Source organism: Melozone crissalis, unplaced genomic scaffold (genome assembly GCF_028551555.1).
Source record: "Melozone crissalis strain CALT ecotype California unplaced genomic scaffold, PUWL_Pcris_2 ptg000038l_1, whole genome shotgun sequence".
Classification (NCBI taxonomy): Eukaryota; Metazoa; Chordata; class Aves; order Passeriformes; family Passerellidae; genus Melozone; species Melozone crissalis.
In genome coordinates this window covers 4702662-4773999 of record NW_026535816.1, presented here as the reverse complement: position 1 = coordinate 4773999, position 71338 = coordinate 4702662, and the positions used below count along the sequence as shown (strand labels likewise).

The following is a 71338-nucleotide window of genomic DNA, read 5'->3' as shown; positions in this document are numbered from 1 at the left end:
CTGTGCACACAAAACTGTGATGGGAGCACACAGTTACACCTGTAACACACAAAGCTGAGAGGGGAGCACACAGTTACACCTGTGACACACAAAACTGTGAGGGGAGCACACAGTTACACCTGTGACACCCAAAACTGTGAGGGGAGCACACAGTTACATCTGTGACACCCAAAACTGTGAGGGGAGCACACAGTTACATCTGTGACACACAAAACTGTGAGGGGAGCACACAGTTACACCTGTAACACACAAAACTGTGAGGGGAGCACACAGTTACACCTGTAACACCCAAAACTGTGAGGGGAGCACACAGTTACATCTGTGACACCCAAAACTGTGAGGGGAGCACACAGTTACATCTGTGACACCCAAAACTTTGAGGGGAGCACACAGTTACACCTGTGACACACAAAACTGTGAGGGGAGCACACAGTTCCACCTGTGACACACAAAACTGTGAGGGGAGCACACAGTTACACCTGTGACACACAAAACTGAGGGGAGCACAGGCACTGGGCAGAGCTGCAGTCTCCTCTACCAGCCCCATGTCCATGGCACAAAACAACCTGTAAAGTTTCTCTCCCTCTGCATCAGGCCTAAAGAAAGTGGGATTAGGAATTAAGAATTATGTGTGAAACTGTGTTTTCGCTTCATTACTCATTTATCCAAAACAAACAAAGAAAAGGTTTTCAAATGTACATGTTTTGAATAAGTGTTATGTAAAGTAAAGCCATGAGCTGAGAAGCAAAAGAAAGCAGTGATTTACCATAGAAACAAACAAATGGTAAAAAGATGATAAATAACTGTGATTTTCTTTCTGTTTTCTGGTATGTCCTACCTCTTAAATTATTTTTCTTTAAAGAGCCCTCCCATCAACCAAAGCAACCACTTTGACTAAAAGCAAAATGGTCACAAAGATTACAAATATTAGGGTTCTAAAACATTTGGTGGCTACACAAAGCAAAATTTTCTTACGATTCTCCAAGATAACCCTGCAGATTTTGAAAGGCATGAATGGGGGTTTTTAGTGACAATGAAATCAGCATCATGGTATTTTCCCTGCTTGGGATGTGCAGTGAGATTCTGGAGCCTGGGGCAGGGAGGCAGGGAGAGCCAGGCAGGCATTTTTATGTCTGAGAAATGGGTAGGTTATGAGGAACACTTCCAAACAAAATGCATTATGGTGCAGGATTATTTGATTACTCAGCTTTTCATTATTGTATCTCTTAGCTGGGCTTCAAAATAAGCAGTGATGTCTTCTGTTCTCTGACAGCTTGTGGTGTTCTGACACCTGAGTTTATGATGACATTAAGGTTTCTTTTTCTCCCCTTGGACTGGTGTCTTGGGAATCCTTCAGAAGTGCAGCAATGTTGCTCTCCTCCACTTTGGCTGGAACATCAGTGACCCAGTTGGGTTCTGCAGGAAGGCAGGAATGGGCAGCTGATCCAATGGAAAGGAGCTGTGCTCAGGTCTTTCTTTTGGCTGAAAAAAAAAGGAGTTAAAGGAGTCTCAATTTTAAACATGTTTTGAGACTGACTTTGTAAGAAATGGCTCACCCTGTAACTTAAGTATGTTGTAGGTCTCTCTTGTGGGTTCGTAATTGGTGCAAAATGTTTATTGTACTGTAGCTAGAATGACACTGTTAGCTGTAAAATCTCCACAAAATGCTACTTTGTGCCTGTGAAATAACTTGGAAACCAAGGTTGGTGTTGGATGTGTCCCAAGCTCTTTCATATGCCGTTTCCCCACTTGGCCCATCTGGTGTCAGAAGCTGTCATCTAACAGAAACCAAGGCCAAATACCCTGGACATAATGAAAATTTAAATACCTCTTTGCACCTGCTGTGAAAATAAAGCATCTTAACTGCGTGAGACGCAGACACCACGTAAGTCGTGAGCTAAACAAACAGTTTTTGCGAAGAGTTGCATGAAATCCCAGTGCAGGGCTGAAAATGAAGGCAGCTCACCAGGTGTTCTCTTGCCTGTGGGTGCATGGAGCTGTGTGGCTGCAGGCTCTGGCACTGCCCTGTTTTAGACAGCCTCTGGATGTGGCCAGAACCCCATCACTGAGCGGGAGGAGTGCCCTGCTCTCTTAAAATCTCCTTACAGCCCGTGCTGAGCAGAGAAATCGTGTCACAGCTTTCCCTGTTGGTTGCTGCCATCTCGGGAAGAAACCTGCTGAGTAATCCATTCTTTTGTGACACAGATGTGCCTCCTTGGTGCTCAGCTTTGCTGCCTGTTGGTGCTGCTGTGGGGCAGGGTGCAGGATCTCATGGTCTGGCTGCAGCTCAGCAGCGTACCTGGCACTGCACAGATGTGTGTTTTGGAAAGTGCTGGATTTTCTGGGGGCTCCTGGCTCTGAGCTTGCAAGGAGCAGGATTTCCACAGCTCTGGTCTGACAGACAGACAGACAGGGCTTGGTTGCTCCCAGATGGTCCATGGGTGTTTCTGCAGTTCCTGCACCCGCTTGCCTGCCTGTGTGCGCCCGTTTGTCCGTACGGATTTCTCTGGTGGATGTGTTGTATAAACAATGTCATGCTGTTCTGCCAGGCCAGCCTTTCATTAGGCCTCTTTGTGCAGCCATCTCTGTGTCTTTTAAGTACCATCACTGTGTGCAATATGAATCTGGTCAAAAGGAATTTTTGTGATGCAGTGATTCAAGCATCTGCCTTTTACGGTTCCTGAGTCACAGCCTCGTACTCAGGACCTCACTGAAGCATCAGTACACAATTTAATGTAATTTTTTGGTCTTTTTGATTATCTCTCCCTGAACTCAAACCACTTTTTTTGGGATATATGCAGCTTAGAAGCGTGTAAGCATTAAGGAATATATAGGATTTAAAGTGGTTAGAACACTGTGGTTGTGTAATGCTCTAATAATAAACACGGGGAGAAAAGGATACTTTTGTGATAGTTAAAGTGTCTTTCTTAAAGAATAAACAATAGGAAGCAAACCAGCACCCAGAATTTCTTCTCTGGAAACAGGCGTTACTTAAACAGCCGTAATTCCTTTTAAAAATGAACCTCATTTTGCCTATGAGAGCAAACAGAACTGAAGCCACCTACTGAGAAATTCTATTTTGCTAATTTTTATCTATTTGAATGCAAATAGTGGTTTTAATCCCCTTAACTCATCCATCATGCATGACAGGTCAGCCAGCCCATTGTCTGTGTGTTTGAAGGATTCCTGTCCAAATCAGACTTTCTGCTGGGCAAGAGTCTGCTCCTTTCTCGGGCTGCTCCTGTCCCTGAGAAATCTGAATGTCCCTGCAGCCGCCTCGGAAAACAGCCCGGGAACTGCACGTGGAATTCACACAGGCTTTTTGCAGAGGTTTTACTGACAATTCCTATCAGAGCAGGGGAAAAAACGCCACAATGTCAGATTAAGGGCATCTAGGTTTTTGTATAATCTGCTAAACATCTGTAGCTGGTCCAGAGATATGGCAAAGGTCAAGTTTGGGGATTTTTTTTTTTTTTTTTTCTCCTGTGGGGATTTCTTTGTATATTCTGAAGCTTAAAAATTGCTGTTTGTTTTGAAATGCATTTTTGGTTGCAGTAAAATACAGTTTATTGTAAGTGGAAAATTATTACTAGGGGCAAAAAAAAAAAAAAGAGCCATGTATTTTTATAGCATTTAAATTTTAATTAAATGGGTCTTAGAGTAAATTGTAAAACCTTCTTTTGTTGAGACAACTGACACTGACAAAATATTAATTAATGAATATTCAGAGAGCTCTCTGGATCACTCCTCTCTTTTTGAAATATGTTCTGCCTCTGTTTTTAAAAAATCAGAAGAAAATTAATAAACATTGCTTGTGTGGAATATTTCCCAGTATGAAGACCTGCCAAACAGAATCTAATGCATTGCATTAATGTCAATGAACACTTTTGAACCAGATGTGTCTGTGGGTCTTTTTCATTGTTTTCTCTAAAACTGAAGCTGGGAAAAAACCCAAAGATTAAGACTTGACAGGAGGAGAATATCTTTCTGTGCTACTATTAGGTCATTTCCCTTTTGCTGTGTAAATTAAATTGTGGTCTTGATTCAATCTGGGATCATTTTATTGTTGTTGGTTTTAATACAATACACAAAAAGTTCTTTTCTTGGGAAGTATGATTATGATATAACTTAAATGAGTCATTGTAATTGTTCGCTCATTAGCATCTGAAGGGATTATTTCGGCTATTTTGTGTCTGGGATCTTTTCTTTCCCCTTTCCTCCTGGGCAGCCCACTTAGAGTGTGGCTGGCAAGCAGTTAATTTGTGTATAATAATATTTAAGTGGGTTGTTGTAGTTTTGTGTGTGTGTGCATGCACACAGCCCTTACACTAGGGCAGCCCTTAAAACCTGTTTTAGGAACCCTTTGTCCCCTCCTGGTCCTGTCCTTGTGCAGCCACTTCTGTGCATGGTCCTTACCCAAATTCTGAGCCAGACCCTTGGCTCCCAAAGGATTCAGAGCACCAACAAGCTCCAACAAGGCAAAGACACACAGTTAATTGTTTTTTGCTCCTATCCCCTTCCCTGGGGACTGTGAGAGCTGCCTGTGTCCTGGGCCCCAGCCCTCTGACACTGCTGCTAAAAGAGGAGGAAAAGAAAGGGGAAAACAACAACAACAAAAAACCCCCCAGAAAAATAGGGAAAAAAATAAAAGAAAAAGCAAAGGTGTAGGGGGGGAGATCAAGGGAGTGTTTGCCTCGGCTCACTTGGCAATTAAAAATACATGCGTGAGAGAATTGCCATGAGCTTGCTCAAAGGGCTATAATAAATTACATCCTGCATAACTGGTACATAAAGGGTGCTCAATGCCTTTGAGTGAAATGACTGTGTTTGTTTTTAGGGTTGTTGGCTGGGGATTTTTTCAGAATTATAGCAGTTGGAATTCAAATAGGCTTATGTTTCTGTATTTGTGGTAAACATATTTTAAAAATCGCTGTTTGATCAGCTATAAATATTACCAGTTCAGAGGTTAAATGCTGTTGTTAAAGTCACTCAGGGAAATCCAGCAGAAGTGTAAATATGGCAGAAAAAGCTAAACAATATGGCAAAGGAATATTTGCTGACTTAAGAGTGCAGGATCAACACCAATATTTTTCCAGTGATGCTAAACCTCTTGTAGCTGCTAAATTGGATTTGTAGTTGAATGAAGTATCAGCTGCTGTTGGACAAGCCCATAAAGGTCGGACGGCTGGCCTTTTGTAGGCAGGGCTTAGAGGACGATTGATATGTTTTAGCACTTTTGGGATTATTGTGATTAGGAGGAAGCCATTCTGAATGATAGAGAAAAGGATGTAAAAAACACAGCCCACAGCTGGTAAGCAGCATGTGTTTGCTATAAGGAGAGGTCATGACTAGTTGATCCTGCTGGTTCAGGCACTGATTGACAGTCAAGAAAACTTGATATTATGAAGCAGACCCTTCTGTTTTCTCCCCCCTTTTTTTTAATCTCCTAAAGAAAAGATGGTTCTGTTGTGTTAAGTCAAAGTATTACAAAATCTGGAACACTCTCACTTGTTGCGAGCTAAATGTTCAGAGACACAGCTGCAAGTTTGAAGTTGTTAAAATATCATGTAGGAATTAGTATTCAACCCATATCGGTGAGAACAGTAAATAGAAGTTACAGAATTAGCTCTGGTGTTTCTGTGTTTGTCTTTTTCACATGTGTCAGTCTTAACAAAAATGCTCTTTGCCATCTACTAGAAAATTTATGCTAAGTATGAGGAAATTTCAAGTCTGCTGAACTTGTTGACTATTATGTGCCTGGTATATCCAAGATTTTTAGCCAGAAATAATATGTGTAAAAATACTTTACCAGCCAGAAAACAGCTTTATCATTTTATTTCTATTAGCCACCTGCCTCAGAGGAGGTGTAGGTTATTTCCTCTTATCTCTGCTATCCACTTAGAAATGTAGAGCTGGTTTTTTTTCTCCTTTTTTTTTTTTTTTCTGTGAGCAGCCATCCGAAAGCTTGCATATGCACATTTAAATAGTTGTATCTCTGACTCTTTTTAGTGGGGCTGTACCTCTTTCAAAATTTGAGTTTAGCATACCACACAGGAAAGAACACAAGCTTGCCAACTCCCGCTGAGCGTTTTTTCAAGCCTGTGAAAAGAATGAATTATTCAGCAGTAAGCATGCTTACAGCTGGCCATTTGGGAGCTTTGATGTGCGAATCAGGCGGTTGCATGAATGCCCTTATTGTCATGTTATGTGTACACAGTGTGTGAATTATTGAAAATAGTGAGGCCTGAGCCTCATCTGGTAGAGATTACAGTGCAGGCATGCTGGGTGAAGGTCTGTAATTGAAAATCCCCAGATGCTGTTTATTTGGCCTCTGTCACGTGGCCCTTCTGCAGAAAGCCTGGCTGAACAAAATGCTGCCCGCCTGGGAAGCGGCGCCCGGCCCAGCCCTGTGCCCGCCACTTAAACACCTGCCCATAATATTTTTAAAAGCTTAAATTAGATTTGCCTATAACGTTTAAATAGAGGATGCCTTACTTGGAGGTTTAAACTGCTTAGCCAGTTGTTGACTCGCAGAACTCTTTTATCTACAAGAGGCTTTTTGTTAGCCCGTGTAGCCGTGAGGCGCCTTCGGGAAGCGGTGCTGCCGAATTTGAGGCGAGGTCTCCCAAACCTGGATATTTCTCTGGCAAAACACAGTGGAAAACTGCTGGGGCTGAGCACCATGAGGAGCAGCTTTCCCCCCACAGGCTGTGAGCTCTGCTGCCCAAGGGCTCTGTGCCCACTTTCTGATGCGGAGAGGGTTCAAAGCAGCACATCCCCATTGACGGTGTCCATGCCCGGGCTGGGATCTGCATCCAGCTCCTGCTCGGTACCCAGACAAAGAGCTGGGTGCTGCTCCCAGGAGAGCACTCACAGCTGCTTCCTCATGGAGCAAAAGTCCCACCAGCTCTCCAAATTTGGCCCCCAGGCACATGGGCAGCACTGTGCATTCAGCAGGCCAAGCAGAAGTGGAACTGACCAAAACTGGCTGAACAAACCTGTGCCGTGGTGTAAACATGGCTGTGAGAATGACTAGGAGATGAAATTGTGCAGGTCTGTCCCCAGACTTCTCAGTCAGGATGGGAGATACCTGTTCTGAGCCACAGTTTTATCAAATTTGAAGGGATTAATACTGTTTCATTATCTGAAAAAAAAGTAGGCTTTTCTACTTGGTCGTAACTTGAATTATGTGGCTGAGTATGAAAACTTTTTAAAATTAGCCGTTCATTTTCAAGTTGCTAGCTGGCTTTATTTCCCACACTTGCCAATTTTTATCCCATTTGGATAGTGCCTATTACTGGGAGCTGGGAGGGCAGAGGTTTAATTTGTGCCATTAATGTTCTAAATAAAGACGCCCGCCGGCCTCACGGCTGCTCAGGGACATGATGCACCAGCTCCCTGCCCTGTTGCCTGGCTTTAAGCAGTGATGCTCAGACAGGAGGGACACAGTGTGGCCAGCAGCATGTCCACAGCTGTGCAGGTGCTGGTAGAGCTGCCTGTGGTGCTGTGGTGGCCCATGAAGGGGATGCCAGTTCTGCCTTCCTCGGGCAGGGGTGGATTTTCACCTTCAGGGCCTTGCTGGTGCTGGGTGAGGGGGACAAACACACCCTTGGCATCAAGGGCGAGGCCAGGAGCCTGACACAGACCTCTGTGGGGGCTGATGCTTGGCTGCTTGGGGCTGTTCTTGGAGACAGCCTTGCTGGGGGAGGCTCCCTGCACAAGGGCCCTCTGTTAGAGCAACAACTGCCTCCCCCGGGCAGGGCGGCGGGAGGGGAGCTGCCCCACTCTGCAGCTGCTCCCACTTGTGCAGAGCAGAATGTCAGCTCCCTGCTGCCTGGGACGTGTCCAGGATCTCCACACGCTGCCCTGCTGAGGGTGCTCAGGGATGGGGCAGGGGATTGGGAAGGTGGAGGGAGCCTGTGTGCCAAGGCTTGGCTGGAGCAGGGCTGCGCCCTTGGAGGGGCCACAGTGGAGCTCTGAGAGCTTTGGCTGTCCACTAAGCCTCGCAAGTTTTTAGCATCTGCATTGTTTTCTAGCTGAACTCGCTTTTTACTCCATGCCATGATTAAAAAAGATGTTCCTTTGGACAAAATGCCTCTTCCACTACATCAGTCCAGGGAGAATTATTGTTTGCAATGCGCTGATGACACAGAAAGACATGACAGATAAAGCCTGAATTAACGGGGAAAAAAGCAAACTCTAAGCAGCAGCCTATGTAAAATATTTGTTGTGGTCCTCTCTTGATCTTTTCAAGATCCTTGGAAAAGATTCCTGTGCTGTGAAGATGTTTTATCTAACCAGGCACCTCCCCATGCCTCTCTTTGATACCTGAACCAAAACATTCAAAGCAGGAGACTGTCACAGCAAATGACAGGAAAAAAGAACTGAAAATTTACAGTTCATAAATCTGACCTCTTCTCTTCTGCCAGGCAATTTCCCAGGTCTATATGACAAGGAGACAGAGGGAGGGTGTGTATGGAAAGTATTTCCACAGCTGAGCTCTTCTAGAGAAAACAGATCTATTTATTAATGAGCATTTTTCACCCTAAGGTTTCTAATGGCCAGTTAAAGTTCCATGAGCCTCCTTTTGTTTCAGACTCTTCTCATTCCCAAGAACAGGAAAGGATGTTTTTAGGATTATTAAGCTTTCCTTTCTTTAAAATCCTCTTTGGACTTCAGTTGATCTGGAGATAAGATCATTTCTATCTGTCAGAGCTGCTAAAGAAGAGCACCAGTGTTTGGTAGATAACATTAAGGCTGTAAACTTTTAGTTGGGGGTGTCTATCTTGTTTATATCAGGCAGTGCTTCTGTTTGTGTTTATGGCTTTTGGTAGCCCAAGAAGGAATTTGTGTCTTTTCAGATTGCTGTGGCCAGGGAGAAGGTATTTAGTGAGCCTTCAGTAGCTCCTGCTCTGGCTAAACCTGGTGCTTGTGTCTTTGCTGATTTGAAAACATGATGGTAAGGAAAACATGGCTTGGGCTTTACCCCTGCCACTTCTTATGGCTCCTGGTGGAGTTCCCCCCTCCTGCAAGTTATGGCAAATTATTGCACCCTGTTGACTCTTGTGGAGTTAGGCTCTGGGTAGCCTTCAGCTCAAGGGAAGCAGGCACTTGCCAAAGCTGCAGGCTTGTTAGTCACAGCCCTGGCCAGCCAGACAAGGGCTACAGAAACCCCCTGTGAATATTTCATGGGTGGACTGGGGCTCAACCAGAGACAGCACTCAAATAATACAGTCTGGATTTTCAGTGCTTGGTGTTTTTAATAAAGATGCTTTTCCTGTCAAATGGCTGCCTGGGAACCTGAGCTTTCCTTTAAAAGCAGCTTTTTAGCTCTCTTGTCTGGGAGAAGGGCTGTGAAACACCTCAGCTGTGGCCAGGGATTGCATAGAGCTGCCTTAATGGGCACGGGGTGGCTGGAGTGACCTGTGCTGTGCCCAGGTATCTGAAACATCTGCAGCACAGGCAGAGGGACAAGAGATGGCATTGCATCCTTTACATCACCTTACAGCATCACTGACCTGGCACAGTCACCTGCTGCTGATCAGAACAGCCTGACAATATTGTTGCAGCAAAAAAAGCCCATTCTGGGTATTAACGTGCACACATATTTAAACATGTGCAAAACAGGTACTTTCTGGAGGGGGGCATTCCCCAATTAAATCAAAATGTGCATTTAGAAATAGGAAAATGCCCATATCACCTATCACACTGGTGATTGCAGGAATGTGGTGAGCTCTGCATCTCAGCAGGCCACAGAGGGCTGCCCTTGCAAGCAGGCTTCTGTTTGGGTTATGGGAAAGAGCACAAGACCAGGGAGATACAGAGGTGGAGCTTGCCCTGGCTTCACCCCATGAACACAAAGGCATGTGCTCACTTCAAATGGCAAGGATTTTGTGAGCACAACAGGCTGCAGAGCTCGTGTTCAGCCTAAAGACAAGGCCTTTGCATGAAATTAGGTAACTACCTGCTCGTCTGTTTGCATACGGAAATCCCTCATTTGTGTGCAGAAATGTGGCTGGTTTGTGTAACTGTTTGCTCACGCAAAATTTACCTCCTGAAGTTTGTCCTGAAGAGACCTGCTGGAGAGCTCCAAACCAGTGGCGTGTTTTGGGAAACGTGGCACACAGTCCAGACCAAAACAAAAACGCAGCTCTGCTCTGAGCTGCTATTTCATGTTCTGGTACCCATTTGGCAAACATGAAAGAGACAGGAGCCATGAGGCATTTGATACAATAAGGCTTACAGGGGGAGACAGAAGAAAAAGTCTAGTTTGATTAAATGTGTTCATTTTCGGTCGACAAAATACACTTCAAACATATTCAGGCTACTTCAAAACGTCCCCGTCTCTCCCCCACAACATTAAAGCTGTAAGGGTTTGAAGCCCTGGCTGATAAAATAATTTTCTGCATTCCCGAGCTGTGTACTCATCCACTTCAAAATAGCTTGGTGGGTGACAAGTTATTTTCTTAACCTCCCCATTTTCAGCTCACTGCTAAATCAGTTTTCTCATTTTCTACACACGGGCTGCTTTTCCCCTGTGCTGAATGCAAATAGCTCTGTAACTTAGAACTTGTTGAACAAGTATATTTAAGTTATTACAACCCATAGAGAAGAAACATAATATGCAGTGAAAATAAACAGGACACCACATAAAACTCATGTTATCTTCCATGTCAGCAATACTTGGGAAGGAAATTATTTGGATAGAAAATGTTAGTTTGCATTAGGTAGCATAATGTGTGACTGAAGAAGAGTCAAATAGCCATTTTAGAGACTTGGAAGTATTTCACATTTCCAAGAGAAACAGAGCTCTGAATAACAAACCACCGTGTTCATGGGCCCTGCTCCCACAGGAGCATCAGCACTGCAGGGCAGCCACTCTTGTGAGTTATTGATTGATAACTGCTGGGCTGGGACAGTGATTTCCATCTCTGGAGGAGCCTTTCTGGCAGGAAGGACCAGCTTTTGCTGTCCTCCTTGCAGAATTAGAACTTGGAGAGGAGCTGGCACACCTGGGTGTTTGGCACAGGCTCAGGTAGCACACGACCTTCTCAGGAGCAGCCTCTCCTCCCCACAGGGACAAAAAACACCTGGAGGAGCCCAGACCTTGTGTCAGCCCCAGGATGGGAGTTCTGCAGTGAGACATCATGCTGGGCACTGCTGCTGGCCAGGGAGGTGCCTCTGCCTGTAAAGGGCTGCAGGGCTTGGGTGGGCAGGCACTGAACTCGTGGTGCTCTGCACGGTTCCTGTGGCACGGGGAGAGATGGAAGGGAAATACTGGTGAACAATGAGAAATACTGCAAATGTGAGGGAGAGGAAGGAGATGGAAGGAGAAGGAGGTGGGAGAGAAATACTGGTGAACAATGAGAAATACTGGCAGATTGTTTGCACAGAAAAGTGGAGTACATGTAAGACAACAAACCTGATGTGCATGGAGCTCATGTGTTCAAATCTGGTTTTTGGTGGCTGTGATGCTGCTTGTCCCTTACCATGAATTTCTCTTTGTTTCAGGTAGGAATGAATTGATAGCCAGATACATCAAACTTAGGACAGGGAAGACACGGACCAGGAAGCAGGTAAAATAACCCAGTGGGGAAGTATGCATGTCAATGTATGACAAAACCTGGCATTTTTGGCTGCAGTGGCTGTCTGTGCTTCAGCTCTGATGGGATGATGTATTGACTTCACTATTCAGATTAAACACATGCTGCTTAGAGAATATTTAACACTCTGGGGTTTATGTTGTGGTGGTGTGAGGATTCATTTTTTATTAATCTGTCTGTAAATGAAGCTATTAACCCTCCATATTTCATAAAGAAAATTTCAAAAGTTGAAGCAAAACCATAAAGCATTGTGCATTTTTTCTTCTATATAATATTATAATGTAATGATTATTTTGAGATGGTAAATAATGGAACTTCTTAAAAGTTAAGAGAATTTGGCTGTACAATAGAGATTATGATTCTTGGATATGAGAGGTAAATATATAAAAATGAATGAATCATAATCATGCTCTCAGGTTATGGCCTGTAGTTGCCCTAAAATAAATAAATAAAATAATAATTAAAATAATTTAAGATATAAAATAATAAAAAAATAAATAATTTAAAATGAATAAAAATAGAAAATAATAATCAAATAAATAATGTAAAAATTTCCCTAAGAGCCTTCAGGCTCCTGGTCTTTGACCATGGTAAGATTTCATTCATGTAAGAGTCTGGATAAACCTTAAAACTACCTTAAGTCTACCACATAACCATTAATTTATCTCCTATTACTAAATCCTTTAATTAATAATACTCACAGCAATCAGCAGCCTTGCAGAAAGCCCAGTTTGTGTGCAGTTTGTGCAGTGATTATAAACACTCCACAAATGGCAGAGGTCCCTGGCTTTAGGGTCAGGTGTGGGATTCCCCTTGTGGTGTGTGACAAAGGGCGGGCAGAGGCTGGCCCATGGCACGCTGTGCATGTCCTGCAGGGCAGAGGAAGGTGGCACTGGGTCACACAGAGCTGCCAGCACTCGGGTTTGAAGCACTTTGGGTGCTGCTTTGCCCTGGGGTTTGTCCCTTGTCAGCCAGGAGGAAAGCATGTGTGCAAGGGATGGAAAAAAGCATCAGAAAGGAGGAGAACTGCAGCACGTGGAAAAGGAGGAAACCAAAGGCTGGCACAGAAATCACAGACTAAAGGCAGAGTCCCCACTTCTGCCCTGCCTTGCCCGTGCAAGCTCCAGGAGCTGGAAGTTTTGCTGGGATCACAAAGTTGCCTCAGGAGCCAAAATGCAGAGCTTGGGGTTAGATCCTTGGCCAGCATGTACCAAGAAAGCAGGAGGGCTGTGATGTGTGCAATGTCTGCCTCCATGCTTGTACATCCCTCTGGAGTGAGGCATAAATCACTTTAAACTGGCTGCTTACAAAAGTTGGTTTGTGGCTGCTCTGGAGTTTTAACAGAGTGATTAAATGTTAATGATTGTTCTTCTTGTATAACCTTTAACACCACTAATATTCCACTGAAAGCAAAACAAATGAACCTGTGTGAAAACTCAGTCTAGGTGTTTGGCTGCAAAATTGCTCAGTAAGCAGCAGGATAACTCTGAATTGCTGCAGACTGGTTCCTGAGCTGCTTCTCGAAGGTGGCCTTCAGGGACTGTGCTCATTGATGCATCATGGTTTGCTTCCCTACTAAAATATAGGCTTTTTGGTACTATTGTCACACAATAGTCTTACAGAGGAGGAAATCATTGTTTCTCCTTTTCTTTTGCTTTGTTCTTTCCCAGACAGGAATTGTAACTAATGTAGGAAAAATGTGCACCACCTGATATGGTATGTCCGGGGTCAGAGGAGAATTAGAGGTTTCCCTTTAGTGGTTTTTGCCATCACTACAGGTTTTAAACCTTCACACAGAAGGATGAAGGATGCTGAGTGCTCCCAAGTGTTGCTGGGCAGCATCATTAAACCCTCAGCAACAGCAGCATGGATTTGAGTATGTCCCTGGGTAAACAGGAATGCAAATTTGGGCCCAGGCCCTTCACAGCACAGGCAACAACCTCTGACCAGTAACTGGTGTAGTGTAGGACTGGGTTTGCACAAATTTCTGAGGAACACAGCCGTGGGCCAGGCCTGGGCATCACTCAAGCTGATGTCAAGTTGCTGGTCCCCAGTTACACAAATGTTTTGTGGGCAGACTTGATGCTGAAATTACCAAGGAAATCAGCAGGGGTTCAGGGACCTGTGTTGTGCCAGTATTTTGTCATTTGTGCCAGAATTTAAAACGTTTCAGTGGGCTCAAAATGCAGCCCGAATCTCCTCACTGGAGCTGCAGAGCACAATAAATAATGGATAAAATTTCTTGGTGCCAAGTTACATCTCAAGCCTAGTGGCAAATGGTCAGAGTGGGCTTCTGCATCCCCAGCAGATGGGGTGGAAATCCTTTGGGCTCCCCACATGAGAGCTCAGGGCCTGGGCATGGATGGGATCAGTACCAAAGCACATGGGCTGCTGCGTCCAGCTGTGAGCTGTGTCTTCTGTCTTGTAGCTGAATGCACAACCTGGTGGGTTACATTTCTTTTTTTCCTTTCTCTTTTTTTTTTTTTTTAATTTCCTTAATCAAGTCACTGCAGTGACTTGACCTGTATTGTTAAGCCTTGGTGCTAAGAGCTTGGTATCTGGCTGGGAATGTGGTATCTTTAACAGCAGAGCTTACTGAAGGTGCAAATAACTTCCTCCCCTCAGAAAAGTTTCTTTTTTTTTTTTTCTTTTTTTTTTTTAAAGAAAAAAAAATAGACATTTAAAATTTGATTTGCTTTTTTGTTTTTCTTTTGTTTGTTGTTTTTTTTCCCCCCCTATAAACCTGAACAATGTAGGTGTCTAGTCACATACAGGTCTTAGCAAGAAAGAAAGTTCGAGAAATTCAAGCCGCCATTAAGGTACGTTTGGCTTGCCCAGTTGTAGGGGGCTTTTCATCTCCATGGTTACAGGCTTTTCCTTTGTTTCCTCCCTTCCCCTACCCTGCAGGTGTCTAGTCACATTCAGGTTCTTGCCAGAAGGAAATCTCGTGATTTTCATTCCAAGCTGAAGGTATGCGCTTTTCTGCTTTTGGGCTTGTGGTTGCTATGCCTGTCCCTCCTCCTCCTCCCGCGGTGATGGGCGAGCTGGGGCTGCTGTGCGTAACCTCCTTCTCCTGCATGTGGGAGCTCTCTGTGTCTCTTTGTGTTTAACCCCCGGGTTCTGCACTAGCATCCACATTAAAAACGTTGTTTTAACACCGTCCAAATGCCAAGTGAACTCCTCTTTGTAACAGCTCAGCACCTAAACCTCATTTTTAACCGCTTAGTCCATTTTTTAGTTTTGCTTTTTAACAGTCCTAGCAGTGTATTTAAGTACACAGGAGTTTTGCATAGCTGTGTAGATGCTTTTTAGCTTTTTTTTTTTTTTTTGCTTTTTCCAGAGGAGTAATTGGGGTAATTGTTTTCCATTCCCAAATGTTTTTTGTCTGTGCTTCTGAACTGATATCAGGAATACTTAAACCAGATCATTTATTCCAAGTGCCAGAGAGCACAGCTTATCCAGATTGCTCTATGGTGTTTCTAGACTACAAACTAGTATCACCTCAAGTTACACACTATTTACAAGATTCCCTGAAATTTAATTTTTTTTTAAAGTAAATTATTGACATTTAATCTTTGGAAAGCCTCAGTCAGTCCTGTTCAGGGAATATTAAGTATGTTTGCTTAATCTGACATGATGAATTGTACATGTCCCCGTTTTCTCTGCCTTCCATAAAATATATTCTAAGGCTGAAAAGAACCTCTTGGAAATGCTTAATAGGGGTTTCTTGGATTGCTTGTTTTTTCAAGTTTTTCAGCAGAGATCTTGAGATTTTTTTGGGTTTTCTTCCCACACCATTTAAAAGTGGAAGAGGGAGTTTTGCAGTTTTTTTGCTGTCAATTTTTTTAAATAAAAAGTGAAAGAGCTTATAAATCTCTTACTTCCCTCCCTTTTTTTTTTTTTTTCTCCTTTTAGTGTGAGTGGATTTTTTTTTTCTTCCCTTCACCCAGATATGAGAACAAATCACGTTTTTGTTCTAGCTGGAAAGCAGAACGTTTCAGGCTGTGCTTTCCAGACCCCGAGCGGTGAGCGCTGCGGATGCTCACCCCCATCCTGGAAGTGCAGAGTAGGAATAACAGCCTGCCTTTGTAACAGGCCTCCCTGACAGAAGCACTGGGTTTTTCATGGGCAGCATGCTGGCAAGCTTGTCTGGCTGTTGGTGGCTGGCTTTTTAGCTGCACTGGCTGAGCAGTTGGGTTTCGTAAAGAACGACTAAGACAACTTAAACGTACTGCTTCTTAACCCAGGGTGCAATAATACAGAGATATGTAGCATTTTAAGCTCCAATTGTCAAGCCTTGATGCCTAAAATTAAGTATGTAAGTAGGTGGCCCTACTTTCAGAGGAGCTCAGCACCAGCAGCTCCTGGAGTTTTAGAGGACTGGTGAGAGCTCAGGGCTGCAAAAATCAGGAAGCCCACATTGGTACCAAATACAGGCCTAGGAGTCAAACACAATTATTGGATTTACTGCTCTAAAATGTGTCCCTTTCTGAATGCCCAAAATACCTTAAAATGTGAAGACACTTACAAAGCATTAAAAAACATTTTGAAGTACTGCACCTGCTGTAGTTTTATTGAAGCTTTCCAAAGAACAGAGAGGTAGCCAACTCTTAAGAACATTTCATCTAGTCTAGGTGGCATTTTCAGTAAATAGAGATCTGGGAGGAATTTTCATTTTAAGGAGTCGCCTGAAGAAGGGAAGATCTGTTTGGACAGCAAGATATTTTGTAAGGGCTTCATACCTGGTTGCCCTTTTCCCACCTGCCCATGGGCTGCTGGGTGGAAAGCGAAGCAGCTGCCGTGTCACTGCTGGGACTGATGGCCTCAGGAAGATCCCAAGCTCCAGGCCCCGACGCTCTGCAGGGCTATTTGCTTCACCTCTCCGCCACACCACGGTGGGGACAGACTGCACACAGGTGACGGAGCTTTGCTGGCCCCTGTCCTTGCTGACAAAAGGCACTCCAGGCCTCCCCAGCGGGGCTGGCTGGCCCATGGGTGCCGAGCTGCCTGTCCTAGCTGAGTGTGCATGAGCTCCCTCAGAGCCCTGACACCTCCCCAGCTACTCCTGCACAGCCCCAGCCCAGCTGAGGAGTGCCCAGCAAGGGTGAAGGAGCCAGGCCCTCCCCAGCTGCCTCTTCTCAGCCTTGCCAGTGCTGGTCCCAGTGAACAGGAGCCATGGCATGGCCCCTGTCCCCTGCTCTGGGCCCTCCTGGAGAAGGGTCAGCCTCCCACAGGCCTTGTCCTCCCACACGGAAGAGGTGAAACTCTGATGAAGGAAGGTGCCATAAGGGAGCTGCCTTAGGAAGAAGAGAGCTCTCGTTCCCCTTGCCTGCTGCAATTGCTCCTTGGAGCTGGCAGAAGCCGCTGGTTTTGAACCTGAGATGGAACCTCGCTTCTTCAGACATTTTGTTTGTGCTACTGCCCCTTTTGCTTACTATTTCTGTGTTGAACCACCTGCATGGCCCACTGTCACTCAGAATCACCTGGAATCATGGACTGTTTAGGATTGAAAGCACCTCTGGAGATCATTTAGCCCAACTCCCCTCCGCCAAAGCAGTTTGCAGAGGACTTCAAAAGCTGTCTGAGAAGGACATCACTGGTGCAAAAGGAAGGCAAGGTGGACACATTCCAGCACCTCTGAGTGCTTATTGTTTCAACAGTGACCAATTTTGGCAGCAGCCTGAAGAGCCCCATCAATGTCCTTGGAAAGATGATGGGCTCTTGCTGTCCTGGAGTGGGTGCTGTCTGCATTCCCTAGTGAAGGCGTGACCAAGGAGAAGATTAAATGCACAGTTTTTTACAGTTGTGATTTTTTTATGCAAGCATGTACTGACAGGACAAGGAGGAATGGCTTCAAACTGAAAGAGAATAGGTTTAGATTAGATACTAGGAGAAAAAATTACTGTGAGGGTGGTGAGGCTCTGGAAGAGGTTGCCCAGAGAAGCTGTGGGTGCCTCAGCCCTGGAAGTCTTCAAGGCCAGGCTGGATGGTGCTTGAAGCCACCTGGTCTAGTGGGAGGTGACCTTTTAAAAAAGTCCCACTAGCAGTGGGCTTGGAGCTAGATGATTTTTCAGGTCCCTTCCAACCCAAACCATCCTATGCTTCCCACCCAGGCCGACTCACCCTTTTTAACAGTGAGCTGCCACTTGTAAATTCTATGATTGGTGGCATCCAGGGAAGCAGTTACTACTTTAAAAAAAAATCCCCTATGGATCTGGTGTCAACTTTCTTTTGAGATGTGTCTGATCCAATCTGTCCCATTGGCCCCTGCTCCTGTCCTCTCAGTTTGACAGTGTTTATACAAATAACCCTTTTCCCCAAGTAGCTGCTGAGTTTATTTTGTACCAAGAGACCTTACTGTCCTGCCTGGGTCTGAAACCTGCTCTTGGAGAGGAGAGAACTCAGGCAAATCTTCTTGTGTTAATCTTCTGCAAAAATCCACAAGCATGGAAGGAGCTCAGCTATCTGCACACATGGCATTGGAAGCTGTCCTGAGAGGCAGCAATCTCACCTGCATGCCATCAACTCTGCTTGGTCCAGCAAAAAGTCCCTTTTCTTCAATGAGAAGTGCCTGCAATCACTGAGGAAGGATGGAAGGATGGATCCTTAGCCTGCAAGGAAGTGAAGTTTCACCCATAAATGCTATTGCTGCTTTTCAAGACCACCAGTAAAGAATGTCCCCCAGCCCTTCCAGGGATGTCACACATTTTAATTCTCTTTGCAGCTTGAAAACACACCTATTTTAGAGATTTTAATCCTAATATACTGAGGTCATTAGAGTCTTCCTGAAGTTACAGAAATTCAATCTCATGAAAACGGGAAGAGAGGCTGAGATAAAGTTGTCCTTGGAGACAGATCTGAAAGGCGGCTCCTCTTCATGGCATTTCCTCTCAGGCAGAGGCTGCAGCAGGCAAAGCAGAGGTTTCACACTCCAGTGCTGTGTTTCTGTGTCAAATACACCAGCCCACAGCGTCAGCTCACAGCATTCCCACCTTTGCACTGACAGGGAGCCAAAGTCACCTCTGTCCACTCAGGACAAAAGATGGATTGGAAGTTGTACATAAACAGAGAGTAAAGGTGTTCACAGCAGGACGTGCATCTATCTTAGGCTTTCATATCAGATTTTCTTCATAGTGCAAGATTAATTAGACAGAGACAAAAAATGAAAATGACACATTAACATGCCTACAGTTCACATCTATTACATGTTTTTAAATCTATTATTCTACATTCCACATTTAGGGATAAAAAGAAAATATTGTCAATTATAAAATGCTAAAGATAGCTCTATACTTTTTTAAATGAACAATGATAAAAGCCTTGAAAAATTCCCTTTGATGTGAATGGAGTCTTCAGCATTTTGAAATACAATAAGATGGATTAATTGCTACTCATTAGGCAGCAAGTTGGGACAGCTTTGAATGCGCATTCTCTTCTTGGCATTAGCTATTGCCTGGCTGAAATAGCCAGCTTTTGTATTTACTCCTGTCTTCTCTAATAATAAGCAAATTGGAGATCAGGGCTAGAAACACTGAAGTGCTCTCTATCTTTTGTCCAGAACAATTGTATATTGTCATGATTTGTTTATCTTTTTTGAGCTACAGCTAATTATTGTAAAGGTTATTTGAATCAATACGAGATCTGAGCAGAAATAACATCTGCAAAATTGCTTATTAGGAAGCAATTTTATGCTAGTGTTACTGTAACATCCATTTTGTGAACAAATTGTTGTTTCTTATGTCTTTTTTTCTTTCTTACATGAAAAGTTTTGCATTTTAAATACTGGTACAGGTTTTAGGGCTTCTTGAATTAATACTGCTCTGTTGTGCTTACTTTTCCTCATACTGTCTTAGATTTTTTTTTTACTCCCAAAGTCATAGATAACATGGTATTCAAAGCCCCATGTATCATTCTAGGATAATAGTTTTTATTTTTTTTGTTTAAGAACTTGTTTGAACTGATTGATTGAATTATTCTTCTGTTTATGTTGGATTAAAAGAAAGTCAAGCACAAATCCTTTTGTGCTTGTTATGTAAAACTCTTGTTTCATGCAGGGCTTTTGTAGATATTAAGATTTATAAATTAATTATACTGGGGAATTATTATTATCTAATTTAACTATGTATTTTGCATTCCAAAATGAATTGTGAAAAGCAAACCTCAAGGGCCTGATTCATTAAAAGTTGTAGTCTTCTTGCATTAGATGCTTAGAGCTTGCATCTTCCAAAAGCAAAGTGTGTGCGACTGCAGCCAGAAGCAGTCAGCTAAACCACGAGGCACATCCTGGTCTCCCCTGCAGAGATGATATTTTAGGGATTTAGTGGAACTAGACCAGTTTTCCACTGACTGGACTCTAAACCCACCCTGGTAACATTCATTACTCATTATGTACCGCAGTGCAGAAGACTTCTACAAGAGGAGGGCGAGGCAGGGTGTGAGTGCCGCCTGTTGCTCGCTCCAGTGTCATTCCTGGGCAGCAGCAATCCCATCTGAGCCCATCAATTAGGTAGGGTCAAACCAGGTCAGGGCCAGATGGGACCTATCCAAGGAATACCTTAAGCTCCAGCAGGATTTAATGATCCAGTAGGAGATGCTGTCCCCCCCAAGCCTCTGCTGAATCTCAGCACGGGACTGCAGCTTGCTGGGCCAAACTTTTATTTTACTACATCAGTGTAAACCACATTGGGCTGAAAGAAATTATTCCAGCTTTACAAACCAGCACAAGTGAGAGCAAAACAAACTCCTTTCTGGACAAGATAGGAAATCAAATTCTTAACTATTTGCAGTCATTAAAAATCCCACAACGTTCCTGTTTTAGAGTAGGGGTGTTAACCCATTTGTCCTGGCCAAATTCCAACCTGGGTAATTACTGTAATCTGCCTGTGTAAATTACCCCTGCCGTTTTAATTGGATATATTCCTTCTCTTGCTGCCTGAAGTGTGATGTAATACCATTGTGTGTTATTAATCAGTTACCAGGTTTCATCCCAGCAGTGACAGGTAGAGAGCCTCATTCCCTCCTGGTTACGAGTGCTCTCTATTACAGCACGAAAATCCCCAACATACACTTGTTTTTAAGTGGCAGACAAGCTGATATTGCAATCTAAATAATCAGCTTTAAAATGTGGCTATCCCATTTATTTTTGAAGACCATGAAGTCTGCTTGATTATGCAAGCACAGGCAGCTTGCAGCTCTCCAAGTGAACCTGGAGCTGAAGGTGCTTTTTTGCCAGTGCAACGCAGGACCTCAAAAGTGTCTGTATTTGACTTTGAATTTGATTTCTGTCATGTTTGAATGTAAAGTTTCTTTGGGAAAAGCTGATCTTTCCACTGTGCAAAGATTCCTAAGCCTACAAAAGGTGAAACTTCCCGTCGGAGTGTACTGGCCTGATGTACCAGATCAGATTTGTCACCAGTGGGAAACTCTGTGGGGGTTGTTGAAACACCTCAAAACCAGCCCTGTTGCAAGGATTGCCTATCTGAGCTGTCATTCCAAAGGTCTTTCCCTATCTCTCCACCCTCCTGAAAATGTAATCAGCCAAGGAGGATAAGAGGAATGGCCCCACAAAACACAGATCATTCTAGGGTGAAAAGCAGCAACTGGTAGGAAGGAAGGCATGTACCATTTTGTGTCACAAAAGAAAAAAATGTTTTCTCCCTCCAAAAATCCCTGTCACTGTCCCTAAAATTCAGGATCAGCAGGTTCATTGTAATGGTGACTAAGAGCTCCCCAGAAGATTTTGAAGGAAGTGTAAATCTTCAATAATTTTTCTTAGTTCACGCATTAGGGTGGGATTTGCCTGCTGTAACTGTTGCTGGGTGTCCAGGCTCCCGTTCCAGTCCTTGGATGGCAATAACATTGCCGAAAGTAATGCACTTGAGTTGGTTTCAGTGCCTCACAAGGCAGAAATAAATACAGCTCCTCCTGGACTGCACTAACACCAGCAGAGAAATAGCCAGAGACTTCAGAGGGATAAAGCAAGGCAAGAAGAATTTCATAGACATAACCTACCTCAACTCCCAGGAATGGACTTTAACAGCCCTGACAAAGCTTTCACTTTTAAATTCTCCTTTAGTTTAGCTCCATCTGCTAGTGGATCCAGAAGAGTCTGTCCCCTTGGCAGAGGCACAGGCACATCCTGATGTGGTGGCACAGGCATGGCTGGGGCAGGCAGGAGGCAGGGCAGGAGGGGAGCCTGCAGTGCCCCAGCAGGTCTGGAGAACAACAAGGTGGGGACAAAAGCAGCTTCACACGGTGTTGGAGATTGCTAGGAGCCAGAGGCACAGTTCTCCTGTGTCATTTGTTTTACACACAGGACACAGATCCCCTGGATGTTGGGTTTTGGTAGGATTCAGCAGGCTCTGTGAGACTCTCATGGTTTGGCATTTCCAAGCCAGCTCTGCTTACACAAAAAGGGTGGAACAGAGAAATCTGGTAGGGCTAGATCTCCATATAGCTTCAGGAAATCTCCCTTCCATCTTTTCATGATGGAGGGTTCTTCTTGCTGTGCAAGAGTGTAGAGGGGTCTGGGGAGCTGCATGAACCTCAGGATTCTGCCACTTCTTAGCACCCAGCTAACATCTCTTTAGCCTGCAGACACCCAAAGGCAGCCAGTAAAACATGCCATGCACAACCCTCCTGTGCACACCTTCCCACCTGGGGCAGGCAGGGCTGAGAGCCAGGGCTGACCTCCAGCTCTTAGCCAGAGAGCTGCTTCCTGTGCTTCTATTGGAAAGCTGCAAGCTTTGTGAAAGGACTGAGTTGGTCCCTGCACTGAGGGATGGGTCCCTGAGCACAGGTGAGCCCAGGGGTCAGAGCTGCTCAGGCAGCTGAGCACAGGGCTGTCCTGCAGGCTCACACCCTGCAGGGAGCACAGGGAATGGTGCTGGGCACAGGGAATGGTGCTGAGCACAGGGAATGATTCTGAGCACAGGGAGTGGTGCTGGGAACAGGGAATGGTGCTGAGCACAGGGAATAGGGCTGGGCACAGGGAATGATTCTGAGCACAGGGAGTGGTGCTGGGAACAGGGAATGGTGCTGAGCACAGGGAATGGTGCTGAGCACAGGGAATGATTCTGAGCACAGGGAATGGTGCTGGGCACAGGGAATGATTCTGAGCACAGGGAGTGGTGCTGGGAACAGGGAATGGTGCTGGGCACAGGGAATGATTCTGAGCACAGGGAGTGGTGCTGGGAACAGGGAATGGTGCTGGGCACAGGGCTGTCCTGCGGGGTGCACAGGGAGTGGTGCTGGGCACAGGGAATGATGCTGGGCACAGGGAATGGTGCTGGGCACAGGGAATGGGGCTGAGCACAGGGAATAGGGCTGGGCACAGGGAATGGGGCTGAGCACAGGGAGTGGTGCTGGGCACAGGGAATGATTCTGAGCACAGGGAGTGGTGCTGGGAACAGGGAATGGTGCTGAGCACAGGGAATGATTCTGAGCACAGGGAATGGTGCTGGGCACAGGGAATGATTCTGAGCACAGGGAATGGTGCTGGGAACAGGGAATGGTGCTGGGCACAGGGCTGTCCTGCGGGGTGCACAGGGAGTGGTGCTGGGCACAGGGAATGGTGCTGGGCACAGAGAATGGTGCTGGGCACAGGGAATGGTACTGGGCACAGGGAATGGGGCTGAGCACAGGGCTGTCCTGCAGGTTGCACAGGGAGTGGGGAGTGGTGCTGGGCACAGGGAATGGTGCTGGGAACAGGGAATGGGGCTGGGCACAGGGAATGGTGCTGGGCACAGGGAGTGATGCTGGGCACAGGGAGTGATGCTGGGAACAGGGAATGGGGCTGAGCACAGGGAATGATGCTGGGCACAGGGAATGGTGCTGGGCACAGGGAATGGTGCTGGGCACAGGGAATAGGGCTGGGCACAGGGAATGGTGCTGGGCACAGGGAATGGTGCTGGGCACAGGGAATAGGGCTGGGAACAGGGAATGGTGCTGGGCACAGGGAATGGTGCTGGGCACAGGGCTGTCCTGCAGGGTGCACAGGGAGTGGGGAGTGGTGCTGGGCACAGGGAATGGGGCTGAGCACAGGGAATGGTGCTGGGCACAGGGAGTGATGCTGGGAACAGGGAATGGGGCTGGGCACAGGGAATGATGCTGAGCACAGGGAATGGTGCTGGGCACAGGGAATGGGGCTGGGCACAGGGCTCACACCCTGCAGGATGCACAGGGAATGATGCTGGAGCATCTCCTGCCCTGCTCCACCTGCTGCTCTCCAGGCTGTGTCCCACAGGGGCTCCTTGCACAGCTCAGGGAAACACTCTCAGCAACAATCCCTCTCCTCCAGTATCCACAGCTTTCACACAGGCAGCTGGGGGTTGTTTCTCCCCAGGGCTTTGCTGGTTTTTTTTCTTTTTAAACCATTTTCCCCCCCTTTTAATGAATCAGACCCTGGGTGAAAATAATGCTTTTGTTTAAAGGTGATATTTAATGTTGAGCAAACTGCTCTTCCTTTGTCTTTTACTATTTTGTTCATATTTTGCTAAGAGTCTGCTATTCTACACAAGCATTTTAATAAACTGTTTGTTGTTGTATCCAGGTAACAAGCATGGTAAGTATTTTGACTAAACCAAGTATTATGTACCTTAGCTGTGCTTGGCAGAATTTTTTGGCTAGCTTTTCCTGTACTTTCAGCCTGTGCTGTTTCTAAAGGAGCTATTCAAAGGAAGAAACTGCTCACCTATAGTACTACTACATACAAGCTTTGGAGGGAGCATATGTGCAAAGTCATATATCATACATAAGAGCATGCACCTCTTGCCAGCATGCTTGCTACTTTGCTTGTAAAATAAAAGCAGAAAAAAAAAAACCAACCCAAAACATCCTTGCCTAATACTGCTTGTGTTCCTTCACTCTAAGTGACACACCTAAATATTGGTAGTTATTAATGCAGTACTTCTGGATGAGGAACCCTGCTGTACCAGGTGTAGCAGTCTGTTGTTTCCTCATCTCCCCTGAGCTAAGACATCCCCCTGGTTAACTCTGTTGCATTAAGAGGCCGTCCCTTTCTGTCCTGTGACCATCCCTGACTGGCAGTGGCTGGACTCCAAGTGCTGCTCTAACACAAGTAGCTGATAACAGCCCACCTTTTCCTAAACTCCTTCCTGTGTGCTGCAAAAAAGCAGGAATTTTATGGCTGGTAGCTCTCTGTGGCAACACTGTAAATCAGTAAAACGCCACAACTCAACATTTAAGATGTCATTTGCGTGGTTGTGACCTAACTTTGGAAATCCTTGTCGTAAAGCTGAATCCAAAATGTCCCTAAGCCTGAAGAAAGCTGTCCCTGTTTGCGAGTCAGCCGCAGTTCTGTGTTCTCATTTTACAGGGCAATACAAAAGGCAGACTTCTCTTAGATGGAAATGGCAGAGCTCAAATCTCAGTGCTCCCTGTCCTGCAGGCAGAGCTGAGCCTCAGGAGCACGCCCTGCTTAGCCCAGCCTGATTTAAAATCAGAATTTGCCCAGATAAACAACTGGGCAGCAGTTTGCTGTGCCAGAGCTTCCTGTGTGTTGGCAGAGCAGACTGTGAGAATTCAGGTCTACCCTGCATGTCCGAGAGGAGGTTTTGCCTTGAGGTAGTTTGAGTGTTAGCCTCCGTGCTGTATTTATTTTTTTTTTTCCTGCATGGTTTGCTATTTTTGCATTTTCTGTGTGGCTTTTGAAGTTTTTAGTTTCGTGCTTGTAGCTGCAGTTATTTAATGCCATTTGTTGTGCCAAACGTTTTAAGACTCCGTGTAATTGTCATATTAAAGGATCAGACAGCAAAGGACAAAGCACTCCAGCACATGGCAGCAATGTCATCGGCTCAGATAGTCTCAGCTACTGCTATTCACAACAAGCTGGGCCTGCCAGGAATTCCCCGTCCTACATTTCCTGGGGCACCTGGGGTAAGTCCCAAAAAAATCCCTGTATTCCCTAACAACGTTCAGTAGAACACTAAGATGGAATGAGTGGATTAACGCTTTGACTTGAGTTTGCAAAAGGAATCGTGCTTGTTCAAAAATACCCCGAGTCCTTCCAAACAAAGAGAACAACTGTGGCCCTGTTTGTTTGTTTTTCCTCTTTCAGTTTTGGCCGGGCATGATCCAAACGGGGCAGCCTGGATCCTCGCAAGAGTAAGTCTGAAAATTCCAAAGTGCTTTTTCTCTGTGCAGTGTGAAGGGTGGCTTGTGCACTCTGGGAGATCAGCGAAGCAAGGACTTGCAGATTTTTCCAAAAAGGAGGTAAAGACAGTTTCAGGGAAAGAAAGAGCCTTTATAGTGATGTGAATTCACTTTCAAAAAGTTATAAGGGATTCCAAACCTCAAAACTGAGGCTGAATGCCAGATGGGCACCCTCCTTTGTGTCCTCTGGGAGTCCCAGCAGTGCCCACCCCTGGCTGTAATTCTCACCCCCTCTATTCCCTCTGTGCTGTCTGTCTGTTAAATGTGCTCTGCAAGGAAGAGATTTGTTTGTGGGTAAGGTCATCAGGCACCTATTCTCCTATACTGTGTGACTCTGGTGGAATTTCCTGTGGGTGGCACAGTGTGTGATTTTTGTGCATCTCTTTTTTGCAGTGTCAAGCCATTCGTTCAGCAGGCCTATCCTATACAGCCATCAGTCACAGCTCCCATCTCAGGTAATCCTCCCATTCATCCTCTGCCTTAAAAATACTTGAATTTTGTACTGAATGTGATTTATTAACTTCTGCCCTGGGCAGAGCCACTGCTCAGGATCTCATGTGTCCTCCAGCCAAAGGAAGCATCAATCCCAGTGTCCTATTATTATATATATATATATATATATATATATATATATAGTGTCCTATATTATATCTTAGGGGAAATCATTGTGTTTGGGCTTTTTTTTAGGTAGGAAGCACTAATGCATATGCAAGGAGTTGTGATGTGTGATTTCCAGTCAGCACTCTGTATTGTAGGAATTACTGTAAAAAATGTTTAATAGGATGAATGTTTCCTTTAGAATAGCTCTGTAGCAAGAATACACCTTAATTTATTTTAAACTGAGCCCAAAACCCCTCCCAATATCATATACACTTAGCCATAAGTGTAAAACTTCTCTATGTATCAGGTTGTTTAAAACTCATCCCCTCCTGGAGGTCCTGCTTTGCCTGGTACCACTTTGATAAGTACCTAATTTTATTCTGAATTTCATTGCTCAAATTGATCAAGCCTTTCCCATGGCTACTTCCCTGCTACTTTTCCCAGGTTCTCTCCATGCCTGACTTCATGAAAGCTCATTATTTCTTTGCAGATGATTTCTCATGTTATGTCTCCCTTGCCAAATGCCCCCAATGCTTCTGACTCTGTGTAGCAAGTTTTGACTCTTACCCAATTCTTTATGATTTTCTAACTTGCTGCTATTTAATGCTTTGAACTAAAGCTATTTTTCTGCATTCATGAGAATGCCCTTTTCTTGACATCCCTAATTTATAACATTATTTTCTAAGACAGGATTTTCTATTGTCTTCTTTTAACCATCCATGTTTTCTCTCAGAATTAGGAGCATCAGTATTTCTAAATCAGACAAAACTCGTGCATGAGTTTTTGCTCCATTAGAATTCCTGTTCATGTCTAGCCAGTGATTTTTGTAATTCCCTGTTTTGCACAAGCCTCACACCTTCATTGCCTGAATTTGAGGGTTGGGGTCAGGTGCCACATTCGCTTTATGGGATATGTTCACACACTGCCTCTGACCTCTCCCTGCTTCTCAGCCTAGTCCAGGATAATCTTTATTTTCGCACTTTTGGTGCCTCTCCCCTGCCATTCTTGTGCCTGTGTCTCTCCAAGATGAGTTTTGCCTGTGAGCTGCTGCCTTTTCCTCTTCCTTTACAGTTTTCTTTCCTTCTTGTCCAATTTTCTACAATGAGGACCAAGAGAGAGCATTTATTCCTTCTCTTGAGGTGAATTAGAGAGGGTGGTTAACATCCCTTCTCTATCTAGATCATGTCATTCTCTCTTTATTATCAATTTGAAACATTTTTTTTTCCTTTATAGGGCATGATTCAGCTCTCTACAGTAATTATTTATTATTAGCTGTATCATAATGATGCCTAAAAGCTCCAAAAGAAGTCAAGACCCAGTGTGCAAATACGTAGTAAGAGACAGTCCCTGCCTTGGAGAGCTTGTGCTCTAAATAGGAGAGGGGAACTGAGAGTGGCAGCAGAAACAGGCAAAAAGAGGGGTGATTTACCTGTACCATGTGGCACATTAGGAGCCAGAAATGGAGTCGGTTCTCTTGCCTCCCAAGGCAGGAATGTCTCCTGTGCGCCTTCCAAGGAAGGATGCAGCTGTAGGTGCAGGTGAAGTCTCTATAAATCTCTGCAATCTAGTATATCATTTAAACAAAAAATCTGCAGTGAGTTACAGCCCCAAGGAAGCAAAGTAGTAGCAGTAGTTTTCTTTCTGCCACTATTAGATTGCTGGGCTGCCACCTCTTTTTCTACACATTACCCTGAGTTTTCCCAATTTTAACTCACCCTGAATTAATTACTTGCTAAAATTAATATAAGTGTCCAAGGGCCCCATGCATAATTCCCAATTATTTTTAATTGAGCAGATATGAGCTGAGGAGGTGTCAGCTTCCTGATGCAGATGTTTGCTGTGTTGCAGGCTTTGAGCCCACATCAGCCCCAGCGCCCTCCGTGCCTGCGTGGCAGGGCCGATCCATCGGTACGACCAAGCTCAGGCTGGTGGAGTTCTCAGCTTTCCTTGAGCAGCAGAGGGACCCTGAATCAGTGAGTATTTATTGCCCTTGTGTCCACTGATCCTCAGCTTTGCTCCCCTACTCCTGATCTCCAGCTTTTCTCCTTTGCTCCCCACCCTCTGGGCACGCCTTCCATCACGTGTGATGGAATACTGCCGGTGTCTCTGTGCTCACTGCTGCTCTGTGCAGTATTCCTCTCACCCTAGCACTGTGTTTTCCTCTCTTGTCCTCCTTTTCCCCATTTGCAGCAGCCAGGGGCCTCTGTGAAAGCAGGCAGGGTTTGCTCTGGCGCCTGTCTCGCTGCTGACCTACTTTAGCAGGTGTACCAAATTGCATTGTGTTCTTGGCAAGAATTCAGTGCTTGAACTCTAAGTTAAAGCCTAATCTGTTTCCTAACCAAAACAAAATTAAGGACTTGCCCAGAAAGTGTGCATATTGTATATTGGATTTTTTTTAATGAAGTTTTAAATTTTCTTTTAGTTTTTAGTCTGTATACTGTACCTGCAAGGGTAGTTTCTGAAGCTGGCTGTAATGTGTCATTACTCCAGTAAGCCTTGAACCTTGACATTAATCCCCATATATTTACCAAGAGCTAGGTAGCCTAGCACTGATTCTACTGCATTGCAAATAAATGGAAAGAACTTCTTTCAGCTGGAACCTGAGAATTTTTTTCGAGATAATTTCTGAAAAGCAAATACTGTCCTGAATGGGTGATATGGACGGGCCATTTTTGTTCAGATTCCTGGCAAAATACAGTAGCCTGGAGAAGAGAGAAGCTGTCATTTTGCTTTTATAATCCAGCACTGGAAACCATAGCATTAATGGGCTCTGGTGTTATCCAAGGAGTGTTTACCCTGCGCTGTGGGGATTGGAGACATAGCCCAGAAGCCTTACAACAGAGGAATGCTGCTGGCAGGGCCAGATGCCTGTGAAAACACACCCTATCTCAGCTGTCCATTCACCCACCACGTGGCAGGGTGCTGCTTTGCTGAGTGGCAGCTTTGCCAGCCTGGATGGGCTCTGAGGGCAGCAAATGTTTGGCAGCAGGTACAGTTCTCTCAGTGCTCACCTGAATTTCCAGGGTTTCCCTGGAATCCCTTTGCCTTCCCATGGTCTCATGGCAGCCCTGCCTCTGGTGGGCTTCACCTCAGAGTGCTCCAGGCCCCTCTGGAGCACCCCCTCCACCCCAGCCCTGCGTCCCTCTGGGCAGAGGTTTGGATTTCTGGGTACAACATCCAGGTCTCCCCAGCAGTCACCCTTATCCATGCACAGATTCCCCAGCCCTTGCTGACCCCATGGAACGTGTCCTGCTGATTTCTGGGCTCTGCCATCCCCAGCCTGCCCCACACCAGTGTGTGTGTGTGTGTGTGTGTGTGTTTGCTCCAGGTTACTGGGAAAACACGATGTGGCCACGTGATGCTCAGCCTTGCTGTCTGTGTGTGAATGAAATCTTACTTCTGGGCAGTCTCATTGTTTTGCCACAGAGTTATCCCTTTTCTGGAGGTTTCTATAACATAAATCCATATACAAAGCTCCTGTGCTGATGTGGTGGGGTGTTTGTGTCAGAGGGAGCAAACAGGGCTGGGCAGCTGAGACAGTGGAGGTGTGAACAGAAGCATGGTTACCCACGATGGCCCCACAAGCACTGTGAAGCCTTCTTTGGAGCAAACTGATATTATTTGAAATTCCTGAGGGTGCAGAGGCCCAGTGGGTCTTGTCCCAGCTTGCAAGAAGCCTGCTGAGAAACCCACCCTTCAAATGCATTTATGCAGGAGGGTTTCCAGGACAAGCAGGAGCATCAAACTCCCCAGACTTGTTTTAGAAAAAGCAGTTACTTGTGTGCTGTAACACTGTAAAAATGAGACTCTAGGCAAAGCCAATTCCCAGTTTAGCTCATGCAGGTGGGGCAGGGCTCTGCATGGGGACAGCCTGCAGCATCCATGAGCACCAATGGGTGAGCCCCTGTGGCACTGAGTCAGCATCACTGCCTGGGAAAGGGCAGTCAGAAACAGGAGAAGGGTTCCTTACACTGAATTCAGTAAATGTGGTTATTTGGCATTGAGAGGGCATTGGGAAGAGCCCCCAGGGCAGTGTGGGCAGCTCCCAGGGTGTTTGCTGGAGAGGGCAGCTCTGCTGCTGCCAGCCTGCCCTGTCTCCAGTGCTCAGAGCTCTCCAGCAAGCACCAAGAGCTCTCCTTGGAGGTGAGAGCAGCCCCAGCCTCCTGTGGTGCCACTGCAGAAATGTGAATTCCTCCTGCAGCTTTGCCCATCTTTCTTTGTGGGGCTGTTTTACTGCAGGTACAGTTTGCACAGCAGGGGAAAAATGGGGGTTTATTACTTTTCACATGGAATCAGCGAGGCAGGTGACCTGAGTGTGTTTCCACATTGGGCTCATGAAGTCCTGCAGGCATGTGCTGTGATTGCAGCATCTCCTTTGTGCCTCTGCTGGCCTCAGAAATGAATGTGTTTGTGTGCTGCTACAGGAGACATGTGAGGGAGTTCTCCTCTATCTTCTGAAAAAGGACACTTAGAGATTCATTGCATTGCTGACTTCTCACAGAAAATTACATAAATTAGCATCTTCATCAAGTGTGCTTCCAACATTCCATTAAACAAAGGTGACCCTTCCTCCCTCTCTCCCCCAACCCAAAATCAGGCCAGAAAGCCTCATAGTGCTAGAGGCAAATAGACCAATTCCACCTCAAACTGTAGCCTGGAAGTTTATTGAACTTTTATTGTTCACTTTATTTGGTTTATTGGGATCAGGACTTGATCCTGGCAGACCCCTTGAAGTCCCTATTCCTGGCCAGAAATGAGAAATTTGGGTTTGTCAGCTGTGGTGGCTCCCACAGCCTGCAGTGGGGCTGTGCATGGGCACGAAGGTCCAACCACAGGGAATAATTCCTGGTGGGAGTGGGGCCTGCAGCGTTTCTGTGGCTCTTCCAATGCCAAATGCTGTTTAAAAGCTTTTTAAAAAGCTCAATGCCGGGCACTTTCAGAGGTTAGTTTAGATTGGGCATTCTGAAGGGTTGGAAATTAGCTCCATGGAGTCCTCTCACTTGTGGACAGCTGTTGATCTGTTGATCTTTTTCCTTGTTTAGACACAAAATTGTTCCATTTACAAAAGGGAAAAATATAGAAAAGAAACAATAAGGAGCCCTCACTGTAACTCTGCATGGCAGAAGATAGTCTGGGGAACACAAGATGGCAAAGTATTGGAACACTGACTCTGCAGTGAGGATGGGTAAAATTGCTCCACCTTTTCCATGAAAATCAATGCAGTTTACAAATGTCAAGCTGTATTTTGTTCTTGTGGCATTTTGTGCTTAAGTACAATTCCTAAATGGTGCATAGGAGTTTCCCTTGCAGGCCCAAGCAGCAGCATTTCAGCCACCTTTGATTATTCCCTGCCCTGTATAACTCTGTTCTCAGCAGATGGAGCAGTTTTTGTGCCCATCTGTTGCTTCCAAGACAGGTTTTACTTAATGGGGGCTTTCCATTTTTATTCCAATGGTTCTGTGAAAGTTCAGGACAAATGCTCAAACCTAGCAATCCCATGTTTCCTAACAAATATAAACTGAGCATGCAGGCAAGTTAGAGAGGATCTAAGCAACTGACTGCTACACAAGCAGATATAAAATTCAAAGGCTATAACTGAAATGAAAATAATTCAAAGTCTTTATATATATTTACATATATACACACATACTCAAGCTTGATTTTCAGTCAGAGAAAAAGCCCTATCACCACCCAGTAAAAAAAAACTCTTTCTTCTTTTTTGAGGCTTCTTGCTCTTGCTGTCACATTTATTTAAATTGTGAGCACTTCAGACAGCTTTACATTTAAAATATCTATATAGAGCTATATAGAACATGGCTGATGGACATCTTCAGTATTAGTCCACCCATCCAAACTGTCAGATTGTGTTAGGTCCAAATTTCGAAATGTATTTTAAAAAGTGGTGAAGAAATAAAACATTCTTTATGTTTTAATTCAGGTTTTATTGTTGTTGTAAAAAGACTTTGTGAGCCCGGGGAGAATTGTGCCTGAGAACCAGAAAGGGAAAGCAATTGCTCAAGGGCCATAAAAACAGCCTGCCATCATTAGCCAAATGCAGTAAAACTCACCAAAGTTAATCAAACCACCTAAGTGATGAAAAATAAATGAGATCTTTTCAAAAGAAGCCCTCCATCCTTGAACAATATCCATTGTTGCAAGGATTGTTTATCCTTTCTGTTCTCCCTGTGAACAGTAGAAAAAGCAGTGCAGCATTTCAGTCACAAGGAAGTCCTTGGTTTAGTGTCTTTGTGATGTGAAAGGACAAGAAAGCAAACCCACATTAGGATGAATGTCTCAGAGCTGCAGACTCTGCATTGGAGGTCATTTTAATCTGGAATCAGAAAGTTTTGCTGAGCACAAGGCTCATTTATTTTGCCGTGCTGGAGAGCTGCTCGTTGGCCGTGGGATGCAAGTGTTCATCTCTGTGAAATGCTCATTTTTGGGTCTCCATAGCCAGAAGTCCCAGGAAAGCCCTTTGAAGAGGCCCAGTGTTGACACATGGCACAGTTGTGAAGCTGTGGCATGGCAGGAGATTTCCCATCCTGCAGGATTCCTGGGGCACCCTGTGGATGCCTGTTGGAATGCCAGGGCAGCCTCCCCAGCCCGGCTGGGGCAGGACATGGGCTCTCCAAGGAGGGTCCTGGGGCCAGGATGGGGTCAGGGGTGCTGGGAGCATTCATCCCCAAAGCCAGCCCTCAGCTGGAAACCCGGCTGTGCTCTCCCTGCTGCCTCCATGGGCCTCTCCTCCTTGCCAGGGAGATCTCCCAGCAAAGCTGGAACTGCAGGGGACACGTGGGGTGGGCTGTGGCTGTGAATCCCCCACTCTGCCTGCCCCCAGCAGCTGTGCTGGCTCGCCCCAAGGGCTTTGCAGCTGCCTGTGCCTCTGCCCTGCATGTCCCCAGCTCGTCCTACAGCTTCCCCTGCACCCACCCCAAAACTGGGCAATATCCCCTGCTCTGCAGAGAGCAGATAATGACATGCTCACGTGCTCATTTGTTCCTCTGCTGCATTCAGGGGAGATGTAGATGGCCCTTCTCTGATAAGCAACTATTCAGTAGTTTGTTTTCTTCTGCTGTTGAAATGCGTGGCCCCGTGCCCTGCTCGCTGTGCACTGTCTAACCTCCCTTCCAAATGGAATTAATAATTCCCTCCATTTGCATTTCACAGATGTGCTAGTGCAGTCTTTTTGGATGAAGGAGCATTATTACTCACAATTGACAAACCAAGAAGTTCAGGTGCAAAAGAATGAATGGGCCACTGATTTTGAGGGTCCCCTTTGATTTGTCATGAGCTTGATTTTGCAGAATACTTAACATTATTGAGAGCTTCCTATAGTCAGGCATAATTTTCCCATCTGAGCACTCAGCACTTCTGGAACTGGGGCTGCAGGGTCTGAAATCAGGCAGGCCAGAGCTGAAAGATGCATCTTCCCTGTTGCAGAAAAGCTGATGGAAACGTTGTGTAAGCACCTTGCCCAAGCAGGCAGTCCTAGTTTCACACTGGGAAGTGCTGGGCAACCTTGAGGTGTCAGGGAACTGCCTTCCCTCATCACCTACCTCTCCGCTTCTGCAACCATAAAGTCACCCAAACCCCCCTTTTACTTCACATTTCTGATTCAATCCCTGAGCAGATCCAGGCAGGAGTCTGAATGCAGGGAGGTCCATGAAAAACCAGGTTGCCCATGCAGCTGTGTGGTAGCATACATCACAGAAAGTTCAGTTAACATTTCACAGGAATGTGTTAAAAACCTTAACAACAGGACTTGGTACAGACTCCAGTTAGAGCATTAAAATGTCATGTTTATAACTCCCAATCTGCTTCAGTGGAGGACAACAGCAGCAGGAATTAAATATTCAGTTACTAGTGTGTTTTGGTAGAAACAAGAAAACTTGTTGGCAGACCGAGTGATTTTCTTACATCAGCAGGAAATTAAAGCGTTTCAGATTTATGAGATACGGCAGCAGAGCCGAGGCTGGGCAGGGTTTGGGTTAGGGCTGCACACAGACTGATGATACCCCAGTGCCTGGCTCCCCCAGGAGCACAGTGATTGCTAGGGCAGGTGTGCCAGTGGGATTTGGGAGCGTTGAAGCACCCTTGCACTCAGCTGCTGTGCCCATGAGCAAGGTCATCCCCACAGAAACAGCTGCCCCCTGCCTTCCTCCCTGCTCAGCATCTACATCACCCTGTGCATGGGGAGCCATTCACTCCTCCATGTGCTGATCTGTGTGCTTGTGCCAGGATATAAGGGCAAAACTGGTGAGGAGCTTTTGCAAGTTACACGTGCTGGCTGATAGAGCAGGTGTAGGTGGTTCGTCTTTGTTCTGCACCAGCTTAAATGCTTGCATCCCCTGCCATTGGCAATTTGTCTTGGTTCTTTTAAATTCCTAAGTGGATTATAATTTTTCTCGTGGTATTATTTGACAACAGTCATATTTCATGGCTTTACTGCATTCTTTGGATGGTTGGAATTTTTCTAAGGGAAGGAGCTCAGCTTTAAGAGGCGGCCATCTCCAGGGCATGTCGTGTAATGCAGACACAGGAGGCAGAGCTGGAAATGTTCTTCCTATTCTTGTGTACTTAGAAACTACAGGATTTGACTTGTGCTGGTTTATGGCATCTAAAGCACATTATTGCCCCTATGCCAGATGCAAATCCTTTAAATGCTTCGGTGTGAGTAAATTCCTCAGCAACTAATGTACTTCAATGACTCTGGAATACTCAGTCTAAACCAACAGTGAATTATCAATATAATGAGGATGTTTTTAAGCTTTTCAGACACTAATGGGCGCAAAAATATAGGCAGAAAACTTTGCTCCTTTGCCTTTATCCATGCCTCAGTTGCTGTCGTGTTTGTCTAAAAGCGATAGGGATCATTTCAGTACCCATTTACCCTGCTCCAGTACTGCATTATCATTTGTTAGTTTGCAGAAATATGCCGTGTCTAATTAGCTTAGTAATGATTGTACTTAGCATAGGAATTGCAGCAACATAAGGAGAAAATAATCACACATTGCAATATCAAAATAAACATTTCTGTCCTAAGAATGTTGTCAGGTGATGTCATACCATCTGTCCTACTGTACCCGCTCAGAAATTTTGCTGCAGCAGCATCTGGTGCTTTGGCGAGCTCTGCAGACAACTGTGGCAGCTTTGCAGCTGCCTCCAACTCTGCTTTTATATTTAAAGGGTATTAAGACTTCATGCTCCATGCCCCTATAAATGCGTTTGCTTTTACTGAAGTTTGGATCCTGAGCAATTTGTATATTTGCCTGGCTTGCAGAATAAGGCACAGTGTGTGAATTGTCTTGGGAGTTTCCAGTGGCCAAACTGTAAAATGCAGCTCTCCCTTCCCCCTTGCCTCCCCAGCCGTCTTTAAGCTGGGAGAGAGACACCCTTTTGGGGAGGAGGACAATTTACAGGAGAATCTGAGCCCTCGATTCTGTTTCCATTAAAATGTGGTTATTTATACAACCTGGAACAACTCCAGCAGAGAAGACTGAGAGGAAACAATCCCCAGTTTTTTTTGCTTGTGGAAATGCCTTAATGAGATGTTATGTTTTCCTTTTTCCTTCTACAGAATTTAGAAAGAAATACAACCCTGCGAGAAAACACAGGCTGTATCTCGTTTTTGGCCCCATACCCAGATGAGTGTTCTCTGGTTCTAAATTCAGATTTCACTGTGCTAGATGATTTTTTAATAGATTTCAATTTCATTTCCTAAGTGCAGAAATCCAGCCAGTCCATTTCCTTTTCCCCAGAGTTTTGGACATCTGCTAGGGAAGACTTTGCTCACACCGAAGGAAGGCTCTGAGTGGTTGCCCAATTCATTTAGATTTGTCACTTCAATTTGTTCATTCAGCAGGTACATTGTAAACAAAATAGCTTAAATGAGGTTTGCTTTGAGGCTTTAAATATTTTATTTGTGCCTAGCTTTTGGGAATTGCCCCTTATGTACAGCATCTGTTCAGTGTGACAGGGTTCTCTAGTGTTCATTGACTGCATGTCAGCTTTCCCTTAACTGAGTTAGCGAAATGTTTTGTGATCTGCGTGGGGAAAGCCCCCAGTGTTTAATCCTGCCACTCTGGAGCTCCCTTACTCTGCTCTGGTGACCCTGGGAGGTGCTGACTGACTGCTGGAGGGTCTTTCCTGGTGTTCATCCTTCCAGCTTCGTTTCGGGGGCTGAAATGTTCTCTTGGGGGAATGGCAGCCCCTAAAAGATCATGTTGGGCTCCTTTGGGGTGGACTTCACTGGGCCAAGGGTGTCCCCCAGGCAGGAGAGGCACTGCCAAGGTGATTGCTGTGGTTATAGTGAGGTGTGATGGGATGAAGTTAAGAAATGGGAAATTGAGGCCGAATGTGTTTTGGCAGGGATGGTCCTCTACAGAGCTGGCTCCCGAGGGAAGGGGGAAAAGTTGGGCTCTTGAATATTACATGGGTTGAAATACAGGAGGACAATGTCTGTAGGAACAGCAGTATAGTAGTATAGTAGGAGTTCCTGTAAAATCTATGTACTGTATAAGTGGCCTTGCCCCAGTTCTAGTTATTTTAAATGAGCCACAGCTGCAAAGTCCTTAGTTGGGCAGCAGCTGTGGCTCGTGAAGGTTACTAGGATAAAAGGGGGTGGGTTGAGAGCCCTGGAGAAGCCCTGATGAAGTCCCAAGGAATGGCACTGCTGAGAAGAGCTGCATGTGAGAAAGTCACCCAGAAGGTATGGACTTTAGGAATATAATAACAGCAGTATGATTACAACACAGCAGTGCAGAGAAACTGGCCTTCTTGTCATCCTGCAGTCAAAAGGAAATGCCCTCCATCTCTTTTTAGCTGAGTTGTGCTGCAGATAGAGGTTTGCAATGTGCAGGAGCGGGCTCTGTGGCACCAGCAGAACTTCAGGCTCTGAGGACACAGGCCATTAAAACTCGCTGTTCAAAGGAGCAAAAATAAACTTTCCTCCTGAGCAATTCATCTTTTTATGCTCAGTGAAGGGCTCTTTATCACCGTGCTGCCGCTGGGCCTTGCAGTGTAAATGACCCCCTTGCAGAGGCTTTGGGGCTTGCCGTGGGGACACAGGGGTTTTTATTTGATGTTGACCCTTGTTCACAAGGGTGTGTGCCACAATCAGTGAAGCTGTTCCTGGGAACCATGCTGCAGAAAATCCCAGTGCCAGGAGGGAGTGATGCAGTCCATGGGAGCACAGCCCTGCTCTGTTCCTCTGGCTGATTTCCCTGTTTCTCCCCTGCAGTACAACAAACACCTCTTCGTGCACATCGGACACGCCAACCATTCTTACAGCGACCCCTTGCTGGAGTCGGTGGACATCCGCCAGATCTACGACAAATTCCCCGAGAAGAAGGGCGGCCTGAAGGAGCTCTTTGGGAAGGGGCCGCAGAACGCTTTCTTCCTCGTCAAGTTCTGGGTGAGTCCGCCGGGAAAAACGCCAAGCGCTTGTTTTGAAAAGTTTAATAGTAATAAAATGGTTATAAAAATAGTAATACAATTAGGGTAATAATAATTTGGACAATTTGGATTAGGACAATATGAGACAATAGAGACAAAGAGTTATGGATGGTCCAGGTACCTTTTCTGAGAACAATAAGCCCAAAAAAGGCCCCAGGTTAACAGAGGATTAATCCTTAAAAGCAGCAGCCTGTTGCATATTCATACACTTCATACACGATGCATAAATTCCATTCAAACAGAGGATCCTGTCTGGGCAGTGTCAGCTTCTTCCTCTGAATCCTGACAGCATCTTCGAGGCAGGAAGAAGTTAATTTCCTCTGATTATGGAGCAATAAATTCTTTTTCTCTGAAAGGTTCAGGTGTCCTGTGGCTGCTACCTCACTGCAAGTCCTTTCTTTAAAAAAAGTATCTTCCATAGCACAGTTTCTATTTTAACATTTTTTATAACCTAAAACTATATTTAACACACTACTTAAGAGCCTTAATACAGCATTACTTCCTAACACGACACATATAACATTCATTTCAATATTTGCCAAAAGCCAATCATAAAATACACGTTTTTCACATAAGGCGTGGAGGGAAGGACCCTGCTGCCCAGCAGGGCTGTGGGAGGTGTTTCCCCCTCTGTTACCATGCAGAGCTGTTTTCCCTTCCCTGGCACAGAGCTGGCAGCTCCAGCAGCCAGGGCAGATGTGCCCCAGCTGTGCCTGGCCCTGCACTGCTGGGCAGCAGCCAGCAGGTACCCAGAGCCCGTTTGGAGATGGGAACTGCCATCTAGTGGTCCAGGGAAAGGCAGGGAATGGAGGCTGCTTTGGGGATTGCCGAGGTGCAGCTGCTGCCAGGTGCAGGGTGTGAGGGTCAGCCCTGCCCTCAGCCCCTGCTTGTGCACAGACATCCAAGCTGAGGCAGCTCTGAGCCTGGCAGGCTCTCAGGGCTGCTTTCTTGAAGCACATCTGCTTTCTCCTTGCCTTTTTGTTGGTCAGCCACAGGATTCTGCTCCATAGCTTGTCATGTTCAGAGCAAGGGTGAAAGAATAAGTGGAATGGAGGGCTGGGATGCTGCACATTGATCTAGTAGTGGTGAATTTCATTGATAAGCCAGGTTTTTCTTATTGTATTTGCAAATTATCGTGTTAGCGACATAACCATAAAATAATAAAATCATTTAGGCTGGAAAAGGTCCCAGATCATTGAGTTCAACCATCAGCCAAGTCCACCACTGAACTACTAAAAGGTTCATCCAAAAGGATCAGCAAATCTGCAGGCTGAGCCTCATGCTTATACTAAAGCTTTTTATGCTCACTAATTTGTTGGGGTATTTTTTGTGGCATGCTCATTTTCCTAGCAGCAGTTAGCATCTAAGCATTTACATTTTTTCTTTTAGAACTTCACTAAAAGGGGCGTATTTAGGGTTTAATTACAGGGTGGACAGGTTGAGGCTGAAACCAGAAGAGGTTGATCTGGAACCACTGCTTACAATCAGATTTCCTTGAGCTTATCTATGGGATTTGAAATACTCTACACCTCATAAATGCCCCGGACTTCATATCTTTCCAAGAGCTTCTGTGGCACCAGATTTAGGAGTGGAAACTGGAATGAGGGAAACTCTTTTTTTTACTCAAATCTGGATGTAGAAGGACTAAGCCACTGAGCAGAAGCTGTGTTGGACTGCAGAAGAAACCCATTGAGAAATTCACAGGGCTTAAAACTGGGCCTGTGAGCTGTAGACCAAGTGTTTGAGGGCTGGCTGAGCAAAGAGGCCAGAAAGAGCAAAGAACAGAGCAGAGGGAGCTGAAACACAGTGGTACCAGTGGTCTGGAACAGGCAGGTGAGAATGTGGGGTCAAAAAGAGGGAGGCAGTGGGAAGAGGGAGCATTTGGGATAAGGAAACACAGGCATGAAGTACAACAAAGAAAGTTTCTGGGAGGTGAGAAAAGGACAAACATAACAGCAGGAGAAATCTGCCTGCAGTGGAGCAGAGCTGGGAGTTAAGGGTCTGTGACCACTAAATACATTTCCTTGAGAAATTTGGCTTGAGCTGAGGCCATCATCTCACCAATCCACTCTGTGTAATAAATATTTGCAGAGCACACTGGCAAAAATGAATGTCACTTCACATGCCTGTTCTCATTTCCCACAGAGGATGATAAGCCTCAGACTTTATACTAGATGTGGATGCAGCAGAGATTTATGATATGGTAACTGAGGAATTGTATGTTCTGCTTTTTCTCCACGTGGAAATTGATTTTCAGGCACACTGAATGCTCCAAGGTGTACCTAAAGCCAGTAGAGACCTTTTTGGGATCATTGGGGTCTGTGGTGCTCTCCTGACTTTGGAAATCCCAGTGCCAGCCTTCTCTGCTCTGTCTGCTGCCAGCAGTGCTCCCCTTGAACACTCCTGTCCCAGCCCCACATCTGTGACACATCTGGGGGGCTGGCACCCCCCTTCTCCCCAGGTGCTCACTGACACATCAGACTCAGGCTGCCTTGAGGCCTCGAGGTGATGCCGTGAAATAAACCCCTGTGGAATGGGCAATTCTGCGCTCAGCACGGGTCCTGAGGAGCTCGGGAAGCAGCACAGGGAACAGCAGAGACAAAGAAAGGTTGTGAGGATGTTCAGCTGTGTGGCTGAAGCCTGTGACATGACACAGTTCAGCAGCCAGGATGTGCAGGCAGCTTCAATCCAACATTTCCTAACCTCACCGTGCCTTCCAACACAATGGCCTTTTAACACAATTTTGTGCTGTATTAACTTAGAGATTAAAAACCATACAGTGCTAACATCCTTCTGAGTTATACATTAAAAATGTGGTGAGAACACTTTCCTGAGCCATGATCTTAAAATAAACCAGTGCATTTTCTCTCTCATCAAGTGAGTGAGGCAGAGAAGGTGCCTGGGGTGGTGTTTGAGTGTTGCAAGAGTCACAAGGAATGCTCTTCTAGGAAAAACTTCACACCAGTGGCCCCCAGTCCTAAACATGTGTAGGAATATGTCCAGGAAAGCCAGAAGATAGCTAGTCATGAGAATTAGATCCTAAGCTGTCAGCTCACTGTCCTTTATTACTCTCACCCCAACAGGGCGTTTCTTCAGGAAAAAAAGGATGCTGTTCCCTTTTTTATGGGGAGTGTTAAAAAACTCTTTTAACCAGTCATAATATTACCAGGAAAAAGCTGGCACAGGTTGCTGACAGTGGTTTTTGACCCTATAAGTGATCTCAAATATATTCGTATGGAGAGAGATTAATTTTGGCTGAATTAAGTATCTGGTTCTGAATTAGTATCACCTCTCTCATCATCTGCTACTCCTCCTCCTCTGTAAGTTCAGCTCCTCCCTGCTTCAGTTCATGGTGTGTGGTTATTGCCTAGTCCCAATAGTCTGTCTCACCATTTATTTCCCATTTCCCATCCTTTGTGCTGTCTCCCTCCCTCATTCCCATGTAGCCATCAATCATTTGCTCAGCACTGTAAGCTGCTGCATCCCAGGTGATCGTGGCACCCCTTGTTTGGGTGGGCAAAAGAGGAAGGTGAATTTTGGTTGGGCACATTATTACAGGTGTGAAAGCACTCTGAGGAGAGTCAGTGAACAAAAAGCAGGGTCTGAGTGAAAGAAGTCAAAGCAAACCAGAGAAGGGAAGCTGGAGAGTGAGAAGGTTGAAAGTGAAGGTGAGGATTGGGTGCCAGGAGGAATGGTGACCCTGCAAATGGATTTAAGGGGAGTCAGCATGCCACTGGAGGCAGCACAAGGGGTGTTTTGTTAGACATTATTCGTGCTGTGGAATGAGAATATGGGAAACAGGAAGACCACAGATGAGTACTTGTGCTGAGGATGACTAAGGCAGAAAGCAGCTGAGCTCTGGTAGCTGGAAACAAAACTCCTCTGGCTCTTTCCCCTTTAGTTCTGCTTCAGGCTGCTCACCAGCACAGCTTTCCCTGCTGTCCTGATTTCAGTAATAAGGTTTGACTGCAAAAAAGGTGGGAGGGAAAGGTCTGAGATCCTGCAAGAAGACATCTGCCAGTTGTGGATTTGACCTACCCAGGCAGCACTGGGATGGAGTACAAAGCAAAGTTTGCTTTGCTGTGCAGAGCTTTATTGGTTAGTGCAGATTGTATCTCATGGGAAACACAGCCTGATGCTGGGAATGGATGAACTCCTGGCCCTGGTCCTGGTGACACATCTGGATGTCACACTTTTGGGCCTCTTCCTACATAGCAGTGCAGGAGGTACAAAAGGAAGAGACTCCTCCTCCTACACCACCTCAAACAACCTGCAGTGCAATGCCCTGGCCCTTGCCTTGCGCCTGGAATGCAGTGACTTTGTTCCTCTGCTTTATCCCAGAGAGCCCCTGGGGACCCCAGAGTTCAGGAGAATTGCCACAGAGACAGAGTTTTACACTAATGAGGGAGTTTCACTTGGCGTGCTGTAAATAAGGAGCAATGTCCTGATGGTGTGGCGCAGGAAGTTTGTGTGACAGGGGTATGAGACTGGAGATTACTGGGTTGTAGAATTAAAACAAAAATTAAGGTGGCTGAACAAATGTAAAAGCTGTCCTAGAACACTGATGCAGAATTCAGACAAGGCTGAAGAGTATCTGTGGAGGAAACCCTTCCCTGGGTGCAGGTTAATTGCACAATCCTGCTTCTCTCACCTCATGGGACTAAGCCCAATCTGTGCAAAACAACCAGGAATGATTTGTGGCATCTAACCTTAATCTGAGTGTGGTCAAGGTTCCTGGTGGTCAGTTTGTATTTAAACTGCTTTTGTGACTTGGGAATAGCCTGAGTTTTCTGCTCTTTAAAGTTCCTGTCAGCCTGTCTAAAAGCCCAGTCAGCACAGGGTGCCTGTGCTGGTTTTTTTATTGGTTCTATCCACGTTCATATCTAGTGCTAGCCCCACTGATTGCTCACTACTATCCCTAAATTCTCTAATTGTAAGCAATACACTTAGGCCTCCTAGACGAAATTCTGCTGCTGTAACTTTGTTTTGCCTCAACCCCAAGTGCAAATTTTGAGGCAAATTTTGCATGACTTTTCCATGTAACCCACGTGCCTGCCTCCACAGGGATCCTCAGTGCTGGTGTAAGCACACCTTGCAATAAAGTGCTGGGATTTTGTGTCTCTCACTCTGCCAAATGCTCTGTGCCAGCCTGAACTCTGATTTCTGCAGCTACAGGGACAGGTTTGGGAAGCAAATGTGTCTGAAAGGAGAATGGTTGTTCTCTCATTGGTGACATAGGAAAAAAACAACTGATATAAATTAATGTTGGCCTGTCAGGCTTTCTATGGATCTGATCCACTGACTTAATTTTGTGTTTGCAGTAGCTTGAACTATTCTTCTAACTGAGGAAAGCTTAGCCAGAGCTCACTGCAACTCTGAAACCAAGACCCAAACTCATCTGAAGATGTGTGGATGATATTAATTGATGTTTAAAATGAATGCCTCTATTTGCAGGAATCTGCAATGCAAACTAGGAGTTTTAGAAAGTAATGCATATTATAATTAGGGCAAGCTTTTAAAGATGCTTTGAAGTCCTAAACATTTTTGAAATTCAAATGTGGGATGGAAATAAAGGAATCTACACAATAAAGGGGCATTAAATTATGTCTCCCAAAATTTCACTGTTTTATAGATGTAAATATATGCCATAATTAGTGGTAAGTAACATGAGGAGGATAGTTAAGTTTATTCCTATTCTTATTCAAAACAGCTGTGGCATGAAAAATAATGCTCCTTCTCTTTGTGATACACTGGAACAAACAATTTACCCATGTAATCAGTGTTCAGAAATGGCTTGTGCCTGTGGTCTCCTCCCACCCCCTCTGAATTTATCCCCATGTGCCTCCAGCCGTCTTAAAAGGTGCAGAGATTCTTTGTGCCCTTCATTCACACACACAATTGGGGTTCTTCTCTTTTCTTCTCTTTTCTTCTCTTTTCTTCTCTTTTCTTCTCTTTTCTTCTCTTTTCTTCTCTTTTCTTCTTTCGTTCTTTCTCTTTTTCTCTTTCTTTTCTCTCTTTCTCTCTTTCTCTCTTTCTCTCTTTCTCTCTCTCTTTTTCTTTTCTTTTCTTTTCTTTTCTTTTCTTTTCTTTTCTTTTCTTTTCTTTTCTTCTTTCATTCTTTCCCTTTTTTTCTTTCTTTTCTCCCTTTCTCTCTCCCTTCCTTCCTTCCTCTCTCTCTCTCTCTCTCTCTCTTTCCTTCTTTCTTTTTCTTGCTTTCCTTTTCTTTCTCTCTTCTTTTCTTTCCTTTCTTTCTCTCTTCTTTTCTTTCCTTTCTTGCTTGTAATTTATATTGCATAATCCAGAATCTGGGACTTCCCTCCACACACACACACACACACAGCATGACTGCCAAATGATCTGCACTCACAACTGGGGCCTGGAACAAGAATGGCTCCAGGGCCAGCATGCAAATGCATGCAAAACAAACGAGATATGGAAGAAAGCAGCCCTGGCACAGGGAGGAGGACCCTGAGCAGGGTGGCAGTGGAGGGGCAGGGTCAGAGCAGCTCGGTTTGTCCCTCACAAACCCAGCCCTGGACAAGGGGCAGGGTCCGAGCAGCTCGGTTTGTCCATCTCAAACCCAGCCCTGGACAAGGGGCAGGGTCAGAGCAGCTCGGTTTGTCCCTCACAAACCCAGCCCTGGACAAGGGGCAGGGTCAGAGCAGCTCGGTTTGTCCCTCACAAACCCAGCCCTGGACAAGGGGCAGGGTCAGAGCAGCTCGGTTTGTCCCTCACAAACCCAGCCCTGGACACCATTCCTGAGCTGCACAGCAGCGTGCCAACGGCCCAGATGCTCCCTCTGGAAAAAATTGCTTCACAGTTTGGAATGGCTGCTCTTTGGTGGAGCTCTGGGGAGGAGGAGGGTGCTGGGTCACCCACCTGCCCGCTCGGAGCAGCTGCTCAGCCCTAGGTGCTGTAATTAGTGCCCTTATTAATGTGCCCCATGTGAGTGCTGAGTGCCACTGCAAACTGCCCTGGCCCTCCCCAGCTCCCACTTTCCAGTAGGTGCTGCTTTCCTTCTCCTCGGCAGGATGGAGTTAGGCTCTTCTCAGCAAGTTTTGCTGGAGTTGCTTTTTTGTTAGCCAAAGCTGTTATTATTCCACAAGCACTCTGCCTGTAGCACAGAGCCTGAGAGCTCTGGGGAAAGGAATGGGGTTTTTTAATTTATTTTAAATTGAGTTTTACTCTTTATTTTGGTTGCAGCCATCTCTCTTTGGGTGCAGTTTCCAGCACACTGGCAGAGACTTCTCCATTCAGTGTGTTGAACACTTGGTGCTCTTAATATGCAATATTTCCAGTGCTACCCATTGACAAGCTGTGCTTTATTAATGAATTAATCATGCTCTTGCACTGGAGATAGGCTGCCAGAAATCTGAGTGCCTCTTCCACCTCCAAGTGTATTCATATAAAACTCCGTGCCCAGAAATAAATCTGAATTAGAGTTTTACTCTTGAAAGGGAAAAAAAAAATTAGAAATTCCATTTGTGGTTTTGGGCTTTCTCCTCCCTAAACTGTATTGATCTTTAAAACTCAATGAGTAAATGGACTCCTGCTCATTAATGTGATCATCCCATAATGTTTGACATGCCATAGTGTTTGAACTCACACCAATATATTTGAAGTCACAGCACTCCAGAGGCTTGGCTGTTGTCACCTTTTTCACAAGGATCATTGAAACAGGAAATTATAAGGAGAAGACTAATAAGATAAACTTCTGTATTTCAATTTTGTTATTATATTTGTGTAGCCCTACCTGCCACAGGTGGCTCAGGCAGTGAACCTCTCTAAGTAATGTTTGCCTTTGGACAGTACCAAGCTACTCAAACCAGAGCATCCCTGTCAAAAGACAAAAGACCCCAAGGCGATTTCTCCTCATCTCAGAATCATTCCAGCATTCCGTGGCCATCAGGGTTATCAGCCCTTGCCTTGTTTCTCATTTTGCTTTTGCTTGGCTTTAGCTTTCTGCCTTTTAATGCTCTTTTCTGCAAGATTTAATCTCGGAGAAGGCTATTCCCCATGTAGCAACTTGTAGGCTATGACAAGGTTGTGGAAAAACTTCCCTTGGAAAAAGTAAGTAGATGGAGTTTCATTAGTCATTCACTACAAAGGATGTTTTCCAGACCTGAAATCATTCTTGTAGCTCTTTGCTGAACGCTTTCCAATTTTCCAACATCCCTTTTAAAATGTAGACACGAGGCCTGGAATCACTGCTGCAGTTAGGAGCTAAAGCTGAATACCAGGGCATTCATTTATTACACATCACCTTGTTCTCACATCTGCAAATCTCACAGCCACATGGGTGCTCATAACCTTTTGGAGAAGGGAAAAAATACAGCAAAAAATTTATTTTAATTTCATCAGTTTGAAAAATACAATTTAGCTTTCAGATGTATATGTTTAGACAAATCCCTTGCTATTTAAGCCATAGTAATATTCTTAAGTCCTTAAAGTTGTTATAGTACTAAAAGAGGCTTTGGTGAAGCCTTCATTTAAAAGCATTTTCTTGCCAACTCCTATGATTTTTTAATGCTGGTATTAGACTGTTTTGAAGAGTGTTCAGGTCTCAGCAATCTCAGCAATTAGATTAATATGAAAACTGTTTACAAAGAGAATTCTTTCCTTCCTTGAAAACACCTTTAGTGTGTGCTAGACTGAAAAAAAAATAAATCCTAGAGCAAACAAGTAAATAAAGGTAATTCTCATCTATATGATCATCATCATGGGACTTTGGCAACCATGTTGTGATTGCATAAGGGTGAATCGTGACAAATGAGTGAGAGCTTCAAGTGTTCCTCACTGCAACATGACAATGGAGTAAATCATGACAACTGAGTGGGAGCTTCAGGCGTTCCTCACTGCAACATCAGGCCCCAGCCTGGATGTGCTGTGTGCACAGAACTCCCAGTGATCTCAGCAAGGGCTGGGGGAGCTGTGGGAGTGAACAACAGGGTGGCAGATGGCCACATGTGTTACTTCCCCAGGTTAAATGTCAGCATGTAAATAGAACAATTCGGCGTTTTTTTCAGCAGGCTTCAAAATCAAAAGAAGGCAGCAGATAAAATGTTATCCTTTTTTAGCTGTAAACATTTGCTACTGCAGCTTGAAATGCGAGGTCTGTGCAGTTGGTTTTTGACAACTGTGAGGGGTGGTTTAGTTATGATTTCTCAAATATTTTGCTCATATCTGAGAAGAAAGAAAAGGCATTGCTAGTAAAACTGCAATTGTAGCAGCAGGAATAATTGCATTCTAAGAGATTACTTCTACTACTACTGCTGCTATGATTATTATTATTAATAACAATAATGATGATGATGATAATGATGATGATGATGATAATAATGATAATTGCAGCAGTGCAACTGTTTCAGGAGCAGTCCCTCTCCCTCAGGAATTCCGGCGGAGCAGCGGTGGCTGCTGCACTTCTCCACGTTGAGATGTTTGCCATGCTTTGATTGCAGGCCAGCTGTGATGGCAAATTGCTAATTTGCTATGGTAAATGTGACAAGTTCCTCTCAGCTCCCTGTGGCAGCCCTGCTTTAGGTGCACATTAAACATTAACTGCTGGCCTGGCACGAGGCAGGAGCGAGGAGCAAGGTGGAACAGCGATAGGATTTCTTCCTCCTGTACAAAATACCTGACTGTGGGGCTGCTTGTGTCACTGTGTGCAAACCTCAGGAGGCTGCTCCACTGGTTCATTCACTGAGCCAGCCCCATGTAATCCTAGACCTTGTCTTCTGTGTACCACAGGCTAGCTCAGTGTGTGCTGTTATCAGAATATTGCCTCACAAGGCCGCACCACAAATGAGGATTGCAGACACTAAGGAGGATTAATGAGTTGTTGCCAAGTTAAAAATTAAGTAGCAGTTACAAATGACCTGAACTGTGGTGAGTGCTCCACACTAGAATCATGGAATGGTTTGGTCATAAGGAACCTTAGAGATCACCTAAATCTGACACCTTCCACCAGACCTGGTTACTCAAAGCCTCATTCCCTCTGGCCTTGAACACTTCCAGGGATGGGGCACAGGTAAGCACACCTGTAAATAAGGTTTTTAAAAAGTCTGAGGGTAAACATGAAGGTACCTGTCAAGTATTATGTGTTGCATTTCTGTATTAGGAATGGAACCGAGCAGAGCTAGACTGGCAAGTGAAGCAGCTGCAGAAGTGCATTTCCCTGCTGAAATGCTCACCTTGGCCTAACTTTCCAGTTCAGATGATTCTTTGCTGTCATGCTGCAGTAGCTGATCAGCTGTTTCCACATAAAAGGAAAACCCTGCCCACTCTCTCCCTGGGCATCAAAGATGTCAGTGGAGCTAATGCCTGAATTAACAAATCCAGCTGTGCACACCCCTAGGGTCTGCCTTTACCCAAATCAGTGTGCTTTCAAGTGGAGGGCTCTGAAATGAGCAGGAATGGGTCTATGGTGTCAAAGAGCAGAGTGGCAGAACAGCTCCAGCCCAGGGAGGCTGGATTCAGCAGGTGACCTGTGTGCTTGCTTTGTAGCCAAATTAATCCTGCTGTGCACAGGGCTTTGGTAATGAATAATTGAAGGTAGAGCTGCTCCTCACTTGATCCTGCGAGCCTTGGCCTCTGATGCTGCCTGTCAAAGGCAGCTGGATGGTTTCTGAGGCTGCAGGGAAATGCTGGGAGCCAGCAGAGCCTTGCAGCAGTGTTTGCTGGGCACGGCACACAGAAAACCTGGGGCTTGTGTCAGCCTCTCCCTGGAGCCCAGTGCCCTGCTGAACCAGTGCCATATGGCCTGGCAGAGCCTTATCAGAGACACATCCTCTATTGCCCAGCTGTCTCCTCTGCCATGAGGATTTCATTGCTTTAAGACAAGAGAAAGTGAGCTGTGGCCTCTCTGCAGTGGGGTGGCTGGGCTGAATTTGAATCTGAAGGCAGGTTCACTTCGGAGGGGCTGGCTCTGGAGCCAGGCTCCTCTCAGGTGATCATTCCTCTGCTCCAGGGATTTCATCAGCCATCTGCCAGGCAAGAATGTCACCTGTAGCTCACAGAAATACTGGGACTTCTTTTATTGTCTAAAATTTGAGTAAATTGCTGATTTCCTAAGGTTTTTACTGCCACAGTTAGGCAGCTACTTCCCTGACAGACTTCTTCCACTGTCACTGTCACCACCATTAAGCTCCCCCCGTTATTTCTGAAAAGAATGGTGAGCTAGTGACAGCTTATGCTATTCACACTGTCAAATAAAAAATCAAATTTTCACCTTTTTCCCCACAGGCTGACTTAAACTGCAACATCCAAGATGATACAGGGGCGTTTTACGGAGTCACCAGTCAGTACGAGAGCTCGGAAAACATGACAATCACCTGCTCCACCAAAGTCTGCTCCTTTGGAAAGCAAGTAGTAGAAAAAGTAGAGGTGGGTGTTGAGATGGGATGTGTGCCTTTAGTCATTCCTTGCCTTTCCCATGCACAGACCTGTGGGATGTGTTCAGTCTCTGGTTGGTTTGCTGCACAGTGATGTTGCAGCTCAGGGCTAAGCCCCAGACCCACATCTGTCATGTACAAAACAGTTTTGGGGGGGAATTTTAGCCTAGAGCTGAAGGTTGAGCTTTTACAGCTGTCCTGGTCACTGTTTATGTCCTTCTTAAACTAAGTATGTTTTCTGACCATAACAAAAAAGGTTTTAATAATTTCTATTGTTCCAAGCTTAGAGAAAGCCAAAAATCCTCAGAAACCACCATGTGAGCTGGACAGCACAAGTCTGAGAGTCACAGCCTTACCCTCCCTCAACAGTCTAAGTCTGTCTGCTTTTCTTCCAGCTGTAGTTCTACATCTTTCTCTAGTTCATAAATTGCCTATTAAGTCATGCAATAATGTATCTATGTTTGTATGTTGTCCTACATCTTTCTCTGGTTCATAAATTGCCTATTAAGTCATGCAATAATATATTTATGTTTGTATGTTGTCCTGGTTCAGGGCAAATTTGGGAGAGAACCCCCCCAAGGGGCTCCTCTAGGAAAGCAGATTCATTTGGCCCCTCCTCCCAACTGGTGCAGGAAAAAATACCTCCTTGGAGAAAAGTGGGAGAAACCTGTTTATTAAACAATAAAACCTAAACAATATTAAACAATCAAACCCCTTGCTGCTCCAAAAGAGATGACAAACAAAACTTGTGCAGGGAAACCCAGGACATTTGTGCACACTTAAGTGCAAATATATTCGCTTATTTTTGCTGCTCCCTTTGCAGTCAGGTGCCTCAAAAATCCTATAAAATCTGGAATTATCACAGTTCTTAATTAATTTCTAATGAGTTTGGGACTTCATAATCCTCATCTATTCAGTTTGTTATTTTGCAGTTTAGAGAACAAGTAGTGATATTATAATTATTGATAATTAAGATGCCTTGCATTTTTAGCAAGGCATAGCACAGGTAAGGCAGGGAGTCAGCAAGCAGCGTGTGAGTGTGTCTGAGCCTCTTGTGTTTTTCCTGTCTACACAAAAAAGAAAAAAAAAAGAAAAACAGATTTACCATCACTTTTTTCCTGTCTCTGAATGATCACATTCTACATGGTTTTTCTGTTTTTTAGACTGAATATGCAAGGTTTGAGAATGGCCGGTTTGTGTACAGGATAAACCGCTCCCCCATGTGTGAATACATGATCAACTTCATACACAAGCTGAAGCATTTACCAGAGAAATACATGATGAACAGCGTCTTGGAAAACTTCACAATTTTATTGGTATGGACTGCCTGTTTTATTTTTCCACTTCTAAGATACTCTCAGGCTTTGTATGGCTTGCTCAGCTGGTAGTGTTGGGAACCAGTTTCCAAATCCCTTAGTCATTGGTGCTTACCAAAGCAACCGTCCCACTGACTTCAGAATAATTCTCCTGGAACTGGGCGCTAAAGACGCTCAGGATGAAAAGGCTCAGCTGGCTGTGAGTGTGAACAAACATCTTTGTTATTCTCCACAAATTTCAGCTTACTTCTGTTTTTTCCAGTCAAGTCTGGGGTTTGCAGAGAGCCTGAGGCAGTAACTTTGAACCTCTGCGTTCATCCGATGTATCCTTACGGGGCTGGGTTACAGTGCTGCAGGTGTTAGTGGCATTAATTAGTTCTTGGGCAGGGAAAACAGGCAGCAAACGCCCCACAGGTGACCTAAAGCACAGAGGATGGGCCACGTGGTGGCCTTTGAGCCAGTTTCACCCAGTGGCCCAGCCTGCTTTCCCCGTGGCTCTGTGGTGTCACCCCAGCCAAGCTCTCAGAGCCACGTGCCGCTGCCGCCAGGGGATTCGGGCAGGACCGAGGTGACACGGGTCACTCCTTGCTTCAGACCTGTGGCACTCGCATTCTCTGAGATATCCCTTCACCCAGGATTTTTCTCCTGGGAAGCTGAGGAGCCTCAGAGAAATGAAAACAATTCTTATCTCATTTGCTTCTCCTGTGTTTTGCTCATATGGAATGTGTTTGGAGATTGTTTCATTGGATTCTGCTGTGAGTTGTTTTCACTCTTTGGCCAATCAGGGCCAGGCTGTGTCACGACTCTGGAAGGAGTCAGGAGTTTTCATTATTATCTTTTTAGCCTTCTGTAAGTATCCTTTCTGTAGTCTTTAGTATAGTATAGTATATACTATACTACAGTATATACTATAGTATATACTATACTATAGTATATACTATAGTATTTATTATTTTATGATACTATACTATAGTATAGTATCATAAAATAATAAATTAGCCTTCTGAGAACATGGGATCAGATCCATCATTCCTGCCTGCCACGGGGCACCCTGCAAATACAGTACAGCCCTGCAGTTTTCAGGTGTGTGATGTTCTGTCTGCCTCTCCTTTCCCCACACAGGTGGTAACAAACAGGGATACACAAGAAACCCTGCTCTGCATGGCTTGTGTATTCGAGGTGTCGAACAGCGAACATGGAGCACAGCATCACATCTACAGGCTTGTAAAGGACTGAGCAGTTATTTATATATACACTTCATTTCACTTCTTTATCAAAACACAGACTGTAAACCTCAACACTAAGTGGCAGTGCCTCTGGCCCAACTTTCACCCACATTTTTCTAAATCCTGTTTTAGTGAAGTCATTTTTAATGTGTTCATATATAATTGTAGCTGTGAAATTCTGGTACAGTTGTAAAAATTATTTCTAAAACTAAGTGTTCTTCAAATTTGTAAACCACAGTTCTTTGGGAAGACTGTATTTAAGAACCTAATGCCTCTGTCTGTGGAGGCCTATTTTTAATTCTGATAGAAAAATGTATGACAGAGCATTTGCCATGGGGAAAAACTGACAGCATTTATAAGAATTTATTTTGGGTTTTTTTCCAACATGAGATACTTGTTTTACAATGCAAGTGAAATTGAAACGAATCTTTAGCTATAACTGTAAATGAGTACACAAAGTTAATAATCTTTATAGAATTATCTTTGTAACTAATTAGGGTGGAAGATATGGACGAATGTAATTCACTAAATTATTTTTTAAAATGAAACATTTTTCTGTTTGAAACCAAATGAAAAATATAGCCTTAAGAAATGCCTGATAGAAACAGACAGGTCCTAAAATTAGGCAAATTTTGTATTTTTTTCTCAACGCTAAAACTAATCTTCTAATCCATTAAACTTTCAAACAGGTATTGCAGAGAAAGAAAACATCACCCCTTACCCTTAACATATCTAGTGTATTTTAAAAGAGTATAAAGTTGTATTGTACTAATATGAAAATTTGATTATTTAATGAAAAAGATGGCTCATTTTGCAATAAGTAGGTAAATACTGAAGATTTAGACTTGCATTATATGTAGTCTTGTGTGTGCGGTTATATTTTATATGGACAACTATGTTTTCTAATAAGGTGAGCAAAAAACTTGCAACTCTGAAATCAAGAGATGAATGGAAACAGCTGACATTGCAACAGCATCGAGTCACTCAAAACAGAGAGCAAAACACTGATGTGTTTGAAAGAAGAGTGTGTACACCTCTGAAAGGATCAGCAGCTTTAATATCTGTGAGACGCTAGAGAATCACAACCAGCATCAGGCAAAGAAGGTTGGAAAGTGGAGAATTTAATTTTTTTTCTCCTTTTCCTCTTAATCATGGTGCTCTTACACCTCTCCCAGCTGTGTCTCCAGGTCTGGCAAAGACCTAATCTGAAACAAACACGCACCTACCACGTGGGGTCTGCTGTCCTCTTGGAAAGCGTTCATCCAGGTGGTAGCGTTCATCCTTCTGACAAATTCAGGGAAGCCTCCAGGAAGTGAAGCACAGCTGGGGATATTTAACACTGTAAGGCCTGTGAGCATTGTCTGGGGTGTGCACAGGTGAGAGCAGCAGCCCCAGCCCTCCCGCTCAGGACAGGGCGTGTTGCTCAGCTCCTCTCCTCCTGCTGCCCCTCGCTGCCCAGGCAGGAGTGGTTTGAGCAGGTGCTGGGCCAGCAGAGGCTTCTCAGGCAGAACATCTGTCTGAGCGGCTGAGGGCTGCCTGGCCAAGCACAAGCCACCTTAGGGAGCAGTGATGAGTTATCAGCAAAGAGGGTTCTCGGGGGAGTTTTCTGCAGTCCTGACTCAAAGGTCAGGCTTAGCAGGCCCCTCCTCCCTACCCCTTGGGATTTGTTCCTGTAACCAGCACAGTTCTCATGCACAGTCTAAAAGCATCAAATTCACTCCCAGGCCCAGCAAACAAGCAACTCTATTCCTTTTCTTTAAATTATATATTCCTGCATAGTCCATTCTGTTAGAATTGCCCACTGCTGGAACGTCTGGACTAGACTGGAGCCTAGGTGAGGTCAGAGCAGGACCGTCCCTAAGGCTGGGGAGCTCTGGGGCTCCAACATCACCCGGGGGAAGGGAGACTGCTTCAACCCCTCAGCCTGGTCTGGCTGCATGAGGTGCACGCTTTGGATGGTTGCTGTGATGCCTAGCTGTCACCTGCTTGTGGATATTAGGGCTGATGATCTTTCAGTTGATACTCTGTGCAGTGAACAGAGGAACGTGTCCATGGCAAGGTCTCTTTTAACGCTCATTTTTAACACTAACAATCACATCAGGAAAAGCACTGCATTGTAACAGCCTAACGGTAGCCCTTTATTCTAAGCACTTGGTGTTACAAGTCAAAAACTACTTTTTGGTTTTTGTTCTAAAGTTGTCTTTTATTTAGGGTTTGAATTGTGGGTTTGGTGATTTTTTATTTTTTTTTTAATAACAAGCAAACTCTTTAAGGCATATAAAGTATGTAAGTCAATTTGCAAATCCAGGTACAGTTTGTTTTTTTTTTTCTTTTTAGTAGGATCTGGCACACTACATATGCCATAACTATAGGGTATAAACAGTCACAATGTTTATTGGTGTTCACATATGTAATGTTAGGGAAACTACTTCCATTGTCTTTTCTTTGCAATTCTGTAAATGATCCATACCCTGTATATGTTAATTCTTAAAAGCCTTAATCCTTCAACTGTTGAGTGTGGGGTGTGTAGTCCAACAGGCTGCCTGTAAACTGTGAGCTCTTTTGTAAGCTGGAAGTACTTATCTTGTTACTGTTACTTTTTTGTAGGAACCTTTTAATTGAGAGCTGCCAAAGCATTACAATATGCAGTGCCTTAGCATTATATTAGAAGTAACTTTTAGCCTCTTCACATTAAATTTTATACATTGTTTTCTTAATTGGTTCCATTTTTAAAATATCCGTATTTTTCCCTGCAGAAATGCTCTTTGACTGCTTGGTGTGAACCAGCTGTCTGTACAAGTCAGTCCCATTGCAGTGAGATGCCTATACCAAAAGGAAAGGTTACAGATCCCTGGTTCTCCGTGAAAAGTGAATTGTATTAATGAATGCTGCCTTTTTAAATTTCATGACCAAATAATTAATTGTGACTCTTCTGCACTCTAGCATGAAAGTGCCTTTGGTTTGAAATTCCAGCTTAGAAAAGTGCTGCCATAATAATGACAATTTGTAGAGAGACCAAAAATATTTAGTTATCACCGTAATGCCTTTGGTTTATTGGAATAAGTTCAATCTACAGGCCTCCATTCACAAAAGAGCACCATTCATAGCAAAGGGATTTTGCTAATGATCAGCCTGCTGAAGAAAAATCTACTGTTTGCCATTTCTGACAGCATTGCAAACCAGCAACTGAGTCGTCTGTGATATAAAAATGAAAATATTCCCATTTATATTCTCTTCATCCAGTCACGCATCTGCATAATGAGAGATCCATATCCTACAGAATTCCAGTGGACAAGCATGGCTTCGTTGACCTCCTCTAACAATATTTTGGTGTCTGTGGAGATGCTTTGCTCAGACAGCAGATTTTGTTTACAAAGCTGTGCGTGCTGGAGGTCAGGTGCACAGAACAAGAGGAGCAGGAGAGCTGAGCAAGCGAGGGTGGATGCGATCGTGTGGGTTCAAGCGTTGGAATGTTGAGGGTGAGCATTGTGCATGAAGGTGCTGCTGGGGAAACTCTGGCCAGCACGACTCAAACACAGGGTTGTTTTGTTTTGTTTTCCTCCCAGTTGATGTCTTGGGGGGAAAAGAAAAATTAGCTTCTCTTAATAATGTGTCTGTTTTTGATACCTTCTGTGAACGGGGGCCATATCTCCACCACAACTGAAATCAATGGGAAGAGGAGCAACATTTTAGAAAGAACAAATATCAGCAAAACCAAAAGCTGTCAGAGGGATTATATAGTTGTGAATACATTGTTAACTTGATTTTTAAAGTATTTGATGAAAACTAAGATTAACTTTTTATATAGAGAAATATTGTGACACTGTGTGGTAAATATTGTGATAATTCAAATTCCCTTTCTCTGAAATATTATTTTTGTTATTCCTTCAAGGTCTAAATCTCACTTACCTCTATAAGACAAACAATCCTGTTGAACTCAATGAGACTGAGGTAGGGCAAAGAACAGAGACAAGCAGAACATAGTTTTTCAGTCATTGCCAAACGTTTTGGCTGTACTCGTCAATGTTTGCGACAAGCTACACCTCTGTCTCATTCAAGCAAACATAATGGTACCATTAGGGGCTGTTAAAAATTGCTACTAACAAATGTAGTTTTACTTACTTGAATTCCCAACTGATTTTGTTTAGGTACTGCACCACTATTTTGAAGGAATCGCAGATCCAATGCCCGTTTCTCTCTTCCCCTCTCCACCACAGCTGCAGCTCAGCGTGGCAGTGGCTTGTCCCCTGGGGCCCCCACGGGATGGGCTCCTGGGCATAATGAAGGGTGTACATTACTGTTGAATGTAAGGAACCGGCCAGTCCAAGGCAGATAGGACGTTCCATGTGCTAACCCATAGCTATTTATTTTCCCGCTGCGAGTCCCGGGGCGCGCCTGCAGCCCGAAGCAGCAGCCCTGGGGGTTTCCTGGAGGCCTCAGTCAGCGCCACTGAGAGCCCTGGGGCTGTCCCCCCTTTCCTTTCCCGTGAGGATACGTGTGCCCGGGCACAGGCGGGCGTGAGGAGCGGAGCCCGGCTTGCTCCTTTGCTCAGGATGATCTCCTTTCCCCTCTTATCTTTCGTAACCAGATGTTTAGCCCCCCTTCCCCCCAAGAAAGATTGAGGCTGGATGAGTCAAAGTACAAAAAAACACTCTGGACATCTTCATCTTTTAACTTTTCAGGTCATTCTTGCTGAGGTCATGTAATTAGTTTTAGTGTGTAAATTAAATCTTAAATGCACTCAGTTGACTAAAAGGAGATGGATCCCTGTTACCTCCTTACAGAATATGTGTTTTTGTTTTTGTTTTGTTTTGTTTTATGGGCCTCTGATTCAGGCTCATGACTGCAGACAAAAAATACAATATGTGCCTGAAAAAAAAAAAAAGACAAAAGAATTTTATAACATTGAAAACCTGAATAGCCTTTAATTCTTCAGTACATTTTATGTAAAACAGGTTGGGTTTTTGTTTTGTTTTGGGGTTTTTTTTGCCATGTGCATTTGTTCACATTTGTAAATGACTTAATGGAATTCTCACTTTATGTTTATTTGTGTAATGTGTATAAAATGGGTTTGTGACTTAAGCATATTCATATATGGTCAGTGGTTACTTTAATATTGTACTGCTGCTGGTAACTTTTGATGTAGAACTTGCCTTTTGATGATAAAGTACCTCTAGGTTAGACAGTGAGGGAAGGCTCTTGGAAAAAACTGAATGTTCTCCAATGTTTTCTTAACATATTTGCAGAAGCTTTCAAAAGGAGTTTCAGTCAAACCTCTTGGCAGTACAGTATTCTTGTATTTGTTATTGTCTGTGTGTAGGTACTGGTACCTTTTTTTTTTTTTGTTTAAAATGTTTTAAGTGTTGGCTTTAAAGTGAATTTATCTTTAGTATGATAGTAATATGAAAATTATAGGTTTTGTGTGCAGAGAATTTTTTTATAAAGTGCTTTGTAAAAAAAAAAAAAATGTATTCTAGCTTTCGCGGTACATATGTGTGATAACTTTAATATCCATGACAGTTAAGTGCAATTATTTCATCACTCTAAAAATGCTATTTTTGTGTCGGTTACTGCAGGTGTTTTCATGTCTTTGCAAAGTGACACATTTTGATGCCTTCTTGATAAAGTGGTAGAATTTTTGTAGCTTTCTAGAAACTTTGTATTCATACAGTATCAATTGAAAATAAAGAAAATGAAAGTGTTTTGTGCATTTGTCGTAATCTCTTACCTCAGTCTCTTCTTAATGTTGGGTGTAGCTTTCAGAACCTTTTTCCAAAATAGCACAAGGCCAGGCTTGCAGAGATGCCTGTGCTCCTTTCTCAAGGAGTGAGGGAGGCCCAGCAGGATCTGCAGAGGCCTGGAGGGCTGGCACTCGAGGCTGGCACATCTGGAAGAACACATCTGGTGTTCCATCATCCTAATCCTTGCCTGTGTGTCTTCCTAAAAAAAAGGTGGTGGATTTTTGTGAAACACCCTTTAAACCACACCATGACAATGGGAAAAGCCACCCATCTCTCTGAATTGCAGAAGCAGGAATGACCTGTTCAAAATGTGACAGAATAAATGGTGCAAAGACATCATTAACTGAGTGATGAGCATGGGAGTCAGCTGAGGTTGTTTATTCCAGGACACTGAGCTCTGGGGGAACTGAGGTCCTAAAAATGTGCCATGTTTTCAAGAGACTCACTTCTTAAACCACCTGCCCCTCAGCTGACAGCTGTACCTGGTATGATGGGAAGGTGGAACAGGATCAATTTGCCTCTGGCATTTACAAAGTGAAACCACCTAGCTAGGGGAAAAAAAAAAATAAAAGGGATATCCTGGATCAAATGAAAACAATGGGAAAAAGACCAGGACTTGGTAGAGGGAAAAAAAGTACATCTGGCTCATCTTCTGCTTCCATGGGGGAGCAGAATTTATTTTTTGAATGAACATATGCCCCTCCCACACTCCCCAATTCTCCTTTGGGTGGCAGATGTTCCACTGCTCTTTTTAAAATGTCAGCAGAGCACCCCCTGTGTGCAAGATGAATGGGGTGAGAACAAGGCTCAGATATGGTCTGTTTTGACCCTGTTTTCTCTTCTTTGTTCCCATTACGTATGTGGCTTCAGCCCTTTGAAGTGTGCTGGCTGTTTCAGAAGCAACCTGCTTCTTAATTAAGGTTCTGCTTCTTAATTAATTTAGGTTGAGCCCGTAAATCTTGCACCTTTGGGAAGACGCCACGCGCATTTCGGGCTGGGTGTCCCCAGCAGTGTCCCCATCAGTTTACTGAAGGGCTGGTGTCCTTGGGAGCCACAGCCCCTCCCTGGCAGAGCGTGGGGCTGGGCTGGTTTGCTTGGGCAGGGAACAAGGAGGCCAGGCCAGTCACCCTGTGCCTTTTTGTGGAGCACAGAATCCATGTGTGCTCCGTGGACTTTCCTGTGGGTTTTAGTTTTTCTTGGAGATCCAGCCTGTTTGACCCCGCGGATCCAGGAGGCATTTCATGCTGACAGACCCTAAAAGGAGGGCCCAGAGCTCAGCAATGTGTTAGCAGATGTCTGCAGTCCCCACTCCCAGCTCGGGCTGTTCATCCCAGCCCTGACCTTTTGCAGCCCCACTATTGTTGTGGGGGGCCCCTTGAGCAGGAGCAGCTGAACAATCTGTTACCCCGAGCAGAGGCAGCTCCAAAATGCTCATAAATAATTCCCTGCCTTGTAGGGAGGTGTGGCACTGAACTGGTTAATGGCTGTGAGTTATTGTCCTGTGATTGCTGACGTTCCCTCAGAGCTGGAGCTCTGCTGGGGACACTGGAAGGTGGGAAAGGCAGGAAAAGGAAAAGGAAAATTGTACAAAACCAGAGTGCAAGTGACTGTGAGAAAATGAATAGCAGGGCATTGCTTTTCAAAGAAAATGCAAAGCTGAAGGCAGCACAAAATAGGAGGAAAAGGATAATTTAGAGACTACCACTGTCCATCAGAAGAAGGCAGGAGAACCAGAGTGAAATAAAAGCTACAACAAAACAGACAAATATTCACCTAGGTAAAAATAATTTGCTGCTTTTTGGTTTGGTTTGGTTTGGTTTTTTTCCCCCCCCTGTGTTACTTTTTATTATCAGCCTTTTCTAATTTGGGACATGTCCTCTTTAAGCTTAAGGGAAAGGGGTGCTGGAGACTCCATTTGTGTGTGCTTCACTGGAGAGATTCAATAAAGCCCAAAAAGCTCTGCAAGGTACCCTGTAGCCTCCCTGACAGATAAAGAGCTGTCAGCTCCATTTTGGGGAGAGAGAAAGAGAAAAAGGAGCAATGGCCAGAAGAGTATCTGAAACAAAGACACGAGTGCAAGTGAGTGCTCCCAATTTACCCATCACTGGGGATTTCTCAAGCCACCAGAAGTGTGGGTTTGGGTGCATGCACAGAGCCCATTACAGGTTTAGGTTGATGAATTTCAAAAATACTGATTTCCATGCCCCTCACTATCCTAGACCTGAGCATAAAAGTGCAACTTTGATGTTATCAAATGGGAGCAGGAAGCCAAAAAACAAGTGTTTTTTTTCATAAATCTGCCTTTAAACCTCTTTATCAGCTTTAAAAGGTGTCCCCACACGCAGGTTTGGCATCATGGCTGTCTCCCAGCTCTGTTAAAGGCAGTGTCCCACTATGGATGGTGGTTGGGGCCATCCAAGAAAAATGTGCAGGAGCTGTGATTGATATGAGTCCCTTTTGATTGCTCTTGTACAGGTCAGTGAGAGGATTAGTCCTTGCCTTGCAGTGCCCCTCAGTGCAGAGCAGACAGGCTCTGGCAGCAGCTTCAAACCAGAGCTCGGAGCTGCATGAGCAGCTGACTGTGCAGGGGCCTGACCAACTGCAAACTGATTCCTTTTCCTGCCCCAAGCAGCTAAATTTATTAGCCACATTTAAAGGTACTTCTCCATTTTTTTTTTTATGTTGGCAGAGACCAGAGAATAAGGTGGGTTTTTTTCCTAGGCTTCTAAAAATTCCTTTCAGCTTAAGTCATATATTCTCTGCAGGGTTATCAGAGATTTAATTTTTTTTCCAGGATACTTGTCTTTTCTCATCCTTTCACCTGTGATGTTGGACTTTCTAGTGTGCAAATGTTCCTACTTGGCAAAATGGACGAGAACAGCATCCAGGTTATAACCACTTCCTTTTTGACACAGCTTTATGTTGACTGGAGGAGATGAGGGGAGGAATGGGATCTTCTTATTGTTTGGCCCTTCCATTAGATTTAACATGAACCCACACTAAAAACTCAGACACTGCACGCACATCACAGCATTCCACAGCACAGAGAACCTGATGGCTTCTTTGTGAAATATCTGTATTGGTTTTACTATGATTACATGATATTTTTGATTAATATAAAAAGGTTTAAGCTAAGCTTTATTGCCAGAACACCACGGTGGGTGGAAACTTCTCCCAGCAGTGACTCGGGACACAGAGCAGCAGTCTCAGCAGGGCTCACTCTGCCTATCTCCCGCAGTGATCTCCTGCTGGAGGGAGGAGGTGCTGAGCAATATTTGGGAGGTGCCCCAGGCTCCCAGGGACAGGCTCTGGCTAAGGGGGGAACTTGTGGGGCAGGAATGATCACCAAACTTCCTCCAAACCCTTGTTTTCCTGGCCTGCTTTCACACATTTCCCAGATGACAAAGGACACAGTGTCCTGTGAGCAGGAATTACATGAGAGGGGTGTCTTGGGACCTTAGACAGCCCCACCTCATTCTTGCAGAATCTTCCTCTGCGGCTGGGCCCTTCTCTGCGAGGCCGTTCCTTGAGCACCAGGCTCCACAGTTCCTCTGCACTGCAGCGCTTGCAGAGCACTCAGAGCTGTGCCGTCAGCTCAGCATTTCTTTATCCCATGCAAACAAAACAACTTCCCATGAAGAACATCAGAGCTGGAAATGGTCCAAAGGTGACAGGAACTCCCGAGAGAGCACGGCTAAGGGCTCAGGAGGAGCCACACAGGTGGCCACAAGGCTCCCCATGTGTCCTGCTCTGGGCCAGTTTGGTTTCTCAGCTGGGGAGGAGGTGGAAGGAGAGCCCTCTACCCCTGCAACCTGCAGCACCCAGGGAATAAGTACAAGCACAATGGAGGAAATTGGCTTGAAGGTACTGGAGTAGTAATGGGAAGGAAGAATTAGCCATAGGGATTAGCCATGCTCTGAAGATGAAGCTGATGAAGCAGGAGATAGGGTAAAGGCTGTTCCAGAGAGCTGCAGAGAAGTGTTTTCCATCACTTCTGGTCAGATGCATGAAAAGGCAGAGCCAAAGTCAGTGTTGGTCAGCTGGAAATGTATCTGAGAAAGAGGAATGAACCCAGAGGAAAGAGTACAGGGTGCTCATTGTTATGAATTAACATGTGTATGGCAAATGAGCTGTTAGGGAACCACTGAGTGGTGCAAGGGGAGAAGAACGTCAGAGAACACCTGAAATGCTGAGAGAACAGGTGCAGAGCTCTCTGGGTGTGGGCAGGTGGATCCTTGCAAGTGGCCACTGCCAACACCACAACTCTCTGCACAAACTGGGCTTTGGTGGGTGTGTCTGTGCATGGGAGAGCTGTGGATGCACCAGCAGACAGATGTACGGACAAGAGAGATCTGGGCGGGGGTGGATGTGCCCAGCTTCTTTTAACAAATAGAAATAGAGGAATTCTGTATAATATTTAAGCTTTTTTGTTCAAAGGTGAAACACAAAGATGCTGTTCAGCCATTAGAAAAGTACCCAAGGAGAAGCTGGAACTCTGGACTCTGAGCATGTGCTGCTCAGCTCTGCTGAAAACTAGGAAACAGCCCTGGTGTTGAGAGAATGCACAGCCCCACACAAGGGAAAATATGGGAAATATGTAAGAAAATATAGTATAGGAAACACTAAGCATAGAGAGGCCTTGGCAAGAGCCAAAGGAGTAGAAACTTCTCTGCCAGCAAGTGAATGAAAAAGCTTGAAAGTCAGACCAAGAAACAAGCCAAAATGTCTTTAAAAGAAACATCCATTCTTCCATCCTTCTATTTCAAGATTGTATCAATCCCTGTAACACCTGGATCTGTCTCTCCATGTGATAACCAAGTCAAGGTTTCTGCTTTTATGAAGTACCAGTATCACAGACATGTTTTATGAAAAATCCTTTCCTTAGGATTTTTTCTCCTGAGAAGATGAGAGGCCTCGGAAACAGAAAGTAAACTTTGATTATCTGCTGCTGTGGAATGCAACAGGTGCATCTGTGATTGGTCTCATGTGGTTGTTTCTAATTAATGGCCAATCACAGTCAGCTGGCTTGGACTCTGTCTGAGACACAAGCCTTTGTTATTCATTCTTTTTCTATTCTTAGCTACCCTTCTGATGAAATCCTTTCTTCTATTCTTTTAGTGTAGTTTTAATATAATAAATATAATAAAATAATAAATCAAGCCTTCTGAAACATGGAGTCAGATCCTCATCTCTTCCCTCATCCTCGGACCCCTGAACACCGTCACACACCAGCTTGTGATCTGAACATCTGAGGAGCCCAGAAGGCTCCACGTTTTCTGCTCAGCCCTTCCACTGCAGAGGCCCTGATATTTGGGGATGCCCAAGGACAGGATGTGGCCCCAGAGAGCAGCTGTGCCCCAAGGACTGTGCTGTGTGCTCTGTGTCAGGGGGGCACAGGGTGGCACTGAGGCTCATCAGGCCCTGCTGTGCTCGTTTCATGGCTGCAGAATGGCTCAATCCATTTACCTGCAAGCAGCAGGTATAACCAGGTTACACTGGAGCATTACCACCATGTGTAACCTTTGGACTTTGGCTTGAGGCTTCTCTTTCCCTTCTGGAGAGAACACGTCGTATTTCACTGTCTGCTTTATTTCTTTCTCCTTTATTGCAGCTGTGCTCACCACCCCACACAGATCGATTTTCCTGGAGGCACAAACAAGCAGATAGAATCCAAAGGAGGCTTAAATAAAGGGAATCGTTGTAAATGGTCTTTGAATTAATAAATATATATAAAGATAAATAGGAGGCATAGAGATATATAGGACATATAAATTGTACAAACAAGTCATGACCCATCTGTTCAGTGTGCCCTCAGTGCTGGGATATCCTGGAAAGCAATAGGCTTTTCTGGGCACACTTGTGATCTCAGCTGGGACACAGGAAATTTGCCACAGTATCAAGTCATTGGATCCCAAGACAATAAAGCATGCCCAATAGGAAGAGTTTACCCTAAAAAGAATACCTAAAAGGCACAGTCCACCTTCTCAGCTAACTAAATTCAGGCTGACAGAATATGCACTTCCACTGTAGCCACTAGTAATTAGCAGAAGAGAAAAGAACTACCAATTTAGAGATGCTTGTGACCGGTAGGCAGAGGCAGTCACTGGTTTTTAAGAGATTCCTAAATTCTCACCTTTCTTCCCCCCTCCCACACTCCTGCCAGCCACTGACCTCCCTTTGATCTGCTGTAAACCTGGACTTTTGTCTCCCTTCTCCTCTCGGATCTGTGCTCAGGAAGAAGAGCTGCAGCATTCATCATGGACAACTGTGCACAGCAGCCCCTGCTGAGTCTCCTTTGGACAGGGACTTGCTCCTCCCCGCCTAATTAAGAGAATATCAAGCAGGATTCTGAGCAAAAAGGATTTGGTACAATTTTTTTTAAGGTTTTTGGACTTCTCAGTCTTCTCTGGTGCACAGTCTGAATACATAAAGTAGAAATTCATCCATCCATTCCAATCCCCAAGATTGGAATGATTTGATTCACCTGAACAAAAAGTACAAAAAAGCCTGTTTGTACTCCCCTTTCTTGCTGTCATCTGGCCCAGAAACTCAGTTTGGTACTTGGGAACAGCTTGTATCTGCTACCCCAGTCTATAGATATTTTTAGGAAGCTACCAATATAAGTAAATGCAATACATTGTCTTTTCCATCCTCTTGCAAAGCTCTCCTCTGCACCATCAGCACCCTCCCTGTCACTTTCAGTTGCTAAATCAATTAAACATTCAGCTCTGCTGAAAAGAGGGAAAACTGTACCAGTTACCATAACATCTTGACTTCTGCTGGTTCTCTTTCAGGTCAATTGCTTTTCTCTCTGTGTTTCTTCACTGCCAGCACAGCAATCTGAGTCCTCTGCCACCTGGCCTGTGTGATACCCTGTGCACAAAAAATGACAGAGGCTCTGCCTCTCCTGGAGACCTCTATGAAAAGAAAGACATTTAAAGTGCCAGTTTTACTCCCAGCTGCTGGTGAAGGCTGGTCACTGCAGGAGACTGACCCCAATTTGAGCCAGACTGCCCTTGTACCCCTCCAAGATCAAGGCCAAGTGCCACAGACACTGGCTCTGCAAGAGATGCTCCAGTGGCTGTGCCAGCCTGGGAATACAGCTGTGCATGAGATGGTTTAACAGCTGAGTGAGGCACCTCAATTGAATTACACAGTTCAAGGGAAACAGGACTGCCAAGCATACAGAAACCATCTCACTCTCCACAGAAATGTTATTACTCAAAAGGTTTTTGAGCTTACCAAATAATCTGATCTCTGCTTCGTGCAGAAGGGTTTTCCTTTCTCTTTGAACTGAGTTTCAATGTGTCCTTGCATGAAGAGCATAATGAATTACATGCCTGCAGCAAGGGCTGTTTGAAACAGTGTCCTTTATTCCTAAAGCCATTTCCAGGGCAGGTGAAACTGCAGTGCAGAGCACCTCTGGATTTATCACAGATCCCCTCTGCTGTGCCACTTTTTGCTCAGGAGATGACACTTGGGTGGGCAGGATTTACCATGAGCACAACCCAGTGGATGTCCCTTCTCTCAGTCAGTGGGAGCTGTGTCTCACTGGAAGACAGCATGGCAGAGCCTGTTCCTGAAGGCAGAGCACAACTGTGAGGCACAAATCCAAATATCAATTCCTTCAGCTCCCAAAGGTGTGCAAAGACAAACACCAAAGAGACAGATCCCACTGTTGGTGTCAATGCTGCAGAAACAAACTGTCCAGGTTAAACCACAGAAGCTTATGGGGACTTATGAAAACAATCCCACCCTCAGGGAAGTGGGGCATTGTCGCAGACATTTTTTCATAGAAATCTTTCTTTGAGACTTGTTCGTTTTCTGGGAAGCAAGAGCCCCAGAAAGAGAATGTAAACAATTGTTATCAGCTGCTGTAAAATACAGTAAGATGCACCTGTGATTGGTTCATATTCTATGTGTACAATATTACAGCCAATCACAGGACAAGCTCTCTAGAACACAGAGACAGAGAATTCTCTTGTTTTTAGATCCTTTCATTCTATTCTTAGGTTAGCAAGCATCTGCAACATCTCTTTTTATTCTATTTTGTATAGTTATAATGTATTATATATCATATATCAATAAATCCAGCCTTCTAATCAAGAAACAAGATTCTCGTCTTTCTCTCACCCCAGCGACCTCCTCAGGTCGCTGTAATAGGGCATTGGAAAGATTGAAAGATTTTCAGGCATGAATAAGATTGAAAGATTGAAAGATTTGAAGATTCTCAGGCATGATAAGATTGAAAGATTGAAAGATTATCAGGCATGATAAGATTGAAAGATTTGAAGATTCTCAGGCATGCAGCTCATTTGCAGTGGCTGGCGACTCACACTGGGCATAGCTGGTGCAGCCCCAGGATGGCCTCACAAGCAAAATACAAAGTTTTTGTCATTTTGGCTCTTTTTGGGGTGCCATCCAGGAAGGGCCCCTCGTGTGCACATCTCCCAAATTCCTCCTGACTGAGAGGGGCAGGAGGCCTTGCAGGCCACTCAGAGCAGGGGGCAGCAGCACGGGCAGCCTGTGCAGGGTCAGGCTCCTGCCACATCTCCGTCACCAGTGGGAGATCTCTGCCACTCCACCCTGAGGCCCAGGGAAGCGTCACTGTTTTTCCAGCTCTGCCTTTACTGAACAACTCAGCTAACGGCATCAGATGAAGCAGTGATTTTCTGATGTTGGGCCAAGCTGTTAACATTGTCATTCTAGCACATTTTAACAAGTACAGGCAGGTCTGGGCATTAGTCATATTTCTACAAACATGGTGGTGGGTTTTTTCCCTCTCTTCTTTTCTAACTTAGCCATTTTATTGGGCTTCAAAGCCATCACTGGAAACAGATGTGTGAATGTTATAAAATTAAGCTGCTACATCAGGGGTTTTTATGGCTTTGTACAAGTTGTATGTCAAAAGACACTTCAGGCCAGAGGGCCAAGTGCTTTGCACTGAGAGAAGTTAGCATAAGGAATTACAGCCTGTGAAACCAGCACCCAGTTTTACCTATATTAAAAAAAGTAAATAAAGAATTAAATAAAAGCTAAAATAAATCTCTCTATCCTGATTTAATTTCAGTTCCATGTGCACACACACACACTGTTCTACAGTCTCCCAAGGGATGCTAGTGGGGTTGATGGCATCTGAAGGCACAGAACTTCAGTTCTTCAGTACTTCATCACATCCTCACTGCTCAGCAGGTGGCCCTGGTGCCATTTACTGTATCCTGAGCAGCCTTTGTGGGATGTGAGTCCTTCAGGAGCAGGTGTTTATTTTCCTGGGGCTCCTCTGAGCAGCAGCAATCCCCAGCAGGGCTTGGTGGCCTGTCCACCAAGTGGCAAGTGCCACTCCAAGGCTTGCAGGAGAGAAATTCACAGTGCAGAAAATTGTAATGCCCCCTAGGCTTGAACTGAAGGGTTTCTGAAGGAATAGGGCTTGCAGTGAGCACTATTTTTGGGAAAAATATTGCACCACTCTTCACCTCACCTATATCAGCTGTTTGCATAGGATGTGATTCACGTGACTTAAGGAAATATCCCATTCCTTCCCATTTTGGAAGCCCGAGTGACTCTCAGCTGGTGATGCACAAAGCAAACACAGACAGAGCTCCTCGAGGCCATGGCAGGATTAGTGACGGGCTGTGAAGAACGCCAATCACTTGTTTTGAAAATTTTAAAAGTTTAATAGTAATAAAATGGCTATTAAAATAGTAATACAATCACAGTAATCAAAATTTGGACAATTTGGATTAGGGCAATACGAGACAATAGAAACAAAGAGTTACAGATGGTCCAGGTACCTTTTCTGGGCAAAACAAGCCCGAAAAAGGACCCACGTTAACAGAGGATTAACCCTTAAAAGCAACAGCCTGTTGCATATTCATACACCTCATGCATGATGCATAAATTCCATCCAAACACAGGATTCTGTCTGGGCAGTGTCAGCTTCTTCCTCTGAATCCTCACAGCATCTTCAGGACTGAGTGAGGCAGGAAGAAGTTCATTTCTTCTGATAATGGGGCAATAAATTCTCTTTCTCTGAAAGATTCAGGTGTCCTGTGGCTGCTACCTCGCTGTGAGTCCTTTCTTTAAAAAAAGTATCGTATATAGCATAGATTCCGTTTTAACATTTTGTTATAACCTAAAACTATATTTACCACACTACTTAAGAAAATTAATACAGCATCACTTTCTAACATAACCCATATAATATTCATTTTAATATTTGCGAAAAGCCAATCATAAAATATGCATTTTTCCCGCGGGCTGAGGCCGGAGCGCGCAGTTTGCTCGCCCTGAGCGCGGTCCCGGTCCCTCCCGGTCCTTTCGGGGCTGCGCAATCCGGGCCGGGCCGGGCCGTGCCGGGCCGGGCTCCCCGAGCGGCAGCTGCAGAGCTCCGGGCCGGGCCGGGCCGTGCCGGGCCGGGCTCCCCGAGCGGCAGCTGCAGAGCTCCGGGCCGGGCCGGGCCGGGCTGCTCGGGGCTGGGCTCGGGGCTGGCGGAGCGCAGCCTTTGTGCGGGCCAGCGAGCCGCAGGGAGCGCCGCGCCCCCCGAACATGTGCGGAGCACAGCGACATATGGCAACTGGGGACTGCCCGCCCGCGCAGATGCCGGGGCGCTTTGTCCGGCCCGGAGCGGGTCCAGCGGCGCGGCCGCCAGCAGCGCTCCCCACCCGGCCCCGGGAGCCGCTGCTGCCCTCGGAGCCGAGAAATGGGCTTCATTTAGTGGGAAAAATGCGCGTTCCATGATTGGCTGTTCGCAAATGTTGAAATGAGTATTAGAGGTGTTGTGTTAGAAAGTTATGCTGTATTAATTCTCTTAAGTATGTGGTAAATACAGTTTTAGGTTATAACAAAATGTTAAAATAGAAACTGTGCTATGGAAGATACTTTTTTTAAAGAAAGGACTCGCACTGAGATAGCAGCCACAGGACGCCTGAATCTTTCAGAGAAAGAGAATTTATTGCTACATTATCAGAAGAAATGAACTTCTTCCTGCCTCGCTCAGACATGATGACACCGTCAGGATTCAGAGGAAGAAGCTGACACTGCCCAGACAGAATCCTGTGTTTGGATGGAATTTATGCATCATGGATGAGGTGTATGAATATGCAATAGGCTGTTGCTTTTAAGGGTTAATCCTCTGTTAACGTGGGTCCTTTTTCCGGCTTATTTTGCCCAGAAAAATGTACCTGGATCATCCATAACTCTTTGTTTCTATTGTCTCACATTATCCTAATCCAAATTTTCCAAATTTTGATTACTGTAATTGTATTACTATTCTTATAACCATTTTATTACTATTAAACATTTAACATTTTAAAAACAAGTGATTGGTGTCTGTCATGGTTTGACGCTGGAGCAATGCCAGTGCCCCCATGAAAATATCTTCTCCCTGGTGTCTGCTGTGAGATGTGACCAGGAATAAGCAAAGCAGGCTCCCACTCAGAAATAAACAAAAAACCCCCCTACTTTATTAACTAAACTACAACTCTAAGTAAAAAGGAAACACACCGGGAAAATGAAACATTTAGCAATGAGCCCAAGGTGCACTCCTGTTTCAACTCCTTCACATTTGGTTTTCTATTCACATATATGTAGGAAAGGCATTTTGTGCTGTTCCTGTGAGCCAGGGAAGGCTTCCTAAAGATAAGGGAAGCCCCAGATCCCCATCGAGGAAGACACCAAGGCTATCCCCATGACAATGTGATGGAAGAGAGAAAGTTAAAAGATATGGACTATAGCTGACTCACAGAGTGACGTGGCTCCTTATTCACCTATTGAGAACCTTGTTTCTTTCTTATGACCAATGGGCAGTGAGTGTGTCTGTTAAGTAAATGTAAAAATCTTGAAAAACTATAAAGGCAACATGTTGCTATAATAAATCTCTCTTATGCACCTTTCTGATGGAGTCTTGGTGCTTTGTGCTGTGTCATGCTCCAGAGCAACACATATAAATAAAATACCACTGCTTGAAACAAACTACTCCTAAAATGTTTACTTTTCCATTAAAGGCTTTTTTGTCAATAGTTTCTTGCTATTAATGATATAAAGAGAAAACTAGATGGTGATAAATAATGACAAGTATATTATTTTCTCAACCCTTTTAAGCAAAAGTTTAGGCTGAGGCTAAAAAGAGCAAAACAAAATGACGATTTCCTGTCCGTGGGATTAAGACAAAATAGAAAAGAGGTTCTATCAGCTTGCTTGTGCAAGAAAAACATGAGGGCAGGTTTTGAAATGCCAGCATGGGTCACAGCTGTGCTCACCTGTGCAGAGCCATGAGAAAAACACACTCTGGGAACTCAAGCACGGGGCTGGGGCTGAGATACAGAGATCTGCTCTTATCTCTGCCACAGAAATCCCTTCAGCCCAACATGAAATAAAGACATATGCACAGTTTGCAAAGGGCTGCTGGCTGTGGGGCAGACCATGACCTTACAACACTGACTCCTTCCACGTGGGCCACAGGAGCCTCACCAAGCAGGAACAGCATCCTCCAAGCTGAGGACAAAATCTTTGCATTTCATTCCCTCTCGCTGGCACTATCAGTCTTTGCTCACTTGTCATTTTATGTGTTTCCATGGTGAAGAGGAATCCGAGCCCACATGGACTGAAAACACTTTGCACACAGACACACAGCCAGGGGCCAAGCAGCCAAAGCCAGAGGAAAACCAAGCTCTGCTTTGTGCCATGGGCTGGGGCCTGGTACAGACTCTTGCCCTGCACAGGTTGCTGCTTGAGCAGAGCCCAAGATGAAGAACTGGGACATGGAGCTGGCAGCCACCACCACCCCCAGGACAGCAGCTTGAGAGCAGCCCAGCTGAGAGCAGTTTTCTCTGCTTTCTGCTTGTCCGAGGGTGACGTTATGATGCTTGTATCCCCATTCATGTGTTCTGTTAATGCTGGATATTACGTTCTGTACCTTTAAGACTGGCTCTGAAGAGTGAAAGTTTTGTTTTGGTTTTCTTATCAGCCTGGCTGGGACACAGAGACTGCTGCTTTTGCCTTCACTGCTTTTGCTTTTCGCTTTGCTCTCTTGCTCTCGCTTCTATTCTGCTTTTCCTTGCTTTTGCTTCTGCTCATTAGCTGGTTTAGCTAAACAGTCCAAATTCTTCCTGGACTGTTTCTCCTTTCTTTTTTTGACCATCTCGAACCTGCTCGGGACTGGGCCCTGGGAACACCGAGAGTTTGCACCGTGTGGCCTAGCGGGGCCTGCTCTGGGCAGCAGCTGCTCCAGCGCCGGAGGGACTGAGAACAGAGCGACCACCCCCAGAGAGACTTTCTGAATTTGTCATCTTTTTCAGAGCAGTGACAGAGTGGTGTGACCTGGTATTGTTCATTCTGTGTGCTGTGGGTGCTGTGCCTGTTAAATAAACAGGTTCTTTCCACTTCTCTCCAAGGAATTCTTCCCGAACCGGTTGGGGGAAGGGGCCGTGTGGGTTTGCTTTCTGGAAGGGCCCTCCTTTGGAAATTCTCTACCAAATTTGCCATAAACCAGGACACTGCTCCTTTTGCTCTTTAAGAGCTAGCGAAGCAAACACATTGCCCCAGACCGGGGCTGTGGAGCAGCCAGGCCCGAAGTCAAGGGACACAGAGCAAATTGCTGCCACCATGTTGTAGAGGAAGAAGCAAAGCAGAAACCATGGGGCTGCCCAGAGGGCTGAGCTGTGCTGGCTCTGGGATCCCAAACTAACCAGCCACTGTGGCCCTCGTGGGTCTCTGAGTTGCTGCATTTGCCCTTGAAGGGTCGAGCACATGCAGTAGGTCTGAGTAGCTCTGACTCCATCGTGCTGGGCCAGCTCCAGCCATCTGTGCAGCAACTGTCCAACCCAGCCAAAGCTGCTC

The 71338-nt window shown here is 45.0% G+C and overlaps 1 protein-coding gene across 1 annotated transcript; it reads left to right on the top strand.

The window, feature by feature from the left end:
- The first annotated feature begins 23919 nt into the window (after positions 1–23919).
- Positions 23920–56362, top strand: TEAD1 (TEA domain transcription factor 1). The gene is made up of 9 exons (XM_054283733.1): positions 23920–24165; positions 25365–25499; positions 25681–25727; positions 26169–26230; positions 28224–28348; positions 37615–37788; positions 49071–49211; positions 50383–50535; positions 51658–56362. The coding sequence occupies exons 1-9, from the start codon at positions 24163–24165 to the stop codon at positions 51769–51771; spliced, it is 954 nt and encodes a 317-aa protein (XP_054139708.1). The 5' UTR covers positions 23920–24162; the 3' UTR covers positions 51772–56362.
- Positions 56363–71338: the final 14976 nt, after the last annotated feature.

What these genes read in the sequence shown, in the direction of transcription:
- TEAD1 (XM_054283733.1), top strand. An exon ending in CATTTCCTGGGGCACCTGGG is followed by an intron (nt 25,500 to 25,680) that starts GTAAGTCCCAAA and finishes TTCCTCTTTCAG; the next exon opens with TTTTGGCCGGGCATGATCCA. An exon ending in AGCAGAGGGACCCTGAATCA is followed by an intron (nt 28,349 to 37,614) that starts GTGAGTATTTAT and finishes TCTCCCCTGCAG; the next exon opens with TACAACAAACACCTCTTCGT.